This window comes from Lithobates pipiens, unplaced genomic scaffold, assembly GCF_037356315.1.
Source record: "Lithobates pipiens isolate NorthernLeopardFrog02 unplaced genomic scaffold, aLitPip1_a1.2 Scaffold_22, whole genome shotgun sequence".
Taxonomy (NCBI): Eukaryota; Metazoa; Chordata; class Amphibia; order Anura; family Ranidae; genus Lithobates; species Lithobates pipiens.
Window position 1 is genome coordinate 17,351,146 of NW_027507784.1, and position 72,089 is coordinate 17,423,234.

At 44.8% G+C, this 72,089-nt stretch overlaps 1 protein-coding gene across 2 annotated transcripts; it reads right to left on the bottom strand.

Moving 5' to 3' along the window:
* Window positions 1-5,435: 5,435 nt before the first annotated feature.
* On the bottom strand, window positions 5,436-57,461 carry LOC143923347 (uncharacterized). Of its 2 annotated transcripts, none has more exons than XM_077446961.1 (9): window positions 57,393-57,461; window positions 46,798-46,833; window positions 44,547-44,609; window positions 40,227-40,509; window positions 26,569-26,760; window positions 23,403-23,437; window positions 19,880-19,909; window positions 17,065-17,109; window positions 5,436-8,410 (listed from the first exon to the last, which is right to left on the bottom strand). In XM_077446961.1, exons 2-9 carry the CDS (start codon window positions 46,813-46,815, stop codon window positions 8,396-8,398), a joined length of 681 nt encoding a protein of 226 aa, XP_077303087.1. In that variant the 5' UTR covers window positions 46,816-46,833; window positions 57,393-57,461; the 3' UTR covers window positions 5,436-8,395. The 2 variants fall into 2 exon arrangements, with proteins under 2 accessions (XP_077303087.1, XP_077303086.1); XM_077446960.1 differs by having other exon boundaries at window positions 57,331-57,443.
* Window positions 57,462-72,089: the final 14,628 nt, after the last annotated feature.

Consider the following 72,089-nt stretch of genomic DNA (forward strand, 5'->3'; position numbering starts at 1 on the left):
AGAATATATCTCTGTTTATTATCAAAACAAATTATATATATATATTGTGAACAATCAAAATTTAGGATAAAAACAATAAATTTTTCTCCTTATAAATACACATTAAGTCCCATTTGATATCCTATCAAAGTTAATATAATCCAGTCAGAATTTACAGAAAGAAACTAACAGTTGTATATATATAAAATAGAGGATATCAAATATATAGTCGAAACTTAAGTATGTTCTGGTGCTCTACATGTTTCGTGTTTATTGGATAACGCTTCTTCAGGAGCTTATAGCAATGTTCTATAATGTAAAGAGAAAACAAGAGGAAAAACATATGTGTATATATATGCAGTACAACACTAAAAAAACAAACATAAATTATATATATCTAGATAAACATTACATATTCAGTTATACCAACTGTCAAGGTGCTAAAGTGTTCTATAGGATTGGGGGGGGGGGAGGGGAGGAAAAAAAAAAACCAACCCCCAACAACACATGAGAGGAACACAGTGTGGGAACGGATATAACATTCTTATTTTGTATCTTCTACTGTTCATATGCATTTACTTACATTTCTTCGTGGGTATGTCCCAGGAGGGGAGAAAAGAGCCACAGAAGGAAACAGGAAGGTTGACGAAGTTAAAAAAGGCAATTTTTCCAAAAAGGTAAAAAGTAAAAATGTAGATTTAGGTTGGTGGGATTACTTCACATTGTGTTGAGCCCTAGGGTTTCAAACATAAGGTTTAGATAGACATTTGTGATATGTTCTAGCCGAGAGGCGTGTAATGGTAGATACTCTTGTATCCCCTGCACTGTGTAGAAAAGCATAATAAAAAAATAAAAAAAATTGTTTTAGAATTATTATTAAAGAATATATATTAGAAAGTTGTGTATATAGTGAAAAGAGTTAGCCTGGTTAGTTAGGTGAAGCGTTAAATATTTAACACAAACATAAGAGGGGAGAAAAAGCCATGATAGGACATATATGGAGGTAATCAGAAATAGCAGTGCCAGTGCTTCCAAAAAAGGCAGAAGAAGTTATAAAGTAATTGTTTGAAAGAAGAAGGTAAGGTGTGTGCATAGATATACAAATCTGTTACCTTTAAGTGAAGTGGTCCCTTCCAATGATTGCAGCAAACCAATTTCCCGCAGAGTAAAAAGAAAGCAAGGGGGAACATAAAAGGCAGCCTGTTCAGCCTGTTCACCCCTGTAGTGCTTGTTGTTTGAAATTTTTGTGGACACCAGCCCTGCGTGTGTATGTGGACACCAGCCCTGCGTGTCCTTTTATGTAGATCCGTCCCGGTAGTGACGTCACTCCGTAATGAGCGGAAGTGACGTTCATCTACCCAACCAGCTTCTCTAACGATACATCCGGCCGGCCAAGACGCCGCAAACCGGAAGTGCGGTGTCCTCGCATTCAGCGCACGTGTCAGAATTGTGGGCCACTAAAACGTTCCGCCACAACCTCAGACAACATACACCGGATCAGGGAGGAACACCTACTGATGTTCCTCCCCGATCTGCGGAAATGAAAGGGGGCCCTGACCCGGACGCATCGGAAGGAGACATAACACAGGGGGCTGTGGATGACCAACAGTACCCCGTGATTCAGCGCCGGACCCACACGTCCCAAATGGAGAACCATGGGACCATCGTGGGCGGCGCTTACGTGGTCGCACACTGTAGTTCCAAAAAAAAAAAAAAAAACCTCCCATATTTTGAACACCTGAACATCAACACAGCAGCAGTTACAATAATTATAAATTAATTATTACAAATAAAATTAATTTTTACAAAGAAGAAACCCTATTCAAGAAAAGGAATTTTTTCTAAAATTCAAAAAACGAGGGGAAAAAACATAAACAGAAAAAACCCATTGATCAATTATAATAATTAATAATTGAGTCCTGATGGAGTATATAGTATAATAAAATTCAAAGACAACATTCACATGTCAAAAATGTCTATATTCACATCAGGATATTTAGTAAGCGAGAGAAAGAAAAAAGAAGGGAAGGAAAAGGGGGAAGAGGGGGGAAAAAGAGGAGTGAAACCTACAAGAACGATTTATATGATTGAGTCTCATTTAAGTCCGGAGCTTGAGTGGCATTGAGTTTCTCAATCCAAATCGTCTCTCGTTGTAGGATGCATTTGTCCCAATTTCCCCCACGTGGGTCCTTTGGTATGATCTCTAAGACGCTAAACAAAATGCAGGTTGCATCAAATGCATGGCATAGATCAATGTGTCTACTCACTGTTGTTAACATTTTTCCATTCGAGGATACATATACATGATCTTTGATGCATTGCCAAAGACATCTCATAGTCTTTCCGACATAGAAGGCTCCGCATAGACATGTCATTAAGTAGATTACGCCTTGTGTTTTGCAATCTGCCCTAGACTTTAGGTAGAGAAACTCTCCATTTGGAAGTGCGATTTCTGCACCCTGTTTAACCCAGGGGCAGAAGTCGCAGTTTCCACATTTGTATAGACCAGTACAGTTTGTTGTCTCTTGTCTTTTGGGTAAATAGAAACTTGATACCAGATGGTCTCTTAACGAGGTAGTACGTCTAAAAGTTAAATTAGGTCTTTTTCCTATATGCTTCTTAATTATTGAGTCTTGGTGTAGGATGTGCCAGTGATTTGTAAGAATACTGCGGACCTCTTCATGTTGGGATGAGAAACGTGTTACCAATCTTATGCTGGTTTCTGTTTCAGGGTTACATTTTTTCTTTGAGTATAATAAGATGTTTCTTGGTTTCCTGCATACTCGATTGTACGCCCTCCGTAATTGGGATTTACTATACCCTCTGGCTAACAATCGTGTACGGAGGAGACCAGCCTCTCTGTAAAAGTCATTGTCATGAGTACAGTTTCTACATAGTCTAACATACTGTGCATAGGGAATGTTTCTTACCAATGAGCTGGGATGAGCACTTGCTGCATGGAGTAGGGTATTTCCTTACGATATATATCGTAAGGAAACTGCAGGAAATGTTTCTTACCAATGAGCTGGGATGAGCACTTGCTGCATGGAGTAGGGTATTTCCTTACGATATATATCGTAAGGAAACTGCAGGAAATACCCTACTCCATGCAGCAAGTGCTCATCCCAGCTCATTGGTAAGAAACATTCCCTATGCACAGTATGTTAGACTACGTAGAAACTGTACTCATGACAATGACTTTTACAGAGAGGCTGGTCTCCTCCGTACACGATTGTTAGCCAGAGGGTATAGTAAATCCCAATTACGGAGGGCGTACAATCGAGTATGCAGGAAACCAAGAAACATCTTATTATACTCAAAGAAAAAATGTAACCCTGAAACAGAAACCAGCATAAGATTGGTAACACGTTTCTCATCCCAACATGAAGAGGTCCGCAGTATTCTTGCAAATCACTGGCACATCCTACACCAAGACTCAATAATTAAGAAGCATATAGGAAAAAGACCTAATTTAACTTTTAGACGTACTACCTCGTTAAGAGACCATCTGGTATCAAGTTTCTATTTACCCAAAAGACAAGAGACAACAAACTGTACTGGTCTATACAAATGTGGAAACTGCGACTTCTGCCCCTGGGTTAAACAGGGTGCAGAAATCGCACTTCCAAATGGAGAGTTTCTCTACCTAAAGTCTAGGGCAGATTGCAAAACACAAGGCGTAATCTACTTAATGACATGTCTATGCGGAGCCTTCTATGTCGGAAAGACTATGAGATGTCTTTGGCAATGCATCAAAGATCATGTATATGTATCCTCGAATGGAAAAATGTTAACAACAGTGAGTAGACACATTGATCTATGCCATGCATTTGATGCAACCTGCATTTTGTTTAGCGTCTTAGAGATCATACCAAAGGACCCACGTGGGGGAAATTGGGACAAATGCATCCTACAACGAGAGACGATTTGGATTGAGAAACTCAATGCCACTCAAGCTCCGGACTTAAATGAGACTCAATCATATAAATCGTTCTTGTAGGTCTCTCTCCTCTTTTTCCCCCCTCTTCCACCTTTTCCTTCCCTTTTTTTTTTTTTTTTTTTCTCTCACTTACTAAATATCCTGATGTGAATATAGACATTTTTGACATGTGAATGTTGTCTTTGAATTTTATTATACTATATACTCCATCAGGACTCAATTATTAATTATTATAATTGATCAATGGGTTTTTTCTGTTTATGTTTTTTCCCCTTGTTTTTTGAATTTTAGAAAAAATTCCTTTTCTTGAATAGGGTTTCTTCTTTGTAAAAATTAATTTTATTTGTAATAATTAATTTATAATTATTGTAACTGCTGCTGTGTTGATGTTCAGGTGTTCAAAATATGGGAGGTTTTTTTTTTTTTTTTTTTTTTTTGGAACTACAGTGTGCGACCACGTAAGCGCCGCCCACGATGGTCCCATGGTTCTCCATTTGGGACGTGTGGGTCCGGCGCTGAATCACGGGGGACTGTTGGTCATCCACAGCCCCCTGTGTTATGTCTCCTTCCGATGCGTCCGGGTCAGGGCCCCCTTTCATTTCCGCAGATCGGGGAGGAACATCAGTAGGTGTTCCTCCCTGATCCGGTGTATGTTGTCTGAGGTTGTGGCGGAACGTTTTAGTGGCCCACAATTCTGACACGTGCGCCGAATGCGAGGACACCGCACTTTTCCGGTTTGCGGCGTCTTGGCCGGCCGGATGTATCGGTAGAGACGCTGGTCGGGTAGATGAACGTCACTTCCGCTCATTACGGAGTGACGTCACTACCGGGACGGATCTACATAAAAGGACACGCAGGGCTGGTGTCCACATACAGCGGCCACAAAAATTTCAAACAACAAGCGCTACAGGGGTGAACAGGCTGAACAGGCTGCCTTTTATGTTCCCCCTTGCTTTCTTTTTACTCTGCGGGAAATTGGTTTGCTGCAATCATTGGAAGGGACCACTTCACTTAAAGGTAACAGATTTGTATATCTATGCACACACCTTACCTTCTTCTTTCAAACAATTACTTTATAACTTCTTCTGCCTTTTTTTGTAAGCACTGGCACTGCTATTTCTGATTACCTCCATATATGTCCTATCATGGCTTTTTCTCCCCTCTTATGTTTGTGTTAAATATTTAACGCTTCACCTAACTAACCAGGCTAACTCCTTTTCACTATATACACAACTTTCTAATATATATTCTTTAAAAATAATTCTAAAACAATTTTTTTTTTTTTTTTTTTATTATGCTTTTCTACACAGTGCAGGGGATACAAGAGTATCTACCATTACACGCCTCTCGGCTAGAACATATCACAAATGTCTATCTAAACCTTATGTTTGAAGCCCTAGGGCTCAACACAATGTGAAGTGATCCCACCAACCTAAATCTACATTTTTACTTTTTACCTTTTTGGAAAAAATGCCTTTTTTAACTTCGTCAACCTTCCTGTTTCCTTCTGTGGCTCTTTTCTCCCCTCCTGGGACATACCCACGAAGAAATGTAAGTAAATGCATATGAACAGTAGAAGATACAAAATAAGAATGTTATATCCGTTCCCACACTGTGTTCCTCTCATGTGTTGTTGGGGGATGGGTTTTTTTTTTCCTCCCCTCCCCCCCCCCTCCAATCCTATAGAACACTTTAGCACCTTGACAGTTGGTATAACTGAATATGTAATGTTTATCTAGATATATATAATTTATGTTTGGTTTTTTAGTGTTGTACTGCATATATATACATATGTTTTTCCTCTTGTTTTCTCTTTACATTATAGAACATTGCTATAAGCTCCTGAAGAAGCGTTATCCAATAAACACGAAACATGTAGAGCACCAGAACATACTTAAGTTTCGACTATATATTTGATATCCTCTATTTTATATATATACAACTGTTAGTTTCTTTCTGTAAATTCTGACTGGATTATATTAACTTTGATAGGATATCAAATAGGACTTAATGTGTATTTATAAGGAGAAAAATTTATTGTTTTTATCCTAAATTTTGATTGTTCACAATATATATATAATTTGTTTTGATAATAAACAGAGATATATTCTCTTGAACATATCGGTTGTCTCCACAACTGTTCTTTATGCCTAAAAAGTCCAATTGAACCCACACTTTCCTTTGAGGTCTTTTATGTGAAGGTTCTCTTATTTGTATTTTTTTATTTTTATTCCCAATCTCCCAATTCCCTAAAAGTTCTTATTCCTTTAAAGTGATAACCAGGACGTGGCATTTGATTATTTTGATCTTTTTAGTGTATCCACAGATACCACCCTGTGATAGATACACACCTCTATTCATTTAAACACAGCTTGTTATACTCACTGTGGAACTTAAGGTGGCTAATCCTCTACAGTGTGTAAAAAGGCTGTTTGATCCTGTATACACAGATCCTCCCCTTCCTGTAATGTCTATCTTGGGAAGGCCAGCTAACACACAGGCAATAGCCAACCTGCACATGCTCAGTTGTGTCTTTTATGCTGGAGAGAACATTTAATTGTTCTCAGAGATAGCCAGGTCACATGATATTGGCTTCACACATGTGGGCATGTATACAGGCTGAAGGGGAAATCTCCTCCTACCTGAACTCTCAGCACTGGAGAAACTGTGCAGCTTATCAAGTGACTGTGGTATACAGATCAGCCTAAAAGGGTATACAGTGGCAATATTTTAATGCAAAAAGAAGATTTATAAGCTGTGGGCACTGTGTGTGTGTGTTGGTTGGGGGGGTGGGGGGGGGTAGGGATGAGCTGAACACCCCCCGGGACCTGAATCAATGCAAAAAGAAGTTTTAAAAACTGACGTTTTTTCTGGAGCAGTCATTTTCATGATGCATGAAGTAAAAAAAAAAGTGAAATATTCCTTTAAATATCGTACCTGGGGGGGGGTTGTCTAAAGTATGCCTGTGACGTGGCGCATGTTTCCCATGTTTAGAACAGTCCCTGCACAAAATGACATTTGTAAAGGAAAAAAAGCCATTTAAAACTGCTTGCGGCTATTAAAGCATTAATTAGGTAATTATTAATTAATGTCTTGTCCTGGCAATATGGAGGAAAATCTTTGAGAAAAATGGCATGGCTACCCCATCACCCCCATACCCCAGCCCATTACCAGCCCCTTTCGGTCTTGTATGGATATTAAGGGGAACCCCACACCCAAAATATGTTATGTTAATGTTAGGCAGATGCCTGTGTTGCACAAATGAACTACACAATACCAGTAATGAGGCGGGGGGGATTCAGGTGTTTGCTGTGCAGGAGGCACACTACATCCACTGTAACAGCGCTAGGTTAGAAAGCAAAGCAAAGCTGACACTGTCCCTGCCTATCCTGCTCTCTCCCTGAACACTACACTCACTGTAACAGTGCTAGGTTAGGAAGTAAAGCAAAGCTGACACTGTCCCTGCCTATCCTTCTCTCTATGAACGCCGCAACACACTACACAAGGCCGCCGTGCTGGCAGCCTTATATAGTGTGGGGCGTGTACTAAACCCCCTGAGCTATAATTGGCCACAGGCATCCAACCTGTGGCCAATTATGGCTCTCCTCGCTGCCGGAGCTGTGATTGGCCAAGCATGTGGGGTCACAGTGCATGCTTGGCAAATCATCAGCCAGCAATGCACTGCGACTGGCGCAGTGCATTGTGGGCCGTTTGTATCACACGAATTTGATGCGAGCGGCCCACAAAGTTCTGTTTTCGACGAACGGACGAATGGACGATGTTCGATTCGAACATGGGTTCGAATCGAACACCAGGCTCATCCCTAGTGTGGGGGGGGGAGGATGAACTATTTTCATATTACTGGGTTTAGTAACACTTTAAGCTTCTATATGTAAGTGATTTTGTTGATAATGAGTCTCTTACAGGATATAAAAATCTTGAATATTAGAAGGTAGAATGAGAAAAGAAAACATGGACACACAGTTCCGCAATCAGAGAATCACAAGGGGGAACTTGTAGCCATCTGATAAGAACAAATGCGAGTTCCCTCTGGTGTCTCATTTTACCCCAACAAATCATGGTGCCATCGACACCCAGTGGCAGTTCCTAATTTACCATTGGCCTCTGTAGGTCTCTATTGTTCAATCATTGGCTGGATTTTTTTTTTTATCCTCAGTAGAGATAGAGCCGTCTGATGTAAGCAGATTTACACATTATCCCAATATGTTAAGCAAACTCATGAACACATCCATGGAATGGTCCAGATGGGGGTTGGGGTAACTGATTGGGGCTCGAGCAGTTGTTGCGGTTACAGTAACCCAGTACGGCTGGATGGACGTTGATCTCCGGCTCTCTCTTTTCCACAACCATCATCTAAGTTAAAAGCAGGAAGGGTTTGGACAGAATTGGTGATGATTGCCACAAATTGCTTTGTCTCTGGCAGCAGCTGATGACGGGATTGGAGATGTATACATTTTATACAATCAATGGCTAAAATCAAAAAAAAAAAATCATATTTCAGCATGTCTTCTAGATAGGAAATGAAATGTAAATTTTATACAGACACACAGATGTTAGACAAAATGTAATATAAACACACAGGGGATGGTTTCTTGGTGCACACCAAGCCTCAATACCACATGAGTGTTACTTAAAGTGGAAGTAAACTCATCAGTTTAAACAGTTAAAAAAAAAAAAGGCATGCCGGGAATGCTAACTGCACATTGGCTGTGCTCTCAGCCAAACTATCAAACCATCCAATGGCTGGTGTCATAACGAATCACATGTGCAGCACCATAGCAGTTGAAGATTAAACAAAGGCCAAGATGGCAGCTTCCTTGGCTGAAAACGATAGGGGAGTTTACTTCCACTTTAAGTATCACTGCAAGCTTGGGTATAGTTACAGATAAAGTTCAGGTACCAGAAGGGCGTTCCTGATACATTGGCCACTGTGTATATACTAGACATGTGTAATTTGTTTCGGCTCAAATACAAATTCGGACAAATTTTTGGTTATTCAGAGATTCGGATGTATCCAAATCCCTGAATAAAATAATAATGAATAGTAATAAATGTTATTATAATCTGGCAAAATTTGTTTTGTTTATTCGTTTTCTAACAAATACCAACTTTTCATGACGATTAGTATTCGGAGTTGCAAAAAAAAACGGCTGTAAAGGAAACAGTGCGGGCAATAGAAAAATGTAAAAAAAACGGCATGGGGCCACCCCCAAGATCCATACCAGACCCTTATCTAAGCATGCAGGCTGGCAGGTCAGAAAAGGGAGGGAATGAGCGAGTGTCCCCCTCCTGAACCATATCAGGCCACATGTCCTCAACATGGGGGTGAGGGTGCTTTGGGATGGGGGGCTCCCAAAGCACCTTGTCCCCATGTTGATGGGGACAAGGATCTCTTCCCGACAACCCTGGGCTGGGTTTGTTGGGGTCCGCAAGCAGAGGGCTTATCGGAATCTGAAAACCCCCTTTAACAAAGGGGCCCCAGATCCCCCCCCTAAAAAAAAAACAGTTTTTGACAAATCCTTTATTAATAAATAAAAAAAGAGTGTCTCCCAATGTAGATCAGTCGTCAAATCCCGCCCCCTGCCGCACTAGAGAAAAAATATATATATATATTTTTCTTAAATGCTTTGGCTGACACGGAGGCTCTCTGACTAATGCTGGCTCCTCCATTTGACATTTATTTTTTAGGGAAGGGCAGAGCCACCTGTCTATGTCACCCGGTGGCATCTGTGAGACCTGGGCCTATGGATATACTGGGAGATCTCCTCCCAGAAGTTCTTCGCCTCCTCACAGTCCTCCGTGTGCAAGTCCAGCCAAAGCAAGGATGAGACTGGATGCATCAACAGCAGACACAGGGGTGAGTTCTGGGTTAACCCCAGCCACAACACAAACTGAGCTCCAATCCCGCATAGCAAATATCCCCACCTCTAACCAGCCTGTACTTGGCACGCAGCTTTAAGAGACCCTGCTGAGACGCTACTATCTCTGCACCACTCTCTACATCAGGGGTGCCCAACCTTTTGAAGAGCGAGGGCCACTTAAGTGAGTTGGTAACTGGTCGTGGGCCACAATGAGCGGAGTGGGAGGATGACAGGTCCGTGTCCACAGACACAGACCACTGTACTCTATGGGCCCTCTGATCCAATCCGATTCGCCCAGACGGAAGGGGCAAATCCCTTTCTGTTTTTTTTTTTAGGTAGGCGGGTGTAAACAGACACGTGTCAGTTTACATCTGCTGCTCCATCGAGGTGAATAGTAAGTCCGATTGGGTCAGACAAATCATGTGAAAGCGGCCTAAGGCTGATTTCACACTGATGCGCTGTGATTTGCCCAAAGCGCGGGTGCAGCACAGTGAACCTGTGGATTTTCTACGGGGTTAGCTGCACTTTGCCATAAACTTCTATTATATTCTGCAGGTGTGGCGCACTTTCTGAAGGCGCAACAAACCCGCAGGTAATAATAGAAGTCTATGGCTCAATGCAGGTAACCCGCAGCTGCACTGCACCTGCGGATCACTTTGAAAGCAGCCCAATAACCACTGCAAAACAGATATATCCATATATACTGTGACTTTAGTAGTAAACTTACCTTTAATAACCGTCTTTCATTCTGGTATTGCTGGCTGTTTCTGTCCCAGGTGGAGTGTATTTGGTATCACTCCGCCTGTGACAGGAGTGGGCACCATACAGAAAGCATTGGCTTATGTGGCTCTGCTCCGCAGCCATTTGCTTCTACTACCAGTGGCTTCATTCACAAAACTGCTGCTCTGCGATGGCGGGTCAGAAACCTGTGATCTGGGCTTGCCAACCTGCCATCTTAGAGCAGGAGGTCGAGGGCCACATCAGAGGGCTCCGCGGGCCACATGTGGCCCCCAGGCCACTGGTTGGGCACCCCTGCTCTACAAGTTGAATTTACTACTCTCACTCACAAATTCACAGCTGAGCTTTCTATGATGGGTAATAGAGTTAACCAAGTAGAATAAGCGATCACTGACATTACAACGGTCAATTACTTAATTGATGCAAATGAGGATATTGAGGAAGAGAGGCTTTGGTTACGTACCAAAATCGCAGACTTAGAAGATCCTTTGAGACATAACAACCTGAAACTGAAGGGAATACCTGAACCTGTACCCCCACAAGATCTCATGTAATACACCAAAGATCTCTTCCATACAATAGCTCCTGAACTCTCCCCCCTGGACCTCACCATAGATCGCATTCACCACATACCTAAACACTCTTTCCTGTCCAAAGAAGTCCCCAGAGACGTCCTCCTGAGAATTCACTTTTTCTCCACAAAAGAACAAATCTTACGTAAATTACGCTCCCTAGGAAAGCTTCCAGGACCTTATGCAAACATCCAAATCTATACGGATCCATCCAAACACACCTTGGACACCCGCAGACAGCTAAATACAATCACTACGCAACAACAATATACCATACAAATGGAACCACCCCATCAGATTAACAGTAGAATACAATGGAAATTCGTTCAACATTACCTCCCTGGAAAAAGGCCTCTCATTGCTGGAAGAATGGGGCATTATATCCATCCAGACCCCCTATTATGATACCCGTAACCCACCAGACAAGCTTCCACCCCCCCTGGCTCAATACCCAATTGGGGTCTCACAAAATAAACCGCTAAAATCCAGATAAGTCGGTGATATGTTCATATAACCATATAAAGTCTCTTTCTATGGCTCCCCAGCCATTACACTAGACTCAATTGAACTGTTCCCCCCCCCCCCCCAATCGAATTGCAACAGCCTATTTGATTCCTGTTGAGGCTGTACAGTTATATGCTCCTTGTTCTGTTCAACTGTTAACCCTCCCTTTGCTTTCTCCTCCATGCATGAGAAATTGGATATCCACCTACTCGACTGTTATAAAGTGAAACCTACCACCAAACCCAGGACCTACCTTGAGATCCAATGCCTATGGACCCATGATGGTAGATCATCAACATCTCATCCCAACTTGATCGTGAGTACGCTACCCATATCACTACATCAACCATACGATGGCGCTTAAAATTCTCTCACTGAACTTGAAAGGCCTAAACCACCCCGCAAAACGGCCATCTAACCAACCAAGAAGATAAGAGGAGTACTAGTCGCCATTAGCAAAGTAACAGACTTCCTACTACATGAGTCCATACCAGATCCTGGTGGTAGATATCTAATCCTGATATGCACCATAGCAGGTTGCAAATATACATTGTGCCCAAAATTCAACTATGCAAAAAATTATGACAAATACACGTTCTCAACAAAGTGCTGAAGAAAATTAATAAGTGCAGACAAGGCTCTTTGTTGATATGTGGAGATGTTAATACAGTTCCCGACCATTCACTGGATACTTCCAACCCTTCCCTTAGACACTCTTCACCCATGCAAAACCTTCTCAGATCCAGCTACCTTTATGATGTGTTGAGATGTCACCACACACCTTCTCTGTTCCCCACAACTCTTACTCCCGAATAGATTTTTATTTAACTGACAAATGGCTACTACAACGTATCACACGCTCCAACATTGGATCCATTACCTGGACGGACCACGCGCCAGTGAGCATTACTATCACAATATCTACAGTTTTCTACAGACACAACCCTGTCAGACTCTGGGGAGCCAATACCCAGGTCTTACAATCCCCGCCATATGCTGACAGAATCCACATCTCCCTACCCTCAGCGAGTCTCAACTAACAGAACTGAATTCCCCTTTCTCCCAACAAGAAATTAATAAAATGATTCAGTCCTTACCAACTGGTAAATCCCCTGGACCTGATGGCCTACCGGGAGAATACTACAAACAATTCAGCTCAGCACTCACCTGCCACCTCCAAAATCTGTTCAATGATGCTGCCTCCTCCAATTTTCCAGAGGAAATGCTATCTGCTACAATTGTTGCTCTTCCCAAACCAGGCAAAGACCCGGATATACCCCAAAATTTTAGATCTCCATCCTCAACGTAGATCTTAAACTATATGCCAAACTACTAGCAACCAGAATATCCACCCTGCTTCCCTCTTTAACGCGGACCAAACAAGATTTATCCCAGGTAGACAAACTTCCGATGCCACTAGAAGACTCATAAACCTCAGCCAGCACCGACGGGACGCCTTCTCTTCTTCTATCCTTCTTCTATCCTTGAATGCAGAGAAGGCATTCAACAGAGTGCATTAGGGCTATATGAAGGAGGTTCTCCTCAAGTTTGGATTTAGGGACTCTATACTATTTGCCATTATGGCACTATACTCCACCCCTTCAGCCCAAGTATATGTTGCAGAGATACTCTCCTCTCCATTCCATATTTCAAATGGAACACAACAAGGTTGCCCCCTATCACCCCTTATTTTCAATTTAATAATAGAACCATTGGTAGAACTTATTAGAAGCACCAAACAAATCGCTGGATTTCAAGTAGGAAAACACAACCACAGGATCAGCTTTTTCGCCGACGACATAATTCTAATGCTGACTAACCCGCACTCATTCCTACCAGCGGTACAATCTATCCTAAACTAATTTGGAGCGATATACTACTACAAGGTCAATGCCACCAAATCACATATCTTAGATCTGGGAGTAGACAGTACCACTCGCAACTTATTGTCTCTACAATTCCCGTTCCACTGGGCAGAAACAGGCATAACCTACTTGGGGATCACCCTAACAAAAACACAAATAATCTATATAAAGAAAACTATATCCAATATAAAGGGAAAATCATCCAGTCTCTTAACCCAGAGGTCTCAAACTGGTGGCCCTCCAGCTGTTGAAAAACTACAAGTCCCATGAGGCATTGCAAGGCTGACAGTTAAGAGCAAGACTCCCAAAGGCAATGGCATGATGGGACTTGTAGTTTCGCAACATCTGGAGGGCCACCAGTTTGAGACCCATGCTTAACCAGTTCGAAAAAAACGAGTTCTCATGGGCTAGTCACCTAGTGGCATTTAAAATAACCATCCTTCCGCAACTTATTCACCTTCTTACTATCCCAGTACCTAAAAATTATACCAGATCCCTTTAGAATCTCCTCCATAAATGTGCATGGGCAGGGAAAAAAACCCACAAATGTCCAAAAAGAGACTCATTAAACACAGACTAGTAGGGGGTTCAGGTGTCACTTATATAGAAGATTATTATACAGCAGGCATACTAGCCAAGATAAAAGAGTGGTTCCTACCACAGGCCTCTGCTCGTTGGGAAAAAATAGAAGGGAATACCATCCCAGGCTAAAACCTGATAACATGGCTCTACAGTGTACATCTTAAAACAAAGATCCCCCTCCACCTTCTGCCAACCATTCTTGCAGAGGTCAGAACATGGTGTATGTAAGGGTAGGTGCTCCTGCGCTAAAAGGGAAGAGGGAAATCAATATGCGTTTATATAGGTGCTGCATACACCGTCAGGGCCAAACTGATGCCCAAATTTGTAAAAGGAATAAATTAAATAAGTGGTGTTGCGCTCCTAAAAGCTAGGAGCGCAACACCAGAACATGGTGTAAATTCACTTCCACCAAGTGGAACGTCCCCCATACGGCCCCTCTCAGCATACCCTCACAGACCCTTAAACTGCTCATCCCCGACCTCACTATCCATAAATGGCCCAAACACGACTCCCTTCTCTTAACAGACTTAACCCTAGATGGTCACATCAAACCCTTTCAACTCCTCATCTCAGACCTAAAACTAGGCCCAGGAGCCTATTTTCAATATATACAAAGAGCTCACTGACTTAAAAACAACCCACAACTTTGGATCTCCATTCCCGCTAAAGCTTTAGCTTATTACCTACCCAGCTCCCCAGGAAAGAAAGGTAGTTCTATCTTCAACAATTCAATCCAAGAAAAAAGTGCTTTTCCAACAATCTATAGATTTCAACCAATGGGAACGAGATTTAGGTAAAAAATACACAGACGGACAATGTTATAGAGCCCTACCGTCCATCTATCAAGCCACAAAATGCACAGCAATGTGGGAACTCACACAAAATCTTGTACGAAGAAAGTATCTTACACCAGACATAATCGCAAAATTTAGAAAACACGCATCTCCTACATGCTGGAGGAACTGCAGGTGGACCGATACATTACTACACTGGGACTGCCCACAATTATCAAAATACTGGCATAAGGTCTTCTCACTTATTTCACAAATTACCAAGATGAACATATCGCCTACACCTGATCTTGCCCTATTAAATTTAACTATAGGATCCCTACCGAATACCCACAGAAGAGTAATTACCCATATCCTACTAGCAGCAGCCAGACACAACATTACCAAACTTTGGAAAAACGCCAAACCCCCCGATGTGCTTGAGGTCATCAAAATGACCCAAACCCATCATACTTAAACGCAAAAGACATCTCTTACACCAAAATAGGGAAAATGTGGAATCCGTGGTCCAACTGGTACAAAACCTACATAATAAAGTGAATAAATAGCTATTCCATGCATGTACTTCCTCTACCTCCTCCCTCCCCCTTTACCCCTCCTACCCCCATACAACATCCTTTCTCTCCCATCCCTTCTTACCTTCCCCCCTTTCATTTGATTCAAAACTTGTGCGCTTATGTTAAAGCACACCTATTTGTAAGAGAACTATTGTTAATGAACCAATCCTATAAGGCTTAGGCCGCGTACACACGCGCGGACTGTCCGCCCAACTAAGTTTGTCAAACAGTTTGACAAACAGTCCGTTCAAAATTAGCATGAACGGACTTGACCACACACGACGAACGAACAGTCCGCTGAAAACTTGCGCGATGACGTGAACGGCACGTACGACGGGACGAGAGATTCGAAGTCCTATACACTGCAATGCAACCTTCGCCGTGTAAATCCTTTCTGAGCATGCGCGGAACTTAGTTTGACGAACAAGCCTACACATGAGCGGACTGTCCGCTCAAACCAAGTTTCAGCGGACAGTCTTACGGAAATTCCGAAAAACTTTGTTCGTCAGACTGTCCGCTGAAACTGTCCGCTGAAGCCCACACATGAGCGGACTGTCCGCTGAAACACTGTTCAGCGGACAAAGTTGGACGAACAGTCCGCCCGTGTGTACGCGGCCTCAATGTGCACGGGACGTTTTTACAACCTTTCCTGAACGATTTAACTTGACACACAATAACCCATGTTTAAAACGTCCATTTTGCCGCGTTTACATGCCGTTTGCGTTTAGAGGTGTTTGAAAAAAAGTTTTTTTATTTTTTTTTTCAAAATGGCCAAAAATGAAAAACTCCTGTAAACGAAATGTGGCTAAACGAGAGTTACCACATTTAGCTGCGTTTAACATCTGACATGTCGAAAAAACGTTGGTGTCTGAACTAATTTTTTTGCCTTCAACTAAAAGCCTAGCAACTGCCTAAAAAACGACATTAAACGGACCTGTGTACATGTACACATAAGATAACATTGAATGAGTTTGGGGGCAGTTGAAAAAGCATTAAACTGCCTCTGAATGTCTGTTTACCGGCAGCAGTATAAATAAGGCCTTAAAGTGGAGGGCCACCCTAAAATAAAAAAATGCATTAATATTCTTAAAAAAAAAAAAAAAAAAAAAAAAAAATAATAATAATAATAATAATAATAATAATAATAATAATAATAAATATATATATATATATATATATATATATATATATATATATATATATATATATATATATTTATATATTTATTAATATTAACTTTCCTGAAACCGCTGTTGCTAGGCAGTCTTCCTAATCTGCCTCTTCCTATTCCATGGTGCTTCCTCCTCTTCAGTGAGTGGCTCCGTTGTCTTCTGGACATGTGTGTGTGTCCCAGAAAACATTGGCGCCATTCACAAAGCGCCGCGCGATTCACACATGCGCAGTAGGAAACGGGCAGTGGCTCCATTGCCTGTTTCCCTTTGTTAAGATGGACGGACCAGTCTCGGGCGGCAGACATTGCAAGATCGCTGGACAGGTAAGTGTCCTTATTAAAATTCAACAGCTACAGTGCCTTTAAAGGTCGATATCATATATGCTTACACATGTTAACTTTTGTACCAAGCATTGTGCTTCTCATAAAACTGTTTTTACCTTATTATTGAACAATAAAAACATTGAAGATGAAAAAACTTACTGCATCCAATCCTTCCATGGAACTTCGGTGAGGACGGTGCGTGACCTACAGCGTAAAAGGAAGAGTGTTTATTAATAGGACAAACCTTTCAATGGCACTTTCTGTTGTCAGTAAATATATTTAGCTTTGCAGCACATGTATGTTGATGCCCAAAACACCAGCACAGATAAAAGGTCTGCTACCATGTCCAGACATGTAGTGTATCTACCCCATTTCAGCCTACTTCAAGTCTTTTTTCCTGTTTGGATACAGGCTTCTTTTGTCATTGTGATTGTTTGGATACAGAAGGTCCATTGGTCTACCCAAAGCAGTGTTCAAGAGTCACAATTACACCCTTCCAAGATCACACACTGCCCCCCACACACCAACGTTCCTTCAGCCATTCTCTGCCATTTCAATCAAACATCTAACTAACTCTAAGCCCTTGTACACACGGTCGGAGATTCTGACGGAATGTGTCCGATCGGACCATTTTGTCGGATATTCCGACTGTGTGTGGTCTCCATCGGACTGTTTCCGTCGGAGTATCCGACGGACCAAGTTTTCCAACTTGTTGGTAAAATTTTCAGACAAAATGCTCCGATCGGACATACTCCGATCATGTGTAGAGAATTCCGATCGGACAAAGTGCCACGCATGCCCAGATCAAATTCCTACACCAAAGCTATTGGCTACTAGCCTGATGGTAGTCCCGTCTTAACGAAATAACGTCATCACGTCGGATTTTCCGACAACTTTGTCCGACCGTGTGTATACAACAGTTTCGGACAAAATCCGACGGACAAAATCCGACAGATTTGGTTGTCGGAATGTCCGACCGTGTGTACAAGGGCTTACAGCTAGAGTAAATAGACAAATGGAGAGTGCTATCAGGTGCATACAGCTGATGTTAGAAATCAGCTTAATGTGTATCGGAGATTATCTGTTGCTAGCTGGCTTGTGTCTTGTCTCTCGGCTGTACATGTAGAGTCATGACTGGGTGTGGATCTGGGCCCAATAATGTGTGCATGCCCAGGGTGACACCAAACAACATATTTAAGGGGCATTTTGACAGTGCTGATTTGTCTTCGGCAAGTTTCTTGAGCTCTCTTATATGCTTCTTCATTATCAACCTGGCTTTCTCCTGACCATTCTATGGATTCAGCTCTGTACCTCTACTTATCAAGTTTATGACCTCAGCTTCTGGCTACGATCCTGTCTATGATTTGGTGCTGCACAACCTGCTGACATTGGCCTGCTCTGCAAATTAGCTACTGCTTCTGACTCAATCCCACATCACCCTTCATGTACCTATGTACAGATAGTTTCTACTGCCTGCATACCCTCAGCCCAATTCAGAAATAGGAAGAGACCTGGCCTGCATGAATCATGCTGAGGCTGCTTTTACCATTTAGGCCGGACACGGTGTGTGGCGGCCGGGCTATCTCTTCCTATTTATGTAGCATGCTTGGTTCTAGATGGACCACTCCTCACCCTTGTTGGTCAGCGGCATCAAACTCATTGGACCTTGAAAGCCTGAGCAGGGACCCTTAAGCGTTTATTGTGGGTAGCAACGACTGCTTGCTTGATGCTCCTGCTTTCATATCCTGCTTTTTCCTCCCGGGTTGGCATCACAGGTCCGAATTTTGGCAAGCAACATCCTCAGGCACTCATGTTCCTCCTGTACAACAGCACCACCTGTCTCACTTTCAGGGACACATGGGCTGGAGATAGATAAGAGGCTGCCCTCGTCATATCGGTCTCTTGTTAGTTAAGTTAGATACTTCTGCCTTCATATCCTGCTTTTTCATCCCGGGTGGGCATCACAGGTCCGAAATTTGGCAAGCAACATCCTCAGGCACTCATGTTCTTCCTGTACAACAGCACCACCTGTCTCACGTTCAGGGACACATGGGCTGGAGATAGATAAGAGGCTTCCCTCATCATATCGGTCTCTTGTTAGTTAAGTTAGATACTTCTGCCTTCATATCCTGCTTTTTCCTCTCGGGTTGGCATCACAGGTCCGAAATTTGGCCAGCGACATCCTCAGGCACTCATGTTCTTCCTGTACAACAGCACCACCTGTCTCACGTTCAGGGACACATGGGCTGGAGATAGATAAGAAACTGCCCTCATCATATCAGTTTCCTGTTAGTTAAGTGACAAGTTGCTTCTGAGTTCCATCTAAATTTGTTTTTAGGTGTATGTGACCTGCATTCAACCTCTCACTGACCTGAAGTCAACTCAGCCTCCCTTTGACCTGTAGTTGACTTCCCTTTGACCCAAGCTGACCTTCCTCTGACCTGTAATATACAGTATTTGTCCTCCTGTAGTTGACCACTATTGGACATTCTTCTGACCTGCAGTTGACTTGAGCTGACCTCCATTTGACCTGTAGAATAGTTGACCTCCATTTGCCCTATATTTGACCTCCAGTTGACCTATTTTGACCTGAAGTTGACCTCTTTATGACAAACATTTGACCTCCTAAGGTGTTTTTGCATTCCTATTCATAATAATTGGAGAAAAGCTTTTTGTTTCAAACAAAAGTCCATACACGTCCTAACATTAGCATCACTTACATATGCGGAAGTATAATAATAATTAAAGATATTTTGGATATACTCATAAAAAGAATAAGCTATCCTAATATGGTATGTTAATAGTGTACAGATTTTCTTGTTATAATGCAGTTTGTAAATATACATAGTATGGGGGGGTGGGGGTATCTAGTAATGGTAGTCTCCTTATGCCACATGACAGGTCTCCCACAACATCATGCATCTGGATGATATATCTATGACAAAAAACAAAACACATATTTGGGGAAACTTACAGTGTCGCAGACCCAGTGTACCATAGAGCACTAAAAAGAGGAAGAGAGAGGTCATGAGAATTCATGTCAAGTCAAGTAAACCACAACAGGAAACCACTATATGTATATATATATATATTTTTTTTTTTTGCAATGAACATCAATGACCTGCTAAATGCTAAATGTTAAACATCCAAACTTTTTAATTCCTTCTGAGTTTTATTCAACTGCAGCCAGCTTCCGTGGGTTTTCCACCACGCTCATGGTTGGATTTGCAGCCTTCTGCTACGTGAACTTGTGCTGTACAGTCTTTTTGAGGCTACAATGTGCGGATGAAGCTACAGTGAGTAAAGGTAAAGGGTGGTGCTGAAACCAGTGAACACACAAACTGCATTTCCATTGGCTCAGATGTAGGGACATTCAGGAAAGGCTTACCTATTAGCCCTTGTACACACAGTCGGACATTCTGACGGAAAATGTCCGATCGGACCGTGTTGTCGGATAATCCGACAGTGTGTGGGCTCCATCGGACTGTTTCCGTTGGAATATCCGATCGACAAAGTTTTAGAGCTGGGCTATAAAACTTTCTGACAACATGATCCGATCGGACGTTGTCCGATCATGTGTAGAGAATTCCGATTGGACAAAGTTCCACGCATGCTCAGATCAAATTCCTAGACCACAGCTATTGGCTACTAGCCTGAACGTAATCCCGTCGTAACGAAATAACGTCATCACGTTACGAACGATCCGATTTTCCGACAACTTTGTCCAACCGTGTGTGTGCAACACCAGTTTCGAACAAAATCCGTCGGACAAAAACTGACGCATTTTCCGACCGTGTGTACAAGGGCTAAGGGCAACCAGGTTCAGGAGATGTCTGCAAGGAAGAAAATCAGAGGCCGGAAGGCAAAGGTTTGCTCATCCAGCTCCGAACATCTGCGGGTTCTTGATGAACCGTGTGGACGCTGCTATAATCAGAACTGGAAAACTGAGTGACATACTTGGCAAGTCAGAGGGCACAGGAGATTTCCTCCAACGTTATCACTCAGGATTGGACCCCAATAGGTTCCTTTTCACCTTAACGTGTACTTGTCAGCAACGTGAGCATTTCAAATTGACTAAGCAGGTGCCATTTTGTGTAATAACCAATTATTAGGTCCTTGTTACAGGCAGATAAAATATTATACAAACCCCTGTAAATGCTCCCACACTTCTCTAAAGGTGAATAAGAAAGTTTATCACTTTAAAGGACTAATGCTTTAGAGTCATTGTTGGGGGGAGGGTTCCACTTGTTTGCACCCTCCTGCCTCCACTGCCACATTTTGCGGTGATCTGAGCCGGAAGTTCGGCCCCCCCCCTCATTCCACCACAGTCTTCTGGGACACATCACAGGTACCAGAAGACTGTAGAACCATTCATAAAAACACTGTGCAGCTCGCAGTAGGAAACTGTCTGTGAAGCCCCAAGACTTTACTTCCTGTTTCCTTTATTCTAGATGCATCCGAAGCCGAATGAAGAATTGGCTTGGGTGAGGACATAACAGGAAGAGGAAACTCCAAATTAGGTTAGTGATGAAAAACAGGTGAGCAGGTGAGCCGGGGAAGGGACTCCTCCTATAGGTGCATGCCTCGGCTGGCCGGCCGCACACAATAGCAGAGAAGACATTTTTACCTGCCATTGTTCTGCTACCATCCTGTGGTGTTATTTCATGTTTTTATGATTGAGCAATAAAAGGGACTTTACGGCATTGTGTGCGGCCATCCATTTCTTCAAAGCTTGGGTGAGGACATCGCTGGATCCCTGGACAGGTGAGCCTCCTTATAATAAAAGTCAGTTGCTAAAGTATTTGTAGCCGCTGACTTGGGGATGTTTCATGAACGCAGTTAAGTTGACCCGGCATCAGGGCTGGTGCTAGACTATTTTGCTCCCTAGGCAAGCCCAGTTACTTGCACCCACCCCCTGCCAAAAAAAAAAAAATGCTGCAATGTATGTATAGTGATGCTTTTTCACCTCCTTGCGAATTTTATCTCCAAGTGGGTCCCCAAAGTCACCTCCCTTACAGCAGGGTCCCCAGAACCCCCCTTACATGAGAGTCCGTAAAGCCCCCTTACATCTGGGTCCCTAAAGCGATCTTATATCAGGGTCCCAAGAGCCAATTTCCTTTCATCAGGGTCCCCAAAGTTAGAAGTGAAGAGCAGAGTGGGGAAAGGAGAGTGTAGAGGTTTAAGAGAATAGTTAGGGTAGTGGAAGTATTGTGAAGACCCCAGCTTACATCAGGATCTGTTTATTCTCATTGCAGAAGTCTGCTTCAGGACAGGTGGAAGCTGGAAGGCTGGGCACTGGGATCAGATAGGTTTGGAGGCGGATTTTCCTCCTCCTCTGGATGCCAGGGCCTGGGGGAGGGACAAGCATGTGATTGGTTGCTAGGACATGGGCGGTCCTAGTAACCAAACCTTGACGCTGAGATAAAGTGGGCAGCGGCTGTGGATGCTGTCACCTGCTATACATTCAGGGACAGCTCTAAATTTCTGCACAGCCTGCACTGTTGCTATAAAAAAAAACACTGTGCCAGCAGGAATGCTGATTGAGTATATCGGCTGAACGCTCTGGGGGGGGGTGTTTGGACCCAGCAACAACTGTCCGCGGCTGCACTCTAGGCAGCACGGTGCCTAGTCGGCTGCCTAGTTCGCCTAGTGGTAGCACCGGCCCTGCCCGACATGTAGCGATTGGCGGGCAAAAAGCCTGCCTTTCACTACACATTAAAGTCAATGGGGAAGCACAGCAAATGGCGTGCAATGCACATGGTTGCGGTGGGATTGTCAACAAAAATGGGGTTAAAACAGATGGTAAGGAAGCATCACAGTACTTCCTCACCACCAGTCAGTAGCCTATGTAGCACAATTTGGAAGCAGATCGGTCTTCAGAGGCAAGGGAGATTTAGATGCATGTCTAAATCTACCCAAACATTTTTGTTCTAGTTGTGTTCTTGCGTTGCTCGCTCGCTCGCATACGTAAACAGTGTCAAAACCACACATGTGAGCTGTTGTCGCGAATGTTAGCGCAAGAGCAATAATTCTAGCCCAAGACCTCCTCTGTAACTCTAAACTTGTAAACTGTAAAAATGTTTACATACCGAAGTTTGGCGCCATTCCACGAGTGTGCGTAATTTTAAAGTGTAACATGGTAGGTATCTATTTACTCGGCGTAACATCATCTTTAACATTATACAACAAATAAAATAAATAAATAAATCGGGCTAACTTTACTGTTTTGTTTTTTTAATGAAACAGTTTCCCCCCCCAAAAATTTTTTGCAAATACCGTGTGACAAAAAAAAAGCAATGGCTGCCATTTTTTTTTCTAGGGTCTCTGCTAAAAATACATATATAATGTTTGGGGGTTCTGAGTAATTTTCTAGCAAAAAAAAAATATGATTTTTACATGTAGGAGAGGAGTGCTAGATTAGGCTTGGGCTGGAAGTGGTTAAGCAACTGTTCTTTTATCTTCATCTTTGACTAATACATCTTTCATGGCTTACTTACCAGATAATCATAGTACTGGAGCGAGTTCATGGATGCTGAAAAAAAAAAAATTAATAAAATGTAAAACAGCAAGAAATTTAGGCTGAAGATTGGATAGAATGAAATGTAAATGGTAGACATGTTCAAAAGGAAAAAATGTGTTTAGTTTTCATTTCGTTTTAATTCGTTAATTCATTAATTTCGTTTATTCGTTAACTTTCTTAAATTCGTTTTCGGATTTCGTTTAGTTTTCTACCGAATTAGAAAAATCGGCCACATTCGAAAATATTTCAACCAAATTCGAAAATATTTCTACCGGATTCGAAATGATTTCATCATGATTCAAAATTATTTCAACCGCATTCGAAAATGTTTGTGACCCGACTTTAGGGCCATGTATCTTGGGGTCACTTGGTGCTAGAAACTCCAAATTTGGATGTTGTAGTGCTAGTTCTATTTTGTTTGCATACCATTCATTCATGTCATTCTCTGCTGCAGAAAAGTGCTTGACATTTTGTGACCCGAATTTGGGACCACATATCTCAGGATCACTTGGTGCTAGAAACTCCAAATTTGGTATGAAAATACAATAGCACTACAACATATCCAAATTGGGAGTTTATAGCACCAAGTGACCCCGAGATACATGGCCCTAAAGTTGGGTCACAAAATATTTTAGAATGCGGTTGAAATAATGTCGAATCATGTTGAAATCATTTTGAATGCGGTTGAAATAATGTTGAATCATGTTCAAATCATTTCGAATGCGGTTGAAATAATGTCGAATCATGTTCAAATCATTTAGAATCCGGTATTGAGTCGAATTTCGGCCGAATTCGGTTGAATTCGTTAGCATTGTAATTCGGTCATTCGGATGCATCCGAATGTCCGAATAATGAAAATTCGTCCGAATTTCGAATCGGAATGAAATGAAGTGCACATGTCTAGTAAACGGTTATGTGGTCATTGTGGTCAGCAGAACTCAGGGCCATCCCTACTGCAGAGGAACCACCATGCTCAAAATGCACAGAGAAACTGAAAAGATCTGTAATTCCCCGTACACAGGATAGGATTTTCCAACAACAAAATCCATGTTTTTTTTCCGACGGATGTTGGCTCAAACTTGTCTTGCATACACACGGCCACAGAAATCTTGTCGGAAATTCCGAATGTCAAGAACGCGATGGCGTACAAGACGTACAACAAGCCAAGAAAAAGTTCAATAGCCAGTGCAGCTCTTCTGCTTGATTCCAAGCATGCGTGGAACTTTCTGCATCGAAATTGTCTACACACGATTGGAATTTACAAGAACAGATTTTGTTGTCGGAAAATTTGAGATCCAGATCTCAAATTTTGTTTGTCGGAAATTCCAATGGAAAATGTCCGATGGAGCCTACACACAGTTGGAACTTCTGACAACAAGCTCCCATCAAACATTTTCCATCGGAAAATCCTATCCAGTGTACGGGGCATAAGAGGGGCTTCTATGCATTCTATGCATTAAGGTGAAAAAACATCAGACAATACCAGCCCCCCGTTTTACTTCCCTGACCCCCCGAACATCCTGCGCTCACCCCCGACATCCTCTTCACTGCTCAGCCTGGCCATTGATTGGTTACAGTGGATGGATTGAAAGCAGCGCAGCCATTGGCTCGCGCTGCTGTTAATCACGTCCAATGATGCGGCAGGGCCAGGCATGTACTGGCCATTGGGACTACCGGGAGTTTTCCGGTGGGCCGATGTCTCAGTGGGCCACTCTGATGTAAGGGAGCTGGTGATGGGACACTCTGATGTAAGGGGGTGCTGATGGGACACTCTGATGTAAGGGGGTGCTCATGGGACACTCTGATGTAAGGGGGTGCTCATGGGACACTCTGATGTAAGGGGGTGCTCATGGGACACTCTGATGTAATGGGGTGCTCATGGGACACTCTGATGTAAGGGGGTGCTCATGGGACACTCTGATGTAAGGGGGTGCTCATGGGACACTCTGATGTAAGGGGGCGCTGATGGGCCACTCTGATTTAAGGGGATGCTCATGGGACACTCTGATATAAGGGGGCTGGTGATGGGACACTCTGATATAAGGGGGCTGCTGATGGGACACTCTGATATAAGGAGGCTAGTGAAGGGACACTCTGATGTAAGGGGGTGCTGAAGGGACACTCTGATGTAAGGGGGTGCTGATGGGACACTCTGATGTAAGGGGGTGCTGATGGGCCACTCTGATGTAAGGGGGTGCTGATGGGACACTCTGATGTAAGGGGGTGCTCATGGGACACTCTGATGTAAGGGAGTGCTGATGGGACACTCTGATGTAAGGGGGCGCTGATGGGCCACTCTGATGTAAGGGGGTGCTGAAGGGACACTCTGATGTAAGGGGGTGCTAATGGGACACTCTGATGTAAGGGGGCGCTGATGGGACACTCTGATGTAAGGGGTGCTCATGGGACACTCTGATGTAAGGGGGTGCTGATGGGACACTCTGATGTAAGGGGGTGCTGATGGGACACTCTGATGTAAGGGGGTTCTGATGGGACACTCTGATGTAAGGGGGTGCTGATGGGACACTAAAAATGTAAGTGGGCCGGTCTGGATGAAGTCCAGGGCCAAATTTCTGTCCCAGTCCAGCCCTGGGCGGGACCGAGTGATACAGTGAGCGGCTACGGCCGCCGGCTGTATCATGGGGACGTGCCCGCAAGTACTCCACACCATGCGAGGGAGCTCGCATGAATGTGAGAAGTCCTTGGGGGGGGGCGAGACAGCCTCCGAGGGACCCCAGAAGAGCAGGTTCAGGGCCACTCTGTGCAAAACGAGCTGCACAGTGGAGGTAAGTATAACATGTTTGTTATTTAAAAAAAAAATACCTTTACAGCCCCTTTAAAGGTTCACTTTAAACACATTATTTTCATACCGTGGCTCCTCGCTGTCTTGTCCTACTGCTCCCCCCCACTAGAGCCGCTTTCAGACATTGCTAGTCTTCTGCATTTTCACACAGTAAGGCCTAGAGCCAGCTGTAGATGGACTGAAATTCAGCCGGTTCAGCAGGGAGCGGCCAAATTTCAAATCATCTTTGGGCAAGCTGGTTGTACAGAATTCGATCTCTTCTGTGTCGGTATAAGAATGCTGAGTGCAACCAATCACCGTTGATATTTCCACCTCCTAATCAGCACAGCAGGTCATTTACCATCAAATATAAGATCTACGATCAGTTGGAGTTTGTTGTTGATTCCTTGTTGATGCATTTTGTCTTCGCTACTGACAAGTATCAAATCTCGGGCATATTCGGAAATATCTCGCTGGGAGTCCAGAATAGAATACTTCTCCTCATAGCCACTCTTCTCCAGGTCATCAATCACAACAATGACATTCTTCCTACCTGCAGAGTTACAGTAGAAGAAACAACGCTTCAGTTGGGTTGAAAAAGACAGAGAAATGAAATAAAATAACCATTCAAAAAGTAGGTTAACTTTGGATGCCCACTCTGGCATGTGCAGCTCCCTGTATGTCTGGTGGATGCCAACCAGGGTGCGGGCTGGGTTAAAAGTCCATCTAGACTACTGTCAGAGTCACAGAATGAAAATGATGCCCTGTAAGCCGCACATCAAGCAACCCATTGCGTCAAAGAGTTGTCAGCGGCCTCATGACTAAGGCCAAGTTGTGGGACGGAACGTGTTGGTGGTGAAGCCAAGGCGGAGATAGACTCAGGCCATGGGCGTCCGCAGAACTTTTTATGGGGGGGTGTCATTTTTAGGTCACCCATGCTCCACCCCTTTTTGACCATTTTATGAAAGGGAGGGGCTTAGTCATTATCACATAAACCGTGATAACCCTCCCCCTTCCACTGCAACATTTGGCACTTTTTGAGGAGGGAGAATGTACCCGGTTTTGTGATGGCGATCTGAGCCACATACACAACCATGCAAAATATGCTGCGACCACAGCAAGTGAAGGTATAAATAAACATACAATTAGTCAATCGATCAATTACAAAAAAAAAAACTACACCTGCATGGTAAAAAGAAAACTACACCTGCATGGTAAAAAGAAAACTACACCTGCATGGTGCAGCATTGGCTTAAGCCAGTGGAGATCATAAATTCTATATGGGCACAATAGCACCTTTATTGGCACAACAGCAGCTTTATGGGCACAATAATATCTTTATGGGCACAACAGCAGCTTTATTGGCACAATAACATCTTTATGCTATGTTGCTGTGCTTAACCACTTGCCTACTGAGCACTTTCACCCCTGTCCTGCCCAGGCCAATTTTCAGCTTTCAGCCCTGTGGCACTTTGAATTACAATTGCGCGGTCATGCAACACTGTACCCAAATAACAATTATTTTTTATTTTTTTTCACACAGATAGAGCTTTCTTTTGGTGGTATTTAATCACCACTGGGGTTTTTATTTTTTGCTAAACAAATAAAAAAAGACTGATAATTAAAAAAAAGCAGGAGCTCAAATTTTCCAACAACAAAATCCGATCTGACTTTTTCCGATCGTTTGTAGAGAATCCCGATCGGACAAAGTGCCACGCATGCTCAGATCAAATTACGAGACCAAAGCTATTAGCTACTGGCCTCAACGTAGTCCGGTCATAACGAACGAACGTCATCACGCTCCGGGACGATCGGATTTTCCGACAACTTTGTCCGACCGTGTGTACGCAAAAATCAGTTTCGGCCAAAATCCGTCGGAAAAAAATCCGACGGATTTTGTTGTCGGAATGTCCGACCGTGTGTACGGGGGGGCTTAGTTCGTCCAACTAGCACACAGACAACCGGATTTTTCGACCTGGACCTGAGTCAGTCGGAAAGATTTGAAGCAAGTTTTATTTCTAGGTCCGCCGGACTTTTGGGAAGAAAAAGTCAGTTGGAGCCCACACACGATCGAATTGTCCGACGGATTCCAGTCCGCCGGACCAAGTCGAAAAGTCCGGTCGTGTGTATGCAGCATAACAGTTTTCCCCAGTGTCAATACCATTGCTGCGGCAATCCTCTGGCAGCCACCATTCAGGTAAATGTGGTGTGCAATGCTCTGGTACTCAGGAACTTAAAGAGCAACTCCAAGCAGCAAGTGAAAGCATTGAGTGAACTACTTTATATTTTACTCTGAGTTTTCTATATTATCCTACAGCAGCAGTGCTTTATAACTTCCTCTAAATGATCTGTTTTTGACTGATGTGTGTGATAGTGCTGGACCAAGTTAAGGTGGTGTCAGGTCACCTCGAGGCGAGATGACAGATGCACACCGTAGGGATCAGGAGTGCACCGCAAGGTTGTGGACCCTACGGCTGACTGCTGCGGACGGGAGACAGATCCCACAGGGTTTAGAGCGTAAGATTCCCTGGGGCGCGGAGTCTAAGAGCCAGCAGGTGTTCACCAGCACCTCTAGTGATGAGGATGGACTTGGCTGCAACTGGCTCCAGGTCGCGACCCCCAGGGTCCCCCAGCTCACACACACAGTAGGCAACAGGAGGATAGGGATGGTGAGGGACAAAGCCAAAGTTGGGGCCACAAGCAGACAAGAATAGTCAGGGACACGCCAAAAGGTCAGGATCACAGGCAACAGGGATAGTCAAGGACACGCCAAAGTCGGTAACGGAACAACAGCAGGTAACAGGAAGCTAACACACAAAGGAATACACAATGCTTGATCAGCAGGGTTGGCCTGCAGTACACAGGTTAATATAGAGCTCTCTGATAGGAGCTAGGGTGGAGTTATGCCAGAGGATGGATTACAAAAGCAGTCAGGTGAGGGTCGGCTGGTCTCTAGAGATGAACACATGGAAACAGGTAAGCAAACTATTGCAAAACCATGACAGGTGGTTTCTGGTGGATCTACTGTAAAGTGATTTTTTCCTTCAAAGAAGCAGATCCATGGTTGAGATGTAGTATATGTAGACCTTGTTCTGTGACAGTGACAAAGGCGGAAATCACCAGACAGTTAAAGTTGAACTCTATCTTTTGATGGAGTCCTTACATAGTTTGTTTGGGCTAAGCTGGCCCAAATGAAGTCCCTTACTAATATGTGAGGCCACTGGACGTGTGGTATAAGCTGTATGTAGCTGAGGCCGTGTTCTGGGTTTGAGCCAAGACTTCCAGCCTTATACCCGAAACACAGTAGAATCTATCCCAACGGCAACTCAGTCATTCAGAGAAAGCGATGTATTCTAGCAATGAATACAAAGATTCCCCTGATTGGCTGAGTCAGAGGTTATGACATCATCATCCTACCTCTCTGACTCAGCCAGGCAGAGGAAGCTTTGTATTCATTTCTAGAATACAACACTTTCTTCTTGATAGACTCTACTGTGTTCCTGGTATGAGATTGGAAGCCTCAGCCACTTTATACAGCACATCCAGCGACCTCACATGTTAGTAAGGAACATAGCTCATTTGGGCCAAGCTGGTCCAAGCAAATTATGTAAAGGATAACAAAAGATGGACTTCAGCTTTAATTCTTAGATGTGCATAGAGGAGTGTCTGGTATACAAGTGCATATCATTTGAAGGACCTTTTTGAAACATTTAATGGAAGCATTCATACAGCATGTCGCAATCACGACAGGATGCACTATGGCAGTGGTCCCAAACCTTTTTGGCACCAGGGACGGGCATTGTGTTTGAACATTGTGCCAAGGCCCGGGGAAGGGGGCCGGGCGTTCTGGGTGATGATGTATCTTTTCATGACCAATTTGTCAGGATATGGCTGGTGTTAGCACTTCAATCATTACAACACCATGTTTAATATGGTGTCAGCATGGGCTTACCCACGAATATATCCAACCATCTGACCATCCAGGGAAACCCCATGTTTCCCCCTTCCACTACCCACCCAGCTTTTACCTTTTGGGGCAAACAAGGCCTTGTCACAATTGCCTCCCTCTATGACCGTAACCAGGGAAGACTCAAATCATACCAAGCCTTATCTCAAGAATATTCACTCCATCCCTGTCAGGTGTTCCACTATTACCAACGGCTTCCCTATCTGAAAACGATAGGGGGGGGGGACACGGCCGGACTCATGCTCTACATCCCACTTGGATTCTGCGCTCCAACAGGATAACTACTCCATCTCCAATCTCTATGCGCACCTTATCACCCGTCAAGCGGATAAATACCACCTTGCTCCCTTTGAAAAATGGGCCTCAATCTTCAACGACGCAAGCCTCCCGGAAAAAATCCTGCGGGGATATAGACTTATCCATAAACTTGTCATTTCGGAAAAATGTCGGGAAACCCAATTCAAAATTACCCATAGGGCCTACTACCCCTTTCACACGAACAACATGGACCCTTCCCAAGCTAAGTGCCCATGGTGCTCACTTGATCGCCCTACTCACCTGTGGGAATGTACTTCAATTTCCACCTTCTGGGATTCTGTGTTGGGCTACATTTTAACCGTCACCGATCTGCCTCTGCCTAAAGACCCACTCACCTGCTTGTTCAGCTGTGAACCCTCAATCCCCTTGGTGGCACCGCCACGATCTCCCACTCTTACCCATTGGTCACATGTGTGTCTGCTGGCGGCTCGCAGAACCATCATGGACCACTGGATCATCTCGTCTCCGCCATGTCTACAAGGGGTGAAACAAGCTCTCCTCTCCCTGTTCTATATAGAAAGACTTGATATTATTTCCTCTCACTTCCAGTCTACCGCCCGCTTCTTCTCTAGGTGGAAAGATTATATTGAACACTCGTTTAGTTCGGAAGACATTGCATCTTTCATGTACCCCTTCAGATACACCGACTGGTACCTAAAACGTGACCTTACCAACTCGCTGGGGAAACTCAAATTACCGGTCTTTCATCCTCCTCAACAGCCCCATACCATCCTGCTGTATCAACCATGAGCCCACTGGCTCACTTTAGGCCCAACCGGACTTTCTTGGATATATAAGCTCTCGATCATCCATATGCAACTCTTCTATCTGCTCCCACTTCTTGGATAACTACAGGCCTACAATGGACACTTTTCATGATTAAGGGACGCATACTTTCGTTTCACCCTATTACCCGTTATCTCTCTCCTCAAGTGTGGTCTATTATACTGTTCTGGAAATATGATGATATACAACCCCCCTCCCCCCCCCCCTTTTTTTTTCTTCTCCCCACCTTCTTTTCCTCATGCTAATGTTTATGTTCCAATACTGGCCTACTCGGCTACTCAATAGTTCTGTCTTGCGCACTGTCAACTGATTTGATGTTTGTATTGTGAAAAACTTCAATAAAAATTTGTTTTAAAAAAAAATAAATATAGTGTCAGGATGATTGAAGTGCATTATTTTTATTATTTTATTGTAATATAAAATTAAATAGTTCAGCTCACCATAATGCAGAATCTTCCACCAGAAGCAGCTTGTCACTTGCCACCAGATGCAGCTTGCCACGGTGCCCATGACCAGATTGCCACATCACCTGCCACCAGATGCAGATTTCCACATTGCATGCCACCAGCTGCAGATTGCCACAGTCACATGCCACCGGATGCAGATTGCCACATGCCACCAGATGCAGATTGCCACAGTCACATGCCACCAGATGCAGATTGCCACATGCCACCAGATGCAGACTGCCACAGTCACATGCCACTAGATTCAGATTGCCACATGCCATCAGATGCAGATTGCCACAGTCACTTGCCACATGCCACCAGATGCAGATTGCCACATGCCACCAGATGCAGATTGCCACATGCCACCATATGCAGATTGCCACAGTCACATGCTACCAGATGCAGATTTCCACATACCATCAGATGCAGATTGCCAAAGTCACATGCCACTTAGATGCAGATTGCCACAGTCACTTGCCACATGCCACTAGATGCAGATTCCCACAGTCATTTGGCACATGCCACCAGATGCAGATTGCCACATGCCACCAGATGCAGATTGCCACATGGCACCAGATGCAGATTGCCACATGCCACCAGATGCAGACTGCCACAATCACATGTCACCAGATGCAGATTGCCACAGTCACTTGCCACATGCCATCAGATGCAGATTGCACATGCCACCAGATGCAAATTCCAACAGTCACTTGGCACATGCCACCAGATGCAGATTGCCACATGCCACCAGAGGCTGTGAGAGATCATGTAATCTCTCTGCTCCCCCGCTTCACCTCCAACAGTATACCGGCCGGGCTGTGTGGGCCGAACGGCGGTGATGCAGGTGGGCGGTGGGAGATTATGTTGTCTCTCTGCTCGCCTGCTTCATCCCCACAGTGTAGCGCCAGGGCTGTGTGGGTGATCTCTCTGCTCGCTGTGACTGCCGCTGCAGCTCAGATAGCGCAGACTTCGCGGCCCGGCTGTAAACGGGCTACGGCCCGGTAGTGGGCCATGGCCCAGGGGTTGGAGAATCCTGCACTAGGGGACAACTGGTTCCCGACCAGCCACCACAGTTATACTGTGGCAGGATGGCCCCCCTGGGCGAGCCGTCATAGCTGTACGATGGCCCTTCAAGACACTGTAGGAGGCACGTGCAGCGTGTCCCAGGAGCTGATGCGAGTGCCAGGCACGCACGCTGATCGTCGGGCACCTACAATTACTCGATTGTGGTTAAAAACACCAAAAATTCCCCTCCTAGCACACATCCCTTTCTCCCTCTACCATATCACCTTCTCTAGCACAAACTCCCTAAATCCCCCCTACTAGCACAAATCTTCCCCACCCCTCCTCGCAACTCAATTCCCCCCAAATCACCACTCCTAGCACGCCTCCCCAAATCTACAACAATTCTTACCCCCTCCTGCCCCCCCCCCCAATCCCACCAACACAAATACCATCTCCCAATCTCCTTGTGGTGTCCCCCACCTCACATGATGCCACAGTGTCCAAGGAAGTCACTGAGACCCCTCAATGTTACAATCAGCGGCGGCCCATCCATTTTAATTGGATAATTATTTTGACAGATATATCTTGTTGAATGCTACTTACAGATTTTGGGGCTGTACAGGCACCATCCACTTGTCCCCTAAATTCTATCTAAGGGTGATACACCTCCTCCAGAGTATGGGCCTCCCTTCTAGGCTGGCCTTACTTAGGCTACATGTATGTAAGTGAGTCTGATTCTTAGTAAAATTATGATGGAATATTTATTGATAATGTACATATAGTATAATATTTAGAATCTATACTTGAAGGATTTGACTTATATACCTCTGCGCTCCCATTTTTGGTCCTTCTAGGTTCTATAGTCATATATAGTCATATTTACCTGGTTCTGAGGAAGCCATCGGCGAAACGTGTCAACCAGTATCTATGATTTTGACTACAAAAGTATATTAGAACATATATATCTATATATATATATATATATATATATATATATATATATATATATATATTATGGATTTTGTATATGTATAGTGTGGACTTTGTAGCAATAAAATTAAAAATGTATTACATATTGTTTGTTATATCTTGTTGAGGTACCGGTATAGTGCGTTCTCTCCTTCTTCCCCCCCTTTTTTTTGCTGAGGCCTACACACGATCGGAAAATATACGATGAAGAGATCCCGTCCGACTTTTTCTGTCGGACATTCCGCTCGTGTGTACGCGGCATTATAGGCATCAAAATAGGGTGGGGCTCGTGGCGCAGAGCATTGCGTCATGAGCCCACCCAAGTGTTACAACAGCAAATTAATATTCACTGTTGTAACACTGATCCTCAATCCGGGCCAATCAGAAGCAGGCCTGAGACGGGGGGGGGGCGTGGCTACCGAGCTACTGCATGGACGCGTAGGCAGTTAGCTCCGTGCTAGAGTCCGGGAAAACAACCCTTAACGGAGAGCGATTCGACTCCACTCTTGTACCACCTGCTTGGGAAACATCCCTCACTCCTTAGCCATGGCCAAGAAGAGGAAAGGAGTCTCGCAATTGCAGAAACTACAACACTTCTTCCCACAAAAAGACCGAGGCCTACTCCAAGATGGCGCCGGAGACGCTCCGTCGCCCACATCCAGCGGATCCTCCACTTCCACGCCTAGCCCAGGATCCCGTGCATCCGCTCGCCGCGATCCCCCAGATGTCTCCACTCCTATATCCCGCAGCCCGGCGAAGTCCAAACCCAGACTGTCAGTGGATGCGAACGACGATAAGGTGAGCGCTGACCGTGACGGCCTAGACGACACCAGGGAGCTAGCAGAAACGCTTCAATCCTTTCCTACCACAAACCAACCGGTGTCTGACACCACACTGAAAGACATGTTAGTGTCCCTTCGCAGCTCCCTCCACGCAGACCTAATGGACTGTATGAGAAGCTTTAGAGCAGACATGGGGGAGCTGGGCGAAAGAGTGTCACATGTAGAGGAGAAAATGGGAGATTATGCCTCTTCATATAATTCACTGGTGGATGCCCACAATGAACAGGCCGATGAGGTGACATGGCTCAGGTCAAAGGTCGCCGACCTCGAGGACCGATCCCGCCGCAACAATCTCAAGTTAAGAGGGGTCCCCGAAGTGATCACCTCAGGTCAGCTACTGCAATACGCACAAGATATGATGCAATCCTTTCTTCCGGACGCATCTGCTTCTGACTTGGTAATCGATAGGATCCATCGTATCCCCAAGCCTTCCCACCTACCAGACAACATCCCTAGAGATGTCCTCATGAGAGTACACTTTTACCATATCAAGGAAAGTTTTATGTCTGCTTACCGCAAAAACAAGCAACCGCCTGAATGTTACGCAAATGTTCAACTTTTTGCGGACTTGTCTCAGTATACCATGCAAAAACGCAAAGCCCTGGTATCCATTACTAAGGCCCTGCGCAACCATGCCATTATATACCGCTGGGGATACCCTGCTAAACTGCTCATTACCAAAGACGAACGAGTGACTGTAGTGAATTCGCTGGAAGAAGGGCTACAGCTTCTTCGCACTTGGGACATCCTCCCAGCTCAACCTGAGACACACGCTTCCTCACCGCCTTCACTGGATATCAGCAAGACCTGGCAGGTCGTGTCCAGAAAACACAAGGCTGCCTCCTCTAGGAGACACACTTGATCTCTCCCTTGTTAAATTCCACTAAGAATGTGATCACCCGGCTCTAACAGCACGTACGCCACCGAGTGCTTACACACCCCATGACATTTAGTGCAGTAATTCTGCCACGGGCCCACGCACAAGGCCCTTTTCTTAGTATTGAGCATGTTATAGCTCTGAGTTTTTTCTTCTTTTCTCTGTACGCAGCTATTTCAGATTTGTTTTTCCCCACTGGCTGTTTTTTTCTTTTTCCCTTCTGCTCCCTCTCTTCCACCTTTTCTTCCCAGGATGGACTCTGCCGTTTCTTCCGGATTTCTCGTCTTGTCTCTGAAGACCACCTCCACAACTGGACATCGGATGACCTCTATACGCGCACTAGTACACGGGTATGCCTACTCCTATCTTCCCCTTGTGATTTTTACAAATGATGAAAGTTGTTACCTTTAATGCACATGGGCTTAACCACCCGGCTAAAAGGGCTGCTCTTTGGAAAGAGGCCAGTAAATTGAGAGCTGACATCTTATGCATACAGGAGTCGCATCTCACACCACAGGACCAGCACAGACTTAAACACAGGAAATACCATCCATGTTTTTCAAGCTTCGGTGCCACATAAACATAAAGGTGTTGCTATTGTTATTGGTGCCTCGGTAACATTCACTCTTAAGTCTCTTATCGCCGATCCAGAAGGCCGTTATGTTATTGTTATTGGAGAATTTAATAGTAAGCTCTATACAATAGTCAGCCTCTATGCCCCTAATTCTCATCAGTTGAGATTCCTTAAAAGGCTGTTGAAAAAAGTGGCCGCAGTAAAACAAGGTACCCTATTAATTGGGGGCGACTTCAATATCACCTCGGACTACACTATTGACACCACTTCCAAATCCAAAAGGCCTCTACCTACACTGCAGTCCACTCTACATGCAGAAGAACTATATGACATTTGGAGGTGTCAACACCCTGGCGAAAAAGACTTTTCCTTCCGTTCAGCCAGGCATAACACATATTCGCGTATTGACATGATAATTGGGGATAGAAATTTGTTAAGGGCAACATCCTCCTCCGCTATCCATGATATCTCTTGGTCCGACCACGCTCCAGTTTCAATAGTGGTAGCGGAGAAGGATGCCCCGATGGGTGATTTTGTGTGGAGGGCCGACTCCAGTCTGCTTCGGATACCCAGTCTTGTGACCTCTTTAACAAAAACATTGCAGGAATTTTTCGATATCAACACCAATTCTGTCTCTGACCCTATGACTTTGTGGTGTGCCCATAAGGCATATATGAGAGGTATATTGTTACAACTTAGCTCAAAACTGAAAAAACAAAGATCAGCCAAACTAGACTCTCTGCTTCAAGAAATTAAAAATGTTGAAGCTCAAAACAAGGTCACTCCTGGGGCTTCTTTGGCGGACAGGTTGACGGCTCTCCGTTATGAACTGAGGGGACTACTTATAAGTTTTCACGACAAATATATCAAAGCTTTACGACTTAATCATTATGCATATGGCAATAGAGCCGGGAAATTACTCGCTAACAAATTGAAAGAACATAGGACACGCAGTAGAATCCCCTTTATCAGAAATACCTCTGAGGGTGCCAAAATTTCGGACCCTAAGGGTATAGCAGATGCCTTCGCCGCATACTACTCCTCTCTCTACAATATTGACAAAGACCCCAATACTGTTCAACCCCTGGAAGACGATATCCAGACCTTTTTACAAAATCTTAAACTCCCAACCCTATCCCATGCACAGCTGACATCTCTAAACGCCCCTATATCAGTGAAGGAAATTCAAACGGCTATCAATACATTGCCCCTAGGCAAATCTCCAGGACCCGACGGCCTCCCAAACGACTACTATAAAGTTTTCAAAACACTACTATCCCCGACTTTACAAGCTGTTTTCTCCAATGCGATTCTGAACGCCTCCTTCCCCCCAGAGATGCTTAAAGCATATGTGGTCACAATCCCTAAACCTGGTAAAACTCCAGATACCCCCTCAAATTTCCGCCCTATTTCTCTCCTAAACACTGACGTTAAACTCTATGCAAAAATTCTAGCCCTGAGACTTTTAGACATTCTCCCTTCCTTAATCAACCCTGACCAATCAGGTTTTACAACAGGCAGACAACCCTCTGACGCTACGCGGAGAGTTGTCGACTTGCTCCAACATGCCAAATCCTGTCGGACGCCTTCTCTGCTCCTCTCTTTGGATGCGGAGAAGGCGTTCGACAGGATACACTGGGGGTATATGGTCCATGTCCTTAAGAAATTTGGCTTTGCTGGACCCATATTATCGGCTATTCTGGCCCTTTATTCGACACCTTCTGCCCAAGTGTATACCTCCAACACATTATCCCAGACTTTTAAAATCACGAATGGCACAAGACAGGGATGCCCCCTCTCGCCTTCCATCTTTAACTTACTTATTGAACCCCTTGCAGAAAAAATTAGATCACATCCAGATATAATAGGCTTTACCTTTCATAACACTTCCCACAAAATTAATTTATTTGCGGATGATGTCATCTTATTTCTAGACGCCCCCACACACTCTTTACCCTCCGCCCACTCTGTTCTACAGAACTTTAGCCAAATTTCATATTATAAAATAAATTATTCCAAATCCTTAATTCTACCGATCAATGTCCCTACGAACCTCAGGAACTCCTTACAAAACTCACTCCCATATACCTGGAGCGAAGATGGCATTACTTATTTAGGTCTCAGGATAGTTGCCGACCCAACGGAATTGGCTAATATAAATTACCGCCTGCTCTCCGACCAGTTGCTTAAGGAAACCACCCGAATCTCTAAAGTAGAACTCACCTGGTCGGGGAGATTGGCATCCTTTAAAATGCTCCTCCTGCCACAAATTCTATACGTTTTTCGTACACTACCTGTACCTCTTTCACCCACACACCTAAAAAAACTTGACGCCATCCTTACTAACTATGTCTGGCAATCTAAAAGGCCTAGGTGCTCGAAGGCCCAATTGATGAAACATAGAAATGCAGGAGGTGTGGGTTACCCAGTACTTCTAGATTATTATAGGGCATCGATACTCGTTCAACTCAAAAAGTGGTTTCGGGATACAGAGATCTCCCCATGGGGAGCCATTGAACAATCGTTAAGCCCTACTAGAACATTGAGATCTATGTTGGTGATAGATATGTGGAAACCATTTCCACTTAAAGGACTACCGCTGACTATACAAGCCTCCTTGCAGGCGTGGAGAGCTCTCTGTACTGCCCCCTCCCCAGGGGATAATCTGATTGACATCCCCATCCCTCTAGACATCTTGGCAGATATTATTCCCAATACACCCACTAGAAGATGGAAGGATAAGGGGATTGAGTTTATTGCTGACCTATTCCAAGACAATTCTATAAAATCTTTCGATGTTCTCGACAAACAATATGGGCTCCAAACCCGAGACAGATACCCCTATGGTCAAATCTCCCATTTTTTTGGGTCATTGCCCTCCCACAAATTGTATGTCCACGAACTAGCGTGGAAATATCTTACCTCAACACAGACCCAAAAGAAGGGAATATCCATATTCTACCTACTTTTTCAACAAAAAACAGTCTTTTCTAAAACATCATCCCACATTAAATGGGAGAGAGACCTGGCAACCTCCTATACCACTCAACAGTGGCAATCCGCATTTAGGACTTTATATAATGCTACCAAGTGTATTACTCACTGGGAACTTCACCAAAAAATTGTCCTGAGATGGTACTTGACGCCCATTCACAGCTATGTTGGAGAGGATGTGGTGACATAGGTAACCTTCAGCATATCTTATGGTCTTGTAAGAACCTAAACAGTTTCTGGAACTCAGTGTTTCGTTTGATTTTCTTCCACCACAGGAATGCTCACCCCCCCTAGTATAAGTCTAGCTCTTTTGAACATAGGTATAGAGCTCTTCCCGCCAGATCTCCACACTGTGGTTATCCATATACTTTTGGCTGCTAAATCTCTTATAACAAAACATTGGAGGAGTGATATAGCGCCAAATATATCTGATTTATATCATGTTCTTCAGATCACCTCCACATATGAAATCCTCCTGGCCCGGAAACGAGGGTCGGAGGGAAAGGTTTCACGGTCCTGGAAAGTCTGGCTGGAACAGCTCTCTGCGTGAGCCCCTTAGAATAACTATTCTGAAGACTATCTATTAGAATTTAATGATCTTCCTTCTTGGCGTAATATATATTACTGGTTGACTATTTTGGGATGTACCTGATCAAAAATAGAGGCCCATCCGATACTTATACAAACACCTACTCACCAATCTTCTCCATCCTTCCTTGCTTTTTCTTCACCCTTCCTTGCTTTCTTCTTTCTCTTCCCCTCCTATCCTGTCTCCTTTTGTCCTACTTCTCTCCCTTGTTGCATATGTTAGATCCTCTACACCTCTGAGTGTAATTTGTTATCGTGTGACATGAAACGGATAATGCTATACTCCACCATAAAACTGATGACACTAAAGCTGATTTTGACTTAATTGTCCAACTCCTCATATGACTGTTACATGTTGTATGCCTTTTCTTAGTCATACTATTCTCTGATGTATGTATCCTTTTTGTTTTGTATAACCAAAAATCTTTTCAATAAAAACTATTGTGGAAAAAAAAAAAAAGAAGCAGGCCTGAGACCTGTTTTTTTTTTTTTTTTTCCGATTGGCCAAAAAGAGAAGAGTTCCAATTGATCGCCAAGGAGGCCAACTAAAAAAAAAAAAAAAAGGACCACCGGCCACCACTGGGGTTACAATCACCTTAGTCTGGGTGTTTTATCTATATACCAAAAACCAGGAGGGTAGCTCTACATTTTACCTTTATGCGAGGACATGTATTTGATCTCTTCATCATAAAGGGAGTCCGTCACATTGGTGAGGTTGATCCGTCCTCGATTCTTCGTGTGATACAAGATGGCAAAATCACACTTCTCAACATCTTGTATGAACCTGTTCTTATTACTATTTGATATTATTGAGGAGAAAGTTCTCTCTACAGAACCTCTAAAGATCGGGGATTCCAGGCCCTGTGTGATCCAGCAGTAATCTTCAGGGGAACAGTAAGAGAAGATCACAACGACTCGTCTCTGAACACCACAGATCTGTTCGAATTAAGACAAGAGATGATTATTCTTAGTAGGCTATACTGTATATGGAACTGGAGACATTTACGTTTTCTAAAGATGGCCATAGATGGCTTTTCTTTCCTGCAACCATGGGTGGGGAGAGCCCTTCCCCGCTTGGACAATACAGTGATTACTGCTTGCAGCTATAACAGCTGCTAGCAATAATAGCATCTAAACTCCAACATGCTGATTGTACCCAAGTTTATCGATCGATCAACTTGGGTACATTCAGCCTGCCCATTCATGGTTCAAATCCCCACACATGGTCCCTGCTGACCATGTATGGGGGATTTGAACCCCAGTTTTTGTTCTATATTGTGAAAGATAATGTTACGCCCCAAAAAATGTATACCCAACATCTCTAGGCTTCAAAATTGCGCCCACTTGCGGAAAGGTGACAAACTTTGGCACTTAAAAAAATCTCCATTGGCGGCGTTTAAAAATTTCTACAGGTTACCAGTTTTAACCACTTAAAGAGGAGCTGCACCTTAAAGGAAAATATTAAAAGTCAGCAGCTACAATTACTGCAGCTGCTGACTTTTAATAAATGGACACTTGCCTGTCCCAGGGTCCAGCTATGTCGGCAGCAGATGACGAGTAATTGCTTGTCTCTCAACTGCCCGACCGCCACCATCCTCTGTCACAGAATCGGGAAGTGAAGCATTGCGGCTTCACTGCCCGGTTCCCTACTGCACATGCGCGAGTCACGCTGCGTGTCTCCTCTGGTTCCTGCTGTGTCCTGGGAACTGTTTGTTTCAAAGAAAACACAACAGGGAGGGGGGGGGGGCATCTGCGGCGAGCTTGTCCCGGAAGTGAGTGCAGATACCTGGATTATACAGGTATCTGCACCCCCCCTCCCCCCTAAAAGGTGCCAATTGTGGCACCGGAGGGGGGGAGGGTTCCAATGAGCATTCCAATGAGCGGACCTTCCGCTTTAAGCCCCGGACCATTTGGCTGGCCAAAGACCAGAGAACTTTTTGCGATGCGGCACTGCGTCGCTTTAACTGACAATTGCGCGGTCGTGTGACGTGGCTCCCAAAGAAAATTGACGTCCTTTTTTCCCCACAAATAGAGCTTTCTTTTGCTGGTATTTGATCACCTCTGCGTTTTTTTTTTTGCGATATAAACAAAAAAATAGAGCAACAATTTTGAAAAAAAAGCAATATTTTTTACTTTTTGCTATAATAAATATCCCCAAAAAATATATAAAAAAATATGTGTTTTTCTCAGTTTAGGCCGATACGTATTCTTCTACATATTTTTGGTAAAAAAAAAAACTAACAAAAAATAAAAATACCACAATAAGCGTTTATTGATTGGTTTGCGCAAAAGTTATAGCGTCTATAAAATAGGGGATAGATTTATGGTATTTTTATTAATATATTTTTTTTTTTACTAGTAATGCTCATTTTTATCATGAGTGCGTCATTATGGCGGACAGATCGGACACTTTTGGCACTTTTGATTTTGGGACCATTCACATTTATACAGCGATCAGTGCAATTAAAAATGCATTGATTACTGTGTAAATGTGACTTGGCAGTGAAGGGGTTAACCGCTAGGTGGCGCTGTAGGAGTTAAGTGTGTCCTAGGGAGTGATTCTAACTGTGGGGGGGGGGGGGGGGGGGGCTGTGTGTGACACATCACTGATCACCATTCCTGATTACAGAGAGCTGTGATCAGTGACAGTGTCACTAGGCAGAACAGGGGGGATGCTTGTTTACATCAGCATTTCCCCATTCCTCCTCTCCGAGAGACCCCTTTTATCTTAAAGTGGAAGTAAACCCCCCTATCGTTTTCAGCCAAGGAAGCTGCCATCTTTGCCTCTGTTTGATCTACAACTGCCACGGTGCTGCACATGTGATCAGTTATGACACCAGCCATTGGATGGTTTGACAGTTTGGTTGAGAGCGCAACCAATGGGAGTGTTACCTTTTCGGCACGTGCCGGAAATGAAGATGGTAAATGGATGGGTTTAGTTCTGTTTTAACCACCTCAATACCGGGCACTTACACCCCCTTCCTGCCCAGGGCCAAATTTTCAGCTATCAGCGCTCTCACACTTTGAATGACAATTGTGCGGTCATACAACACTACACCCAGATGACATTTTTATTATTTTGTTCACACAAATAGAGCTTTCCTTTGGTGTATTTAATCACTTCTGCGTTAATTTTTTCCTAAAAAAAAAGCCCGAAAATGTAAAAGAAAAAAACGCTTTTTTTTTTCCAAAATTTGCTGACAGAAATCACTGATGGGCACTGATGAGGTGGCACTTATGGGCACTGATGAGGTAGCACTTATGGGCACTGATTAGGTGGCACTGATGAGGAGGCTCGAATATGCTGCACTTATGGGCACTGATAGGTGGCACTGATGAGTACTGATAGGTGGCACTGATGGGTGGCACTGGTGGGCACTGATAGGCCGCACTGAAGGGCATTGATGGGCAGCAGTAATGGACATTTATGGGCAGCACTGATAGCCAGCACTGACTAGCATCACTAATGGGCACTCATTGCCGGAACTGGTGGGCACACATTGCCGGCACTGGTGGGCACTCATTGCCGGCACTGGTGGGCACTCATTGCCGGCACTGGTGGGCACTCATTGCTGGCACTGGTGGGCACTCATTTCCGGCTCTGGTGGGCACTCATTGCCGCCACTGGTGGGCACTCATTGCCACCACTGGTGGGCACTAATTTCCAGCACTGGTGGGCACTCATTACTGGCACCGGTGGGGGGCTTTATTGTAAACAGGGCACCGATTACATGTGTAGATGTCCTCTGCGAGGAGATGCCTCTGATTGTCTCTCCTTGCCACACACTCTGTGTGAGGCGAGGAGCGCAGATTACCGGCAGCTCTGTGTTTACATGTGATCGGCTGTGATTGGACACAGCTGATCACATGGTTAAAGAGCCGCGGCCATGGCTCTTTACAGAAATTGGGGGTTGCGCCGTGTCCTAGCAACATAAAGCGCCACCGTGGGCCCGCAAAAGCAATTGGTTAAAGAGAACTGCCTGCTGTTTCTGAAAATACTGGAGTTATGGCAGCCAACTGCTGCCTTATCAGCGGTATTTAGCGTCAAAGTACCAACGTACAGATATGAGGAATTGCGTGAAGTGGTTAATAAAGGAATTGTTAAAAACAAGTTTTGTGGAGGTGAGGTGGGGGGGGCATGTGGCCTGGTATGGTTCAGGAGTGGGGCCCCCACCCCTTTTCTTGGCTCCTGGGCTGCATGCTCGGATAAGGGTCTGGAATGAATTTTGGGGGACCCTACGCAGTTTTGTTTTTATATTTTGGTGTGGGTTTCCCCTTAGTATCCATACCAGACCCGAAGGGCCCGAAGGGCCTGGTATGGATTGGGGTGGGGCACACTGCTTTGTCTGACTTTTCTGTTGCCGGCATTCTTTTGTCTCAGCTCTTAGTGGGGAAACCCGCTGACAAGTCATCGGTTGTTAAGGGCGTGGCGGCCGGCTTCCCGACCCGCTCCTTAACAGCCAGCTATTCTTCACACAGAATTCAAGTCGGTCAATCATTTTTTTTCGACCGATCCAAACTCGAATCGTTCTGAACATTTGGAATTCATTGGAAAATGATTAAACAAAACAAAATGATACAAATTCCGAAAATGAATCAATGACAAAACAAAATTAGTAACATAATGAATCTATCCGAAAACAAAACAATTGGTGATAACCAGGGATTGCCATACTTTGGAGGAATTTCCCCATCACTTCCTGTTTTGACTATGGGACAGGAAGTGAAGAGGAATCTCCTCAATGGGACACAGAGGTCAACAAAAGCTGACAGGGGTTATAACCCTCCCATTCAAATTTTTTTCCTTTAGTTCTACTTTTGAGTAACATGGAAGTTTTAACTCCACCAGCAGAAATGTAGCGTCCAGTTTGTATTTCTTTGGAGTAAATTGGTTTTATACACCTCCAGCTGAAACACCCCAATGTGATGTTTTCCTGTCATTAGATTTTACTTACCCGAGTGATTGTACTTACCCGAAAACAGAAATATTTTATTGTGAAACCCAAAACAGCAAATATAAAAAGACCTGGAAACACCTGAGAAGAGAGAAAGAATGAATGGAGGACCATTGTGATTCTACACACTGTCTGTACAGGTAACATTCCCATTGTTTTGTCACTGTTCAGGCCATCGATGGCGCTTTTTTTTTTTTTTTTTTCATTCAACCAAAAAAATAATCCTATTCCCCCATCAACACAAAAAAAACCAACAGGCTGTTTGTACACAAATCATCGAATAGATGGAATTAAATTCTGCCCATCCCTTCTGAACTGGCTGATTTTTGATCCATCTATAGCCAGCTTAAAGTGGTTCTAAGAACAGAAGGTTTTTTTTATCTTAACCACTTGCTTACGGGGCACTTATATCCCCTTCCTGCCCAGACCGATTTTCAGCTTTCAGAGCTCTCACACTGATGAGGCGGCACTGATAGGCACTGATGAGGAGGCACTGATGAGGTGGCACTGATGGGCACTGATAGGTGGCACAGAAAGGTGGAACTTATAGGTGGCACACTGATAGGTGGCACTGATGATAAGGCACTGATTGGCAGCACTGGTGGGCAGTGATGGGTGGAAATGATGGGCACTGATAGGTGGCACGGAGAGGTGGAACTGATAGGTGGCACTGATGGGCACTAAAAGGCACTGGTAAGTGGCACTGCTAGGCACTGGTAAGGGGCACTAATGATGAGGCACTGATTGGCAGCACTGATGGGCAGTGATGGGTGGAAATGATGGCCATTGATACGTGGCATGGAGAGGTGGAACTGAAAGGTGGCATTTATGGGCACTGATATGCACTAGTAATCAGCACTGATAGGCACTGGTAAGGGGCACTGATGATGAGACACTGATTGGCAGCACTGGTGGGCAGTGATGGGTGGAAATGATGGGCACTGATATGTGGGACAGAGAGGTGGAACTGATAGGTAGCACAGTGATAGGTGTCACTAATAAGCACTGGTAAGCAGCGCTGATAGGCACTGGTAAGGGGCACTGATGATGAGGCAATGATTGGCAGCACTGGTGGGCACTGATAGGTGGCACTGGTGGGCACTGATAGGTGGCACTGATGGGCACTGATAGGTGGAACTGGTGGGCAATGATGGCACTGATTTGAAGCACAGTGGGGACCTTTGTCCCTCTAACAGCATCTTCGGCTTCTTTTTCCTTCATGCTACCAATAAACGATAACTGCCATTTGATTTCCGTGATCAGCTGTTATTGCCTGACAGCTGATCACGTGGTAAAGGGCCTGCTGTGATTGGCCCTTTACCCGATCTATGATCAGCCAAGTCTCACCGACTCTGCTATCACAGAAGGCGCCCCCCTGGGAGAACGGGAGGACGTCTATGGACGCCCTCCCGGCAATTTGAGCCCACGCTGTGGCCGTCTTTCTGCCATATCGCGGGCAGCAAGTGGTTAATGTGTTCTATAAAACCTTCTGTGTTCAGCAGCCCCCACTCATCCTCCCTAATATTTACCTGAGCCCCATCTCGATCCACCGATGTTGCACGAGAACCTCGGCTGCCCGTGACTCTGCTTCCTGGTTGGCTAAGACACGGCAGCGGGCACCATTGGCTCCAGCTGTTGTCAATCACAATCGGTGAGCCAATGAGGAGAGAGGAGGGGCGGGTGCCCCCATAGCAAGCTGCTTGCTGCGGGGGAACTCGGCAGGAGGGAGGGGCCAGGAGTCTCGGCGAGGGACCCGAGAAGAGGATGATCGGGGCTGCTCTGTGCAAAACCATTACACAGGGCAGGCAAGTATAACATGTTTGCACAGCTCTCAACTGTCCCTGATTTGGAACAATGTCCCTCTTTCCTCCTCATTTGTCCCTCATTTTGGTCTGATCTATAGAGTTGTATATAAAATGCACTTTTTATCTTTCAAAAAGCATTTCTCAGTGCTAAACCTTTTAGACGATTTCTAATTTGCTGCATTTATAAATATCAAAAGCCAATAAAAAGGAATAATTATGGTAAAAAAAAACACTTGTGGGTTTAACTTATCATTTTTTGTGTGTAATTCTCCTTTAAGGGTGCGTGGCAGGGGTGTGTCCTATGTCTACCTACTTTTGCTAATAGGTATCCCTCATTCCTGTCTTAAAAAGTTGGGAGGTATGTGTTTGTTATTTTTAAACAAACCCCCCCCCCCCCCCAAAAAAAAAGAAAAACGGACTTTAATATCACAGAGTATCTCCTTTATAAAGTAAACTTGTCTTACCAGGATGAGATAATACATGATGGAAGGCGTCTTCTACTACAAAACAAAAGGAACACATTGAACATTTACTATTATAATGGAACTACAAATAATAAAAGTTCAATTCTTCATTTTTTTATTTTTACTTTACAATTTATTTTAATTAATTTTTGTACCTTTAATGTTTTTTTTTTTTTTTTTGGAATCAACTTTATTGTTATTACAAGGGATGAACAACCTCCCTTGAGATACCACGGACCATGACAGGTAGACATGTGCACAACAAAAAATTTAGTTTCGTTTCGTTTCTTTACGTTTCCGTTGATTAGTAATGATTCGTAATTTCGTAAGACGTGAGGTTTCATATTTTCGTAACAGTTATATTTTCGTTGATACGGAATATTCATAATTCTCATTTTCTCTGATTCTGATTCGGCATTTTCTTAGATATTAATTTTCGTTTATTTGGTACACTACTGAATATTTAGTAATTGTTACTTTTGTGAGATTGCCCTTTTTCGTTGATTCGTACTTTCGTAGGAACTAAAGAATAATAATCCTACGCTTGCTTTTCTAATAAGTCCTGTACTTACTCCAGTCCACTCCTTCAGTCACCAGACCCGACGCCGTCTCCTCCTCAACTGAATCTAAAAAGGTTTAGGAATGTCGTATGACTCCGACACACAAGGGATAAGCTGATTGGCTAAAGATATTAAGCAAGATACATCAATCACGAATACACTGCCCATTCCAAGGAACGATTTGAGAACACAAAATTACAAACATACAAAATTACGAACATACATATTAAGATACACTTAGCCCTTGTACACACGGTCGGAGATTCCGACAACCAAATCCGTCGGATTTTGTCCGACGGATTTTGTCCGAAACTGTTGCATACACACGGCCGGACAAAGTTGGCGGAAAATCCAACTTGATGATGTTATTTCGTTACGATGGGACTACATTCAGGCTAGTAGCCAATAGCTTTGGTGTAGGAATTTGATCTGAGCATGCGTGGCACTTTGTCCGATAGGGAATTCTCTACACATGATCGGAGTATGTCCGATCGGAGCATTTTGACGGAAAATTTTACCAACAAGTTGGAAAACAGTCCGATGGAGACCACACACAGTCGGAATATCCGACAAAACGGTCCGATCGGACACATTCCGTTGGAGTCTCCGACCGTGTGTACAATGGCTTAGACTGTCTGTTCAAAAGAACGATTCAAAAACACGAACAAACTAAATTACGAACAGATGAATGAAAACACAAAGACACAAAATTATGAACAGACAAAGGATTGAAACTAAGAAATGTAAATCATCCGTTATAGAATTCATTTTCTTTCTTTTACTGTTTCGTATTTTCGTAAGTTTGTCCATTCGTAAGTTCGTATTTTCGCGTGTTTATTATTCTGCTTATTTGTAATTTCGTAATTTTCGGATTTTGGTTCTTTCAGCTATTTGGATGTTCCAATTGATCCGAATGTAGGAATACTAACAAATTCGTACGAAAATCTATTAGTTACAAACCAAATCGCACTTGTCTAATGACAGGTCTCCTTTTTTGTGGAGAGATCTGGGGTCTATGAGAGCTTAGATCTCTCCTCTGGCTTCTAAAGCATCTGATCACACTGAGATCGATTTGATCAGATGCCTTCACAAGCCAGTAACGTCTTCTTCTTCAAGAGACCGAAAACCTGGATGAAATCCTTCACACTTCCGGTTTCTGATGTCATACAGTGGGAGAAACAATGTCAGTTCTTCTCACTGTGTCCTGGGAAGCACACACCTTTCTGAGCTCTCTGATCAAATGGGACAGCCTGGTAAAGGCGTGGGCGGGAGGGACCGCCTTCCTCTGCCTGCAAACGTGCTCCCGCCGCTCAAATCACTTTAACCTCTTGGAAATCACCAGAGGAAAACCACTAGGCTCAACCATGATCCCGGCATAACCACTTCAACCTTAGGCCATTTATAAACAGCCTAATGATGGGAAGTGTTTAAAAGTCCATAAGCCCTTGAACACACGATCGGAGATTCCGACGGAATGTGTCCGATCGGAGCGTTTTGTCGGATATTCCGACTATGTGTGGTCTGCATCAAATATTTTCTGACAAAATGACATACTCCGATCATGTGTAGAGAATTCAGATCGGACAAAGTGCCACGGATGCTCAGATAAAATTCCTACATCAAAGCTATTGGCTACTAGCCTGAATGTAGTCCCGTCGTAACGAAATAACGTTATCACGTTCTGAACGATCGGATTTTCTGACAACTTCGTCCGACTGTGTGTATGCAACAGTTTCGGATAAAATCCGACGGATTTGGCTGTCGGAATCTCCGATCGTGTGTACAAGGGCTAAGGCTGGTATTTAGGATGGTCCATGACCACCCCTTCCTTTCCCAGGCACAAAAACTGAGGATAATAAATAAGGACAATTATGCAGCCAGCAGTAAATATGAATGTATGTCTAGATGAAAGCTTTTTTTTTTCACTTTTGATGGCGTGGGGAAGGTTTGGAACTCTCTTTAGGCTTTTCCTGCTATCCAGAGGTCCATTACAGGGATCACCCCTCATTTCCTGTAAACAATAAATTTGTTTAGTTTTGTTCTGTTGCGTTTCGTATTAGCCGTTAATTCGTATGTCGTAATTCGTGTCCGAAATTCAATTCGGATTCGTACGAAATACGAATTTTCGTTAGGTTTGTTAACTTTTCGTAACCATTACAAACGTTTGTTATGATGAATTTATCATTATGAGGGGGTCCCCACCATTCCTGTGCTGTACTAACTTCCTGGGTTTTTCACTTCATCATAATGAATAGTTTTTTTAAGGAACATTCTTATTTTGTCTGATTCTGAATCTCCCAATCGACTACCAGTACCAGTCTCCCACTCCCATATTAAAAGAAGTCATTTTCCTAACCCCCACTCAGCACCAGAAGAAAACCTCTGATTGGTCAACAAAACACCAGTCACGTTTCCGTTGTAATGGAATTTAGATCCGAAATTCGTAAATGAAATTTCGCATTTCCTACAAAAATTCGGAAGCATAGCAATTCGTATTTCGGATCCTCCCGAATGTACGGACTTACGGAAATTTGGACGAATTTTCGATTCGTACGAAACGAATCGCACATGTCTAATTTCCTGTCCTGCTGACAAGAGTTTCACCAGACAAGAGGTGAGGGGAGCTCTCCAAACGCAACATAGAAAGAAAAGAAAATTTCAAATTAAAAAAGTAAAAATTGCACAAAGTGCATTCGAGTGCATATGCTGCTGAATTTAGCTTGGACATTTTAACCACACCAATTTCATATCACTTCAATTAACTTGATTGAGTCCTTTCAAATATACAATTAACATCCAAGCCCTAATGAAGGGAGATTGTTCAAACACCCGAAACACATTGATTATTATATTCAATCATCTGATGACCGACTAAGCTTTTTTAGAACCATTTTGGGCTGACGATCTTTATGCAACTTCTTATTTCCTGGATTATCACTCTAGGAGAGTGATGGGGAACCTTGGAACCCCAGATGTTTTGGAACTACATTTCCCATGATGCTCATGCACTCTGAAATGTAGTTCCAAAACATCTGGGGCGGCAAGGTTCTCCATCACTGCTCTAGGGACACCAGTCAGGCCCTCACCAATGCCACTATGCATTAAGACATTGAATGGGATTAACCATTGACAATTAAAAAATAACAGATATGGATATTTTTACATAGGTACATTGCTCCAGATGGGATGATTGTAACTATACTATATTGTCAAAAGTAAAGGGATGCCTGTCTTGGCCACATGGCATCCCAGTCTTAGTCCATAGGATTCAATATTGAGTTGGCCCACCCTTTGCAGGTATAAAAGCTTCAACTCTTCTGGGAAGGCCGTCCACAAGGTTTAGGAGTGTGTCTATGGGAATGTTTGACCAGAAGTGAGTTTGTGAGGTCAGGCACTGTTGGACGAGAAGGCTCACCCTTGTCTTTATGGACTTTGCTTTGTGCACTGGTGCACAGTCATGTTGGAACAGGAAGAGGCCGTCCCCAAACTGTTCCCACAAAGTTGGGAAAGTTGACAAAGGTGTTCTAATAGGTTGGGGTCAGGACTCTGTGAAGGCCAGTCAAGTGACTCCTCCCCAAACGTGGTCATCCATATCTTTATGGACCTTGCTTTGTGCACTGGTCCAAATCATTTGGTGGAGGGGGGATTATGAGGTAGGGTTGTTTTTCAGGGGTTGGGCTTGGCCCCTTAGTTCCAGTGAAGGGAACTCTTAACCACTTGCTGACCAGGGCACGATGATGTACGTCGACAGAATGGCACGGGCAGGCAAATGGGCGTACATGTACGTCCCTTTAAATTTGCCGCCCTGCCATCAGGAGCACGCCGCCGGCAGCGCGCTCCCGCGCTGGTCGGGACCCCCGTGAGTCCAGTCGCGGGACCCGCGGACTCGATCGCTGCGGGCATACCCGCGATCGTCTCACGGAGCGGCCAAATGAAGAAATGCCGTTGTAAACAGCATTTCTCCATTCTGCCTAGCAACTAGTGACGCTGATCTCTGTTCCATGTGATTGGAGCAGAGATCAGTGTTCACTAAATGAAAGCCCAACCCCCCCACAGTTAGTAACACACCCCTAGGAACACTTAACCCCTACACTACCACCCACTGGTTAACCCCTTCACTGCCAGTGTCATTTACACAGGAATCACTGCATTTATATAGCAGTGAGTACTGTATAAATGACAATGGTCCCAAAAATGTGTCAAAAATGTCCGATGGGTCCCCCACAATGTCGCAGTCACAATAAAAATCGCTGATCGCCACCATTACTAGTAAAAAAAAATAATAAAAAATGATTAATAAAAATGCTATAAAACTATCCCTATTTAGTAAACGCTATAACTTTTGCGCAAACCAATCAATAATCGCTTATTGCGATTTTTTTTTACCAAAAATATGTAGAAGAATACGTATCGGCCTAAACTGAGGGAAAAAAATGTTTTTTTTATATATTTTTGGGGGATATTTATTATAACAAAAAGTAAAAAAGAATGCGTTTTTTTCAAAATTGTCGCTCTATTTTTGTTTATAGCGCAAAAAATAAAAACCGCAGGGGTGATCAAATACCACCAAAAGAAAGCTCTATTTGTGGGAAAAAAAGGACGTCAATTTTGTTTGGGAGCCACGTCGCACGACCGCGCAATTGTCAGTTAAAGCGACGCAGTGCCGAATCGCAAAAAGTGGTCTGGTCTTTGACCAGCAAATTGGTCCGGTCTGAAAGTGGTTAATGCGTCAGCATACCAACACATTTTGGACAATTTCATGCTCTCAAATTTGTGGGAGCAGTTTGGAGATGACCCCTTGCTGTTCCAACATGACTGCACACCAGCGCACAAAGCAAGGTCCAATACTTTTGACAATATAGTGTATTTATGTACCATATTTGTTTAATCCCTCTAAAACACGTGTCAAACACAAGGCCCAGGGGCCATATCCAACCCTCCAGGCCATTTCATGTGGCCCTCACATCTCTCCTGCAGCTACAGCACCCCCCACGTCTCCACCCCCGCCTTGTCTCAGCAGTCTTGACAGAAGAGGGCAGAACTCCTCCGCCAGATCTTGGGCTTCTCTCTGCAGCCATTCTCTCTTGGCCCTCTCCCCTTCTCAGCAGTCAGCAGCAGAGAGGAGGGCAGAACTCATCCTACAGATCCTGGGCCTCTCTGTGCAGCCGAAGCACACACTAGTCTCCACCTCCCCTAATCTCTGCATTCAGCATACTCCGGGAGCTTACTCCAGCCCTCTTCTGGTCCTCTTCGAGACCCTGCACTTTCTTCTTCCCAGCATTGCAGTAGCACAATGTAAATGGGGTGCACTGTGATGTAAGGGAGGGTGGGGGACTCTTGACTTTCTGAGGTTGGGGGCTTTTGACATCTAAAGTAAGGGGGGGGGGGGTGGTCTGCACATCTAGTTCTACAGATATAACCAGCCCCTTGAGGGCAACCATAATGCTGATAGGACCGTGACGAAATTGGGTTTGACACCCCTGCTCTAAAATAAGGAAATCACTGTAATAGGCACCACTACTAGCTCATGGGTTCCGTGCTGAGTGGTTGCCCTGCTGCATTGTGAACATACAAGTTTGGATGCTCAGCACGGGCACCAATTTGAGAATATCTAAGGACTACTAAATATTTACCTTCCTAAAGACCCTATTTGAGGGCACTTTTTTGTGTAATGGCATCTTTTTTGACACATTGGTTCCATTTGGGAGCCTCATTCCTTCTAGCATTATTCTCTGGAACCTGATCGCAGCCTTGCTCAGCGTGTGATTCTCCTGAAAACTAGAAGTAGCCTCAAGTATGCCCCCCTCTTATTCTGAGGGGGGACAGATACTCCTCACATGGGCTGAATTAGGTTGCTTGACCCAGGAATGGGTATCCAGCAAGCTGTTTACCACATTTTGTTGCTCTACTTTCTCTGCATGTGATACTGACTATCATTCTTAGGGCTTGTACATGTGAGTGGCCAGATGGGCAGTAAAACTATGGCTCTGACTGCAAGCCTTAACAATGAAATGTGGCCGCTCAGGACTGTACGCCAATGCTGTGGCCAAAGAAGAAGACAGTGTCACAACCAGCGAAAAAATTTAACATCATAGTGCATTTTGAGGGCATTACCACCACCATACACAACCCATGCAAGTCTATAGGGCCAGCCCACAACCTTGTTCAATGCACACAATTGCAGTGCAGTGGGGCAGCATTTACTCCCTCCCAGCCCCCCTTATGCTTACTTGAGCCCGACCTCGATCTATCCATGTGCCCGAGAGCAGTGGCTCTCTCTGCAAACTCTCCCTCCCCATTGGCTCCCACTGCTGTCAATTACAGCCAACAAGGAGAGAGTGGATCCAAGCCATGCCCTGTCTATAAACACACAGAGCCAGGGGAGTTGCTAGGTGGCAAAAAGACCAGGGGCTTCAGCCAGAAGTCTAAGGCCAGCATGGGGGAGGGAGGTGGTGCTAGTGGCTGGGTGGTGGGGTTGTGTGTTGGGGGGGTAAGCTCACTTGCTGGTTGCTGCCTGGCTTACCATTGCCCTTACACACACTGACCTACATACACTGACCTATCTACTTGACATACATACACTGACCTACATACCTGACATACACTGACCTACCTGCCTGACATGCAGTGACATACCTACCTGACATGCACTGACATAACTACCTGACATACACTGACCTACCTGACATGCACTGACCTACCTACCTGACATGCACTGACATACCTACCTGACATGCACTGACATACCTACCTGACATACACTGACCTACCTGACATGCACTGACCTATCTACCTGGCATGCTCTGACCTACCTACCTGATATGCACTGACCTACATACCTGACATGCACTGACCTACCTACCTGACATACACACACTGACTGTCAGAGAAGGACTTTTTGCACCCATGCTCGCCATGCTATAGCGCGCATGTGCGGTGGATTAGCGCTCCGGCACACACACGTGCATGGCCTGATGGTGCGGCACACACGTGTGCACAATGGCACCCGTGTGCGCACAGTGGCTCGCGAGTGTGTGCGATAGCACACGGATGTGCGCAATGATGCATGGGTGTGCGCCGTGGCGCACACGCTATGGCGTGGTTATTTCAGACAGCTCTGGCGTCCAAATGGTTTGCTGGTTGCTGTCAGCTTCCTGTTTGTGCCTGTTTCCCGCTGTTATACCTGATTGACTGTTTTGACCTGGACCGTCCCTGACTATGTTGCTCTTCTCCTTGATTTGACCCTTGTTTAAATGAACCTCTCCTGATCTGCCTTTACGGATTCGACCCTTGGCCTGCCTTATGCACCCTCTTGCCTGATTACACGGATTTGACCCCTGGCCTGCTTCACAGACTTGCTACCCATCTTGTGCCTGATCTCTTGCTATTTCCTGGATTGTTTACTACTTTGCACGGGACCCTCAGCCAGTTCCTGAACTTCAGTAACCCTCTACTCAGCTTCTCAACCCTCTTCAGGAACTTGCACCTGCTGGTGGCCAGTGCTTCTGTGTGCCACCCGCTCCCTGTACCACCTCCGGGGGACGGGGTGCGCAGAGTTGCAAAGGTTAACTGTTCTCGGCATCTTGGCCTCGGTAAGTACTTGTTGTGACACTGACCTACCTGACCAGGAGACAGACTTAATGTGTCCTGCAGCAGAAACTCAGCTGTGGTGACACACTTCCTGCCATTGGACCAGTGTGACATCCATCATAGCGATGCAGGCTCCAGAAGACGGGACCTGCTATGTGACTCGGCGACACTTGGCGGTGCTCGGGATCAGATTGGTCCCCGCTCGGGGGCTAATAATAGAACAGTGCCCACCTGAGACCCGGGGCTTTTTGGGGATCCACTCGGGGCTTCAACCACTGTCACCCCCCCCCCGCCAATGCCACTGTACAGAGCCCAATCTCCATCCATCCATGTGTAGAAGAGCAGCGGCTCTCTTTGATCTCTCCCTCCTCATTAACTCAAAGACAGCAGAGGGAGCCTTGGGCCATTGGCTCATCCTGCTGTCAATCACAACCAATGAGGTGGGAGCGGATGGTGGGGAAGAGCCATACTCTGTGGGTCTATGGATGCACAGATCCTCCTTGAGATCATGCCCATTCACGTGCCCCCATTGCAGGCAGCTTGCTACGGTGGTCACTCAGTGAGTGGAAGGAGCATAGATGGGAACCCAACAATTAGTACCAGGGCTGCTCTATGCAAAACAATTAAAAGCAGGTGAGTATAACATGTTTGTTAATTTTATGACAAAAAAAATGTGTATATAATCACTTTAATACGGTTTTAAGGAGGGTACACCTCCTTACAGCCTTTAAAATGCCTTTAAAAAGTGATTCACTGCAGATCACAATTCAGAGTGGAGGCTATGCCCATTGCACATGTGAATGAGCTCTTTGAAGGACCTCTCTTGTGACTTTTTCATCTCTCTTTCTCTCCTTGCCTCTGCTCCCGCTTGTTCACCTGGAGCACCACCGACTCAACCACCTTTATTTGGATCATCTACATACCAGTTTGTATTTATATGACACACGGTCAAAGATTTCGACAACCAAATCCGTCGGATCTTGTCCGTTGGATTTTGCCTGTCGGATCTTGTCTGTTGGATTTTGTCCGTCGGATTTTGTCCGAAACTGTTGCATACACACGGTCGGACTAAGTTGTCGAAAAATCCGATCTTTCAGAACATGATGACGTAATTTCGTTACGATGGGACTACGTTCAGGCTAGTAGCCAATAGCTTTGATGTAGGGATTTGATCTGAGCATGCGTGGCACTTGGTCCGATTAAAATTCTCTACACATGATCGGAGTATGTTCGATCGAACCAGTTGGTCGGAAAATATTTCCAACAAGTTGGAAAATTGGGTCCGACGGATATTCTGACGGAATCAGTCCGATGCATACCACACACAGTCGGATTATCCAACAACACGGTCCGATAGGACACATTCCGACGGATTCTCCGACCGTGTGTACAAGGGCTTAGCCCTTGTACACACGGTCGGAGATTTCGACAACCAAATCCGTCGGATTTTGTCCGTCGCATCTTGTCTGAAACTGTTGCATACACACAGTCGGACTAAGTTGTCGAAAAATCCGATCTTTCAGAACGTGATGACGTAATTTCGTTACGATGGGACTACGTTCAGGCTAGTAGCCAATAGCTTTAATGTAGGAATTTGATCTGAGCATGCGTGACACTTGGTCCGATCAAAATTCTCTACACATGATCGGAGTATGTCCGATTTAACCAGTTGGTCGGGAAATATTTCCAACAAGTTGGAAAATTGGGTCCGACAGATATTCCGACGGAATCAATCCGATGCAGACCACACACAGTCGGATTATCCGACAACACGGTCCGATAGGAGACATTCCGACGAATTCTCCGACCGTGTGTACAAGGGCTCAGTCCCTGTACACACGGTCGGAGATTTCGACAACCAAATCTGTCTGATTTTGTCCGTCGGATCTTGTCCGAAACTGTTGCATACACACAGTCGGACTAAGTTGTTGAAAAATTCGATCTTTCAGAACGTGATGACGCAATTTCGTTACAATGGGACTACATTCAGGCTAGTAGCCAATAGTTTTGATGTAGGAATTTGATCTGAGCATGCGTGGCACTTGGTCCAATAAAAATTCTCTACACATGATCGGAGTATGTCCGATCGAACCAGTTGGTCGGGAAATATTTCCAACAAGTTGGAAAATTAGGTCAGACGGATATTCTGACGGAAACAGTCCGATGCAGACCGCTCACAGTCGGATTATCCGACGACACGGTCATTCCGACGGATTCTCTGACCGTGTGTACAAGGGCATAAGAAACACCAAATGTCTGACACCTCATTACTGATACAATGTTCTTCAGCAGTAACACATTGTGCATCCCCAGCAACTGTCTACTAGTCATTTGTAGCATTATCCTAGAAAGATGTACCATAAAAAGTCTCACAATGTCCTACCAGTCCGCCAGTTGGATCAGGATAAACCCACAAGTAGTGCACAGAGTAGAGTCAGTTTTTACCGTGTCTCCTTCTTGAATTTGTCTTCACGTCTGAGAACAGGAAATTAGTGAAAATGAAAGTAAAAGTACAAATGTGTGTTAGATAAACAAAGAACACAAAGTCATATTGGAGCTCTTCCAGCAGTAGGGTGGGGAGGAAGCAGAGTCCATCTGCAGCTGATAAGAAAGTATTATAAACAATCAAACTACGCCCTTCCTGCTGTTGTAGAACTACATGTCCCTGGAGGCGAACTCTGATATGGCATGATGGGAATTACAGTTCCTGAACCACTGGAGGGCCAAAGTTTGGAGATCCCTGATAGAGCATAGGACTTTGAATGAGCTAATAATTGAAGATACATTTACAGGAATATTTTTTAACTACTTCCCCGGTATTCTACGTCAGTATTTTGACGTAGAATACCAGGGTTATGGCAGCAGATAGCTGTCATGACCCCAGCATTTTCTTCAATGTCGCACGGTCCGCTTTCAGATAAATTGGTCTCTGCAGCAGATTCGCCGCAAGATCACTTTTATGGGCGTCAGGAGAGGGGATCCCGCCATGCTCTGGTCATCTCCACCCCTTACCGAATCTGATCCTATCCCCTAGCATGGAGCTGAGTGAGGGCTCCATAACATTGGATATATATATACAGTTGCAATTTGGACAGCAGTGGCTTCCTCTCTGGTATCCTCCTATGAAATTCATTCTTGTTTAGTGTTTTACGTATCGTAGATTCTCTAACAGGGATGTTAGCATAAGCTAGAGACTTTTGTAAGTCTTTAGCTGACACTCTAGGATTATTCTTCACCTCATTGAGCAGTCTGCGCTGTGCTCTTGCAGTCATCTTTACAGGACGCAGACTCCTAGGGAGAGTAGCAGCAGCGCTGAACTTTCTCCATTTATAGACAATTTGTCTTACCGTGGACTGATGAACAGCAAGGCTTTTGGAGATACTTTTATAACCCTTTCCAGCTTTATGCAAGTCAACAATTCTTAATCGTAGGTCTTCTAAGAGCTCTTCTGTGCGAGGCATCATTCACATCAGGCAATGCTTCTTGTGAAAAGCAAACCCAGAACTGGTGTGTGTTTTTTATAGGGCAGGGCAGCTGTAACCAACACCTCCAATCTCATATCATTGATTGGACCAGTTGGCTGACACCTCACTAGCTCTTGGAGATCTCATTAGTCTAGGGCAGGGGTCTCAAACTGGCGGCCCTCCAGATGTTGCAAAACTACAAGTCCCATCATGCCTCTGCCTCTGGGAGTCATGCTTGTAACTGTCAACCTTGCAATGCCTCATGGGACTTGTAGTTTTGCAACAGCTGGAGGGCCGCCTGTTTGAGACCCCTGGTCTAGGGGTTCACATACTTTTTCCACCTGCACTGTGAATGTTTACATGGTGTGTTCAATAAAAACATGGTAACATTTAATTCTTTGTGTGTTATTAGTTTAAGCATACTGTGATTGTCTATTGTTGTGACTTAGATGAAAATCAGATCACATTTTATGACCAATTTGTGCGGAAATCCATATCATTCCAAAAGGGTTCACATACATTTTATTGCAACTGTATTTATTGCATTTAAATGTATTGTAAAGTAAAAATTTTTTTTTTTTTTAAATAACAAACATCTTATACTTACCTCCACTGTGCAGCTCATTTTGCACAGAGTGGCCCCGAACCTGCTCTTCTGGGGTCCCTCGGCGGCTGTCTCTGTTTCCTCTTGCAGGTACTTCTCACGTTCATGCGAGCTCCCTGGCATGGTGAGAAGCACCTGTGGGCACGCTCCCGTGATACAGCCGGCGGCTATAGCCGCTCGTTGTATAACACGGCCCCGCCCCCCAGCGCTCCGCATCAGTGGATGTGATTGACAGCAGTGCGAGCCAATGGCTGCGCTGCTTTCCATCCATCCACTCCAGCCAATCAGCGGCCGATGAAGATGATGGCGGGGCGAGTGCGGGACGTTCGAGGGGTGAGGTAAGTAAAACGAGGGGGCTGGGGGTGACGGCAGTGTCAGATGTTTTTTCACCTTAATGCATAGAATACATTATGGTGAAAAAACATTTACCTTTACAACCCCTTTAAGTGTAAATGTGAGATCTGAGGTCTTTTTGTACCCAGAGCTCACATTTACAGTAAGAGGCCCTGTCATGCTTTTTTTGTTTACATTCCTTGTAATAGGAATAAACGTGACCCCATTTTTATTTTTTTTAAAGGACAGTGTAAAAAAAAAAAAAAAAGTAAAATAAATAAGAAAAAAAAATATGTAAAGCACCCTGTCCCGACAAGCTCACGTGCAGAAGCGAACGCATACATAAGTTGTGCCCGCATATGAAAACGGTATCGCCGCGATCATTAGAGTGAGAGCAATAATTCTAGCAAGATCTCCTCTGTAACTCAAAACTGGTTACCTGTAGACATTTTTAAACGTCGCCTATGGAGATTTTTAAGGGTCAAAGTTTGTCGGCATTCCACGAGCGGGCACAATTTTGAAGCGTGACATGTTGGGTATCAATTTACACGGCACAAGATAAAAAAAAAAATTGGCCTAACTTTACTGTTTTATTTTTTAATTCAAAAAAGTGTATTTTTTCTAAGAAAATTGCGCTTGTAAGACCCCTGCGCAAATACAGTGTGATGATATAAAGTATTGCAACGACCGCCATTTTATTCTCTAGGGTGTCTGAAAAAAAAAATACATAATGTTTGGGAGTTTTTCCATTCTTCTAGCAAAAAAAATGATTTTAACTTGTAAACAGCAAAAATAGGCCTGGTCCTTAAGTGGTTATATTGAATCCCCATTATTTTTGTAAAAGATAAAAGACGAGGCTGAGTCAAGTAAATACCGTATATACTCGAGTATAGGCCGACCCGAATATAAGCCGAGGCCCCCAATTTACCCCCAAAAAAACTGGCAAACTTATTGACTCGTGTATAAGCCGAGGGTGAGACATGCCTGTCCATCCCTGTGTGTGTGTCTGTCCATCCCTGTGTGTCCGTCCATCCCTGTGTGTCCGTCCATCCCTGTGTGTCCGTCCATCCCTGTGTGTCCGTCCATCCATCCCTGTGTGTGTGTGTGTCCATCCATCCATCCATCCCTGTGTGTGTGTGTCTCCATCCATCCATCCATCCATCCCTGTGTGTGTGTGTCTCCATCCATCCATCCATCCATCCCTGTGTGTGTGTGTGTCTCCATCCATCCATCCATCCATCCCTGTGTGTGTCTCCATCCGTGTGTGTGTGTGTGTGTCTCCATCCGTGTGTGTGTGTGTGTGTGTGTGTGTGTGTGTGTGTGTGTGTGTGTGTGTGTGTGTGTGTCCAGCCTACCTTTGTCCCGAGCCTCCGTCCCGTGCCTTGCCTCCTTGCCTCCGTCCCGTGCCGTGACTTGCCTCCTTGCATCCGTCCCGTGTCGTGCCGTGCCTTGCCGCCGCCGTCCCGTCCCGTCCCGTGCCGTGCCTTCCCTTGCCTCCGTCCCGTGCCCTCTTCGTCGGCGGCCATTGTAAAGTTCAAAAGCTGCGCCGCCGCCTTCGCCTGTGATAGGCGGAACACTGAATTTCCCAGCAGCCTGTGTTCCGCCTATCACAGACGTCGTATCATCCTCGTCCGTAGTACGAGGATGATACGATGTCCGTGATAGGCGGAACACAGGCTGCTGGGAAATTCAGTGTTCCGCCTATCACAGGCGAAGGCGGAGCCGGAGGCGCGGCTTTTGAATAGAATGGCCGCTGTCTGTCTGCTCGACACGCTGATCGAGCGGGCAGACAGCGATGACTCGAGTATAAGCCGAGGGGGGCACTTTCAGCCTCAAAAAAGAGGCTGAAAATCTCGGCTTATACTCGAGTATATACGGTACATACAAAAAACGTTAACAGTCAAATGTACGGCACTAAAATTCTCAGTAGCTGACACTTTAACCACTTCAGCCCCGAAAGGTTTTACCTCCTTAACCACTTAAGGACCTCCGCATGCGATTGTACGTCATTACAATGGCATGTACAGGCACAAGCACGTACATTTACGTGCTTGCCTTCCAGCGGGTGGGGGGTCCGATCGGACCCCCTCCCGCTGGATGCGGCGGTCCGGTTCGCTTCAGGAGCGATCCGGGATGAGGGGATGGCCGTTGGCTTCTGGCCATCCCCTCTCGATCGCTCCTGGCGAATGAGAAGCTTCCTCCCACTGTGTATTGTATACACAGGCAGGGAGGAAGTGATGTCACTCTCCTCGGGGTGGTCTTAATGACCGGACTACGAGGAGAGGACACAGTAAGTCTGCACAAAACACTACACTGACACTAAATAACCCATATGCACACAAACCCCCCCGATCACCCCCCCGATCGCCCCCCCCACCCCCCAATCACAGTGTCACTGATTGCAGTGATCATTTATTTACTGATCACTGCATTCAGTGTCAGTTGTAAAAGTAAAAACTGTCAGGGCAGTTAGTGTTAGGTCCAGGGTAGCCCCCTACCACCCTCCAATAAAGATTTAACCCTCTGATTGCCCTTATGCCCCGTACACACGAGAGGGATTAAGTCTGACAGACCTCCAAAGGAGTTCCGCCGGAGTTCCGACGGAGTTCTGGCGGACTTTTCGACCGAACGGACTTGACCACACACCATCACACCAAACTCCGACGGAGTCGAACGTGATGACGTACGACTGGATTCGACTTAGGAAGTTCATAGACAGTAGCCAATAGCTGCCCTAGCGTCGGTTTTAGTCCGTCGGAGTAGCACACACACGAGCGAATTTTTCGAAGGGGACCGGGTCCGGCGGAGTTCCGTCGGGAAAATTTGAAGCATGCTTCATTTCTAAAGTCCGTCAGACTTTAGCGAAGCTAAAGTCCGTTGCAGCCCACACACGATCGGATAGTCTGACGGACTCAGTCCGTCGGAGTTTGGATGTCGAAAAGTCCGCTCGTGTGTACGGGGCATTAGAGTTAACCCTTTCAACCCCTTTTGCCAGTGTCACTAAGCGATCATTTTTCTGATCGCTGCATTAGTGTCGCTAGGTAGCTAGTTATTTTTTTAGGTTCACCACCAGGTTTTTATAGCGCTAGGTACCCCGATATACTACCCAATAATGGTTTTAACCCCCTGATTGCCCCTAGTTAACCCTTTCATCCCCTTTTGCCAGTGTCACTAAGCGATCATTTTTCTGATCGCTGCATTAGTGTCGCTAGTGTTGCTAGGTAGCTAGTTATTTTTTTAGGTTCACCGCCAGGTTTTTATAGCGCTAGGTACCCCCATATACTACCCAATAATGATTTAACCCCCTGATTGCCCCTAGTTAACCCTTTCACCCCCTTTTGCCAGTGTCACTAAGCGATCATTTTTTTGATCGCTGCATTAGTGTCACTGGTGAGGCTGGTTAGCCAGTTAGTTATTTAGGTTCCCCGTCAGGTTTTTATACAGCGCCAGGGACCCCCATAAAGTACCTAATAAAAATTTGAACCCCCCGATTGCCCCTAGTTAACCCTTTCACCAGTGATCACCGTATAAGTGTTACGGGTGACTCTGGTTAGTTAGTTTGCTTTTTATAGCATCAGAGCACCCACCATTTATAACCCAATAAACGTTTAACCCCCTGATCACCCGGCGGGTAATATCAATTAGGCTTTATGGTCAGGGTCTGCGTCGCCCCAGGCAGCGCTAGGTTAGTGCCAATACCGCTAACACCCACACACAAAGCATACACCTCCCGTAGTGGTATAGAATCTGAACAGCTCAATATCTGATCTGATCAGATCTATACTAGCGTCCCCAGCAGTTTAGGGTTCCAAAAAAACGCATTGTTAGCGGGATCAGCCCAGATACCTGCTAGCACCTGCGTTTTGCCCCTCCGCCCAGCTCACCCAATGCAGTATCGATCGATCACTGTCACTTACAAAACACTAAACACATAACTGCAGCAATCGCAGAGTCAGGCCTGATCCCTGTGATCGCTAACAGTTTTTTTTGGTAGCGTTTTATATTTAAATCCTGAAGGCAGTGCTTGGTTTTCGGGGTCCAGTACGTGGCTAGGCTCCCAAAAAGTCCCCCACATGTGGTATCCCCGTACTCGGGAGAAGCAGCAGAATTTATTTTGGGGTGAAATTTGACTTATGCCCATAGCATGTGTGAGCAATATATCATTTAGTGACAACTTTGTGCAAAAAAAAAAAAAATTGTAATATTCCTGCAACTTGTGGCAAAATATAAAATATTTCATGGACTCAACATGCCTCTCAGTAAATAGCTTGGGGTATCTACTTTCCAAAATGGGGTCATTTAGGGGGGGTTTTGTGTTATTTTGGCATTTTATGGCCTTCGAAACTGTGATAGGTAGTGAGGAGTGAAATCAAAAATTTGCACCCTTAGAAATCCTGAAGGCAGTGATTGGTTTTCGGGGTGCCGTACGCGGCTAGACTCCCAAAAAGTCCCACATATGTGGTATCCCCGTACTCAGGAGAAGCAGCAGAATATATTTTGGGGTGCAATTCCACATATAACTATGGCATGTATGAGCAATATATCATTTAGTGACAACTTTTTGTAAATTTTTTTTTATTTTTTTGTGTGTCATTATTCAATCACTTGGGACAAAAAAAATATTCAATGGGCTCAACATGCCTCTCAGAAATTTCCTTGGGGTATCTACTTTCCAAAATGGGGTCATTTGGGGGGGGGGGTTTGTACTGCCCTGCCATTTTAGCCCATCAAGAATTGAGATAGGCAGTCATAAATTAAAAGCTGTGTAAATTCCAGAAAATGTACTCTAGTTTGTAGACGCTATAACTTTTGCGCAAACCAAAAAAATATACGCTTATTGACATTTTTTTTACTAAAGACATGTGGCTGAATACATTTTGCCCTAAATATATGACTAAAATTTAGTTTATTAGATTTTTCTTATAACAAAAAGTAGAAAATATCTTTTTTTCTCCAAATTTTCGGTCTTTTTCCATTTATATCGCAAAAAATAAAAATCGCAGAGGCAATCAAATACCACCAAAAGAAAGCTCTATTTGTGGGAAGAAAAGGACGCAAATTTCGTTTGGGTACAACATTGCATGACCGCGCAATTACCAGTTAAAGCAGTGCAGTGCGAAATTGTAAAAAGACCCCTGGTCCTTAGGCTGTTAATTGGTCCGGGGCTGAAGTGGTTAATGACCAGGCCATTTTTTGTGATACAGCACTGCGTCATTTCAACTCAAAATTGCGCGGTCGCATGACACTGTACCCAAATAAAATCAATGTCTTTTTTTTTTCACACAAATAGAGCTTTCTTTTGGTGGTATTTGATCACGTTTTTATTTTTTTGCGCTATAAACAAAAAAAGACAACAATTAAAAAAATATATATTTTTACTTTCAGCTATACAGCTCCATGCACACTGGAGCTCAAAAACTGAAGTTTTTTGGCATTTTAGCGTTTTTTTGACAGCCCATAAAGTCCACTCTATGTTATCCTATGTGTCCATGCACACATGGATGTTTTTCAGCTTTTATGGGCTGTTGTCTGAACGCCCTAAAATCACGTTCAAGAGCAGTCCTAAAAACGTCAGGTGCTGCTAAAAGTTTTTAAACACGGGTTAACGTTGTAAACAGATCGTTAAGGCTCCATGCACACAGGATGCTCATTCTGGATGTCGGATTGCTGGCAGGAAAACGCGGCTTTAAAAACGCGATTTTATTAGCGTTTTGCATTGGCATCAATGCGTGTTTAATTGCTCTAGCTTTTAGCCACGTTTCTCTGCCTCTATTCAAAATCAATGGAGCCCATTGATTTGAATAGAAGTCGCACCAGAAGTCGGATCATGATGATCTGATCCTCAGGTGTGCTGAGAGAGGAACCCCCCGCCAAAATGAAAAAAAAAAAATTGGTGTAGGGTTCCCCCCCTCAACGATACCAGACCCTTAGGTCTGGTATGGATTTTAACCACTTACAGACCGGACCATTTTGCTGGTCAAAGACCAGACCACTTCTTGCGATTCGGCACTGCATCGCTTTAACTGACAATTGCGCGGCCGTGCGACGTGGCTCCCAAACAAAATTGACGTCCTTTTTTTTCCCACTAATAGAGCTTTCTTTTGGTGGTATTTGATCACCCCTGCAGTTTTTATTTTTTGCGCTATAAACAAAAATAGAGCGACAATTTTGAAAAAAACGCATTATTTTTTACTTTTTGTTATAATAAATATCCCCCAAAAATATATTAAAAAAACATTTTTTTCCCTCAGTTTAGGCCGATACGTATTCTTCTACATATTTCTGGTAAAAAAAAATCGCAATAATAATGGTCAGGCAATATCTAGTCATAGGCACAATTAAAGCAGTAATTCACCCAGCAATAGGGGGGACGGGGGGGAAGCGTCAGGAGGGGGAGAGGAGGTAGGGAAGGATCCAGTGGGTGGGTATGCCAGGTACATGAGTGCCTGCAAAGAAAGCAGAGCCAGCCACCGGATCTGGGGTATGCTCAGTTCCCGGGGGAGCCTATACCAGACTGAGGCAGCCTCGGGAGAGACATATACAGGCGGGAGGGTAAGGGAAAACATCAAGTAATCTTGAATGGTCTATAGGTAGGGGGGTAATGGGACTGCCCCCTCCTACCTCCGCACAAGGGGGTCAGCAATGTTAGGGGGGGGCTGTAGGGAGTCCTGGATTAAGCTGGGAATGGTCCCATAAGTCCCAAACTCGGAAGAACCTAGGTAGTGTGTCGTGAATAACAGCGGTAAGGTGCTCCATTCTACGGATCTGTTCCAGAGTTTGTAATACCTGTGGGAGCGTTGGTGGAGACTGAGATAACCCTCTGACTGGTATGGCCCATCTCGCTGCCAGTAGAATAAAACCTAAAAGTTTCTGGACATTTGCAGGCAGGTCAGGAATGGGTAAGCCTAACAGAAAGTGGATTGGGGTTAGAGGGAGGGAGGTGTCGGAAAGTTCTTGCAAATATGCATGGACAGAGGACCAAAAAGGTTGGATGACAGAACATTCCCAGAAAATGTGAAAAAGAGATCCGGTAGTTTTCCGACATCTCCAGCAGAGTGGGGAAACCCCGAGATCGTATTTATGTAGGATCTGTGGGGTCCTATACCAAAACATTAGAATTTTATAGATGGTCTCTCTTTGTTCAACACATCGAGACGATTTAGAGGCAGTCTCCCAAATTTTCAGCCATTGGGGGGTGGTAATGGTCTGGCCAAGAAGTCGAGACCACTTGTGCATATAGAGGTGACCTGGGCCTGAAAGAGAGGGAGAGGCCTGTAAGTATTTGTAAATCTCAGAGATGAGTCGCGTTTGGTATGGACTTTGGGAGCAAAGAAGTTCAAAAGGGGTAGGGTTGTTCAGGGTAAGGGTGGGGTTTTTGGAGCTGAAGTAGTGTCTGATTTGAAGATAGGAGTAAAATAGACCCTTGGGGACCTGAAATTTACGTTGGATGTCAGTGAAGGATAGAAGCGTATGTGTAAGTGGGTGTACCAAGTTACGAAGCTGGAAGACACCCGCACGTGTCCAAGGGAGCATGCGCGAGTAAGACAGGCTGTCTGGAATGTCAGGATTAAACAATACGTTTAGTAATGGCGAGCATGGAGAGGTCAGGGGGAAACGCTGGGCACATTTCTTCCATATAGAAAGAGTAAAGAGCATGGGGCGCAGACAAAGGTTCCTAAGCTGGTGTATGGAGGTTTCCAATTCTGCCCAAATCATTGAGCAGGGGTGAGCCGGGGTAGTAATGCTCATTTCAATGTCAGACCATACACTGGACAACATTCTATATGACCATACTATGACCGGTTTCAAGTGTGTAGCAAAATAATATTTAAAGAGGTACGGAGCCCCCAATCCACCCCTAGCTCTGGGAGAGAGCACTACAGAACTAGCTATCCTGTGAGCCTTATAGCGCCAAATAAAATGAAGGAAGGACCTCTGAGTCGCTTTGAGTTGGGACATGGGAACAGGGATCGGTAACGTTTCAAATAGGTATAAAATTCGTGGCATAATAGACATCTTCAAGACATTGATGCGACCCAAGAGAGAAATGGGATACGAGTCCCATTGTCGCAAGAGTCGGTCAATGTCCCGAAAGAGTGGTGGGAAATTAGCTTGATACAAGCTAGAGTAGGAAGAGGTAAGGTTGACCCCTAGGTATTTGAGGGAATCTGTACACCAATGATAAGTGTAGTTGTGCTGCAAAGGGACAAGGTCTGCGGGGGGAATAAGGATAGGTAAAGCTTCTGTCTTGTTGGTGTTGATTTTATATCCAGAGATTGAGCCAAATTGGTGCAGGAGAGCATGGAGAGAGGGAAGGGAGGTGCGGGGTCTGGTGAAGGTCAGCAGAATATCGTCAGCATATAGAGACAATTTATACTCTGTGTGGCATAGTTGCACCCCTCGAATATCAGGATGACTACGAATAGCAGCTGCCAGAGGTTCCAAACAGAGAATAAAGAGCAAGGGGGACAGCGGACAGCCTTGCCTAGTGCCATTACTAAGGGAGAAGGATGGTGATAAGTAGGAGGATAGTTGGACTTGCGAAGAGGGTCTGGAATATAGTGCCCTCAGGGCAGCTATAAAGGGACCTGCAATGTCAAAGTGAGAGAGCGTGGCAAACATAAATGGCCAGCTGAGTCTATCAAACACCTTTTGAGCGTCAAGGCTTAGTATTAGAGCCGGGCGTTTCGTTTTATTTAGTAAATCAATCAAATCTACAGTACGTCTAGTATTGTCCCCTGCATGTCTAGCCATTACAAAACCTACTTGGTCCTTGTGGATGAGCTGTGGTATTAAACGGGATAGCCTATTTGCCAAGATTTTGGTGAAAATTTTGTAATCGGAGTTTAGCCTGTAATTATCCGGGAGGGAGGGGTCTTTACCCGGCTTCGGGATCACAGATACGTGGGCATGGAGAAACTGGGGGTCAGGAATGGTGCCTTTCAGTAAGGAAGAGAATAGGGAAAGTAGGTGTGGACTCAAAAACGGAAGAAAAGTTTTGTAGTAGGAATAAGGCAGGCCATCAGGGCCGGGGGCATTTTTGGGTGGGAAGACTCTCCACTACCTCAGCTAATTCCTCAGGGGAGATAGCTGAGTTCAGGGACGGGAGATGGTCAGGAGAGAGCTTGGGGAGGGGCAATGATTCCACGAAGGAGTTAAATTTCTCCTGGGTGAAAGTGTATTGATCGTCAGTGAGTAAACAGTTATACAGCTTATGGTTGAAGTGGCCAAATATTTTGGACATTGTGAGAGGGCAGTAAGAGGGGGAACCATTAGGTTGTTTAAGGGAATCAGGATAGGCTTGGAAAGGTCTAGGTTTAAGTTTGTTTACTAGTATCTTGTGTGGCTTGTTAGAGTATTCGTAAAATTTCTGTTTAGACCATAGGAGGGATTTATCTATTTTCTGCATATCAAGTGATCTAAGGTGGTTGCGTAAGTAGACAACAGTCCTAAGCCCTGACACCGTGGGAGAAGAGCGCAGACGGTCTTCGGCCTTGCGAAGCCTGAGAAGAGCCGAGGCTCGTTGGTGTGTGGCGTCTTTTTTGAGTCGGGAGCTTATTGCAATACAATGCCCCCTGAATACAGGTTTATGTGCCTCCCACAGAGTCGAAGGCTCGGAGACGGTGCCAGTGTTTAGCTCAAAATACTCAGTAAGGCAGGCGGTCAGTTGAGCCTTAGTCTCAGGGTTACGTAAGAGAGTCTCTTTGAGCCGCCAATGACAAGTGCAGGGGAATGCCGAGGATAGGTAGAGTTCTAAATGGACAGAGGAATGATCCGACCAGGGGACGGCATTAATTTCCGAGGATACTGCAGCCGTCAAGAGGGGTGTGGAGATAAAAAAATGGTCCAATCTAGAGAAGAGTTTATGAGGGTGGGAGTAGAAAGTATAGTGTTTCTGAGTAGGGTGTTTAATCCGCCATATGTCTAATAGATTTCGGGCTCTGATAAGTCTGCGGAATGATTTGGAGAGGGAGTCAACATTGGAGGGGGTCTTAGAGGGGAACAAAACTTGTTTGTCTTTACCAGGGGACATGACCATATTAAAATCTCCACCAATCACCGTAAAAGGGTGTGCGTATTTATCTAACCTGTCAAAAACAGCATTGAGAAAGCGAACCTGACCACAGTTGGGAGCATATATATTCAGGATCGTGATAGGTTGAGACTGAAATGTGCAATCCAGAATAATAAATCTGCCCTGGGGGTCCAGATAAGAAGATTGACCAATCAGGATCGCCACGCCCGCCTTGCCAGACGGATCCGAAGCCAGAAAAGAGGTCGGAAATGCTTTTCTGGCAAATTTAAGGGAGCCCCCAGGACGGAAGTGTGTCTCCTGGATCAGTATCACGTCAGCCCTGGAAGCTTTACACTCTTTCAGAGTCAACCACCTCTTCCGAACAGAGTTTAAACCTTTCACATTACAGGTAAAAAATTTCAAAGACATAGCAAAAGAGACTGGCGAAAAAGCATAGAAAAAAGCATAAAACAATCAGTGGATATTGAGTCCCAGGCAGTAGGGAGTAAGAAGCAAGAGGAGAAAAGGAAACAAAGGAAGAAAAAGAGAGAGAGCCTGACACTTCGAGAAACATTGGCATGACAGTAATATTGACAATGACATTCATCTAGAAAATTGCGGCTGTCGGTCACCAAGGAAAACAAAGGAGACCGAGGCCTGACTAAAAAGGACTTCCCAAGAAAACCAAATGTAACAGTGAGCGGTGTCACAAGGATAAGTGAAGCACCGGTAAAAAGCTGTAGACAAAAAACAAAAAAGTAAAAAAAAAACAAAAAAAAACAGCCTACAGGGAGACTGCACAGACAGCGACAACAAAAAAGAACAAAAAAAAAGAAAAACCAAAAATAGAAATGACATCCGAAGAGAAACCTGGAGAAAAACAACCTCCAGGAAGCCCAGGTCTGAGCCCGGGACCAGAGCGGGGGTCACGAGGACCACCTAGTACGGGGGAGGGGAGCCCAGAGGCCACCCCCCGCCTTCCATAGCCGGAAAAACTGATTTAGCCAGCCTTCAAAAAAATGAGCTCAGCAACTGTGTAAGAAAATGCAATAAAAAAAGAGATAGTATAACAGTCAAAAAACAATATACCAGAGCTGTAAACAGTAAAGAAAAAAAAAACAATGACCAGTGAACAGTGCACCCCGTAGGCATCGGGGGATAGGTATGGGGGATCCACCATGGTAGAAGAAACTGCACCATGGAAAGTCCAACAAAGCCCCATCAGAGGGGGTAAATAAGCTCAATTGCGTTCCAATGCAGTGTTCCTCAAGTCGGGGGTCTGAAGGATGGTCTCCTTTGAGGGGTGAGGTTGGATCTCGAAGGCTTTGGTCGAACTGGAGTCCAAATCCGGGCAGGGAGTGCGGACGGCCGAGGTGTAGAGGGAAGCGGAGCAGGTTCTTCATGTGGGAGAGGAGGGAGGCCAAGGCTACGCAGGAAGGCGTTGCTTTCATGTAGATCACGAAGAGAGAATTGGGTGCCTTCTCGGGTCACCGAGAGGCGGAAGGGAAAACCCCATCTGTATGGAACCTTGTGGGCCTGGAGATGCAGCGTCAGTGGACGGAGGTTCCTTCGTCTCGCCAAGGTAATGGGCGAGAGATCATTAAATATTTGGATTTTGGCTCCTTTAAAGTCCAGCCTGGATTGATTACGAGTGGCAAGTGTAAGTGCTTCCTTACTGTCAAAGTAGTGGAACCGAACCACCACGTCCCTTGGGTTTGCACCTGCAGGGGGTTTAGGCGCCAGTGATCTATGAGCCCTGTCTAAACGCCAATCAATATCCGGCACTTGGGGGGCCACCACATTAAACAAGCTCAAAAGGTAGGGGCGGAGATCCCTGTCCTCCACCACTTCAGGGATGCCTCTGATCCGCAGGTTCTGTCTACGTTCACGATTTTCGAGGTCTTCTTGTTGTGTTTGGAGTTGAGAAACAGAGTGTTTGACAGCGGCGTTATCTTCCTCTAACACTTAAACATATTGGACCAGTTCATCAAATTTAGTCTCTAATGTGTCCGTTCGGCCGCCCAATTGGTCAATCCCACCCCTCAGCTCCTTGGCAAGCTTCCCAACTTCCTGAGTTATGGAGTGAGTGATAGCTTTGAGCAGGGATTGGAGCTTAGCGTCTAAAACATCTGCCGTCAGCAAAGTGGGTGAACCCTGGTCTAGGTTGGGTGAAAGAGTGTCCGGGACGTTCAAATCCGGTTCCTGGCGAACGTGAGGGTCTGATGCAGGGTCTCCCTCTAGTTGGGAGGAGGGGGTGGGTTTGTGTAGATAACGGTCCATGGTGGATGGAGCTTGGGGGGGGGAGAAGTGCAGAAGCATAGGACTTTCTTTGGACTCCTATTTTCCCCATGGGGTGCACGACTTGGCTGAGTGGGTGAGGATGTGACTCCTGGGTGTAGTAAAGCTGCAAAATCTTGAAAAGGAGTCCTAGGAAGGCGGGGTGAGGACATGGCCCCAAAATCACATGGTTGTCATAGTAGAGGGATTTTCACATGTTCTGGCAGTCAATAGGCCTGGTCAGGTTGGCCCAGGAGTGAGGGGGGGGGGGGGCAGAAGAGGTACAGGAGGACTCGGGGGGGGGCAAAACAATCAGCCCAGGTGGAAATGGGGGGAGGCAGGGGCACAGGGAGGGATGGAGGGGGGGGATAAATGCAGGAGAGTACCTGTTGAGGAGGCAGGAGCACTGCGCTGCTTTCCGATGGGTCCAGGCAGGGGCCAGGCACAGT

Excerpts from the sequence above, each read along its gene's own strand:
- LOC143923347 (XM_077446961.1), bottom strand. Across the intron at positions 40,510-44,546 it reads TAAAATATTTCTGTTTTCGG|ATCTGTGGTGTTCAGAGACG; the intron begins GTAAGTACAATC and ends TAATTCGAACAG. Across the intron at positions 17,110-19,879 it reads TACACTGGGTCTGCGACACT|GTCACGCACCGTCCTCACCG; the intron begins GTAAGTTTCCCC and ends TTTACGCTGTAG.